Source organism: Coregonus lavaretus, assembly GCF_964263955.1.
Source record: "Coregonus lavaretus genome assembly, contig: HAP1_SCAFFOLD_4142, whole genome shotgun sequence".
Classification (NCBI taxonomy): domain Eukaryota; kingdom Metazoa; phylum Chordata; class Actinopteri; order Salmoniformes; family Salmonidae; genus Coregonus; species Coregonus lavaretus.
In genome coordinates this window covers 1-53,553 of record NW_028161455.1, presented here as the reverse complement: position 1 = coordinate 53,553, position 53,553 = coordinate 1, and the positions used below count along the sequence as shown (strand labels likewise).

At 46.5% G+C, this 53,553-nt stretch overlaps 1 protein-coding gene across 1 annotated transcript; it reads left to right on the top strand.

Annotated features, from left to right (window-relative positions):
* Nucleotides 1–17,466: 17,466 nt before the first annotated feature.
* Nucleotides 17,467–51,555, top strand: LOC311120649 (rootletin-like; the record flags this gene model as incomplete). The annotated part of the gene is made up of 12 exons (XM_084195232.1): nucleotides 17,467–17,472; nucleotides 17,609–17,779; nucleotides 20,379–20,462; nucleotides 20,580–20,695; nucleotides 26,164–26,308; nucleotides 36,985–37,091; nucleotides 38,295–38,501; nucleotides 40,683–40,779; nucleotides 47,398–47,487; nucleotides 50,175–50,288; nucleotides 50,619–50,818; nucleotides 51,369–51,555. 12 exons carry the CDS (start codon nucleotides 17,467–17,469, stop codon nucleotides 51,553–51,555), a joined length of 1,524 nt encoding a protein of 507 aa, XP_084051358.1.
* Nucleotides 51,556–53,553: the final 1,998 nt, after the last annotated feature.

The following is a 53,553-nucleotide window of genomic DNA, read 5'->3' as shown; positions in this document are numbered from 1 at the left end:
AGTAGATAAGGGAGTTTATCAACATTGGGTTTGTTTCAAATTCTTTGTGGATCGCTGTAATCTGAGGGAAATATGTGTCTCTAATATGTTCATACATTTGGCAGGAGGTTAGGAAGTGCAGCTCAGTTTCCACCTCATTTTGTGGGCAGTGTGCACATAGCCTGTCTTCTCTTGAGAGCCAGGTCTGCCTACGGCGGCCTTTCTCAATAGCAAGCTATGCTCACTGAGTCTGTACATAGTCAAAGCTTTCCTTAAGTTTGGGTCAGTCAAAGTGGTCAGGTATTCTGCCACTGTGTACTCTCTGTTTAGGGCCAAATGGCATTCTAGTTTGCTCTGTTTTTTTGTTTGTTCTTTCCAATGTGTCAAGTAATTCTCTTTTTGTTTTCTCATGATTTGGTTTGGTCTAATTGTGTTGTTGTTGTTGTTGTTGTTGTTGTTGTTGTTGTTGTTGTTGTTGTTGTTGTTGTTGTTGTTGTCCTGGGGCTGTGTGGGGTCTGTTTGTGTTTGTGAACAGAGCCCCAGGACCAGCTTACTTAGGGGACTCTTCTCCAAGTTCATCTCTCTGTAGGTGATGGCTTTGTTATGGAAGGTTTGGAATCGCTTCCTTTTAAGTGGTTATAGAATTTAACGGCTCTTTTCTGGATTTTGATAATTAGCAGGTATTGGCCTAATTCTGCTCTGCATGCATTATTTGGTGTTTTATGTTTGTACACGGAGGATGTTTTTGCAGAATTCTGCATGCAGAGTCTCAATTTGGTGTTTGTCCCATTTTGTGTATTCTTGGTTGGTGAGCGGACCCCAGACCTCACAACCATAGAGGGCAATGGGTTCTATAACTGATTCAAGTATTTTTAGCCAGATCGTAATTGGTATGTCAAATTTTATGTTCCTTTTGATGGCATAGAAGGCCCTTCTTGCCTTGTCTCTCAGATCGTTCACAGCTTTGTGGAAGATACCTGTGGCGCTGATGTTTAGGCCGAGGTATGTATAGTTTTTTGTGTGCTCTAGGGCAACGGTGTCTAGATGGAATTTGTATTTGTGGTCCTGGCAACTCTCTCTCTCTCTCTCTCTCTCTCTCTCTCTCTCTCTCTCAATTCAATTTCAATTCAATTTAAGGGCTTTATTGGCATGAGAAACGTATGTTAACATTGCCAAAGCAAGTGAAGTAGATAATAAACAAAAGTGAAATAAACAATAAATATTAACAGTAAACATTACACTCTGAAGTTCCAAAAGAATAAAGACATTTCAAATGTCATATTATGTCTATATACAGTGTTGTAACAATGTGCAAATAGTTAAAGTACAAATGGGAAAATAAATAAACATAAATATGGGCTGTATTTACAATGGTGTTTGTTCTTCACTGGTTGCCCTTTTCTTGTGGCAACAGGTCACAAATCTTGCTGCTGTGATGGCACACTGTGGTTTTTCACCCAGTAGAAAAGGGAGTTTATCAAACTCTCTCTCTCTCTCTCTCTCTCTCTCTCTCTCTCTCTCTCTCTCTCTCTCTCTCTCTCTCTCTCTCTCTCTCTCTGTCTGTCTGTCTGTCTGTCTGTCTGTCTGTCTGTCTGTCTGTCTGTCTGTCTGTCTGTCTGTCTGTCTGTCTGTCTGTCTGTCTGTCTGTCTGTCTGTCTGTCTGTCTGTCTGTCTGTCTGTCTGTCTGTCTGTCTGTCTCTGTCTCTCTCTCTCTCTCTCTCTCTCTCTCTCTCTCTCTCTCTCTCTCTCTCTCTCTCTCTCTCTCTCTCTCTCTCTCTCTCTCTCTCTCTCTCTCTCTCTCTCTCTCTCTCTCTCTCTCTCTGCTTGTGTGTGTCAGTTTGTTCTGTATGTAATGTATATTATCTATGTAGGCTGAATTAGGAATTTACGTGGCCAGATAATTATTCTTCTATATGTTTGTCATGTTTCTGCTGTTGGGAAGAGAATAGAGAATAGGATGTTATGCAGAACAATATGTTGGTAGGAGAAGGCTATGTACACTGAGATGACAAAACATTAAGAACACCTGCTCTTTCCATGACATAGACTGACCAGGTGAATCCAGGTTAAAGAAAGAATGACGCCGGAGGGGATGGCTCCTAAACAATTGGATAGAACAGCTACGTCTGGTAAGATGAGGGGCGGGGGTGTGTGTCTATTTGTCAATAACAGCTGGTGCGCAATGTCTAATATTAAGGAAGTCTCTAGGTATTGCTGGCCTGAGGTAGAGTACCTCATGATAACCTGTAGACCACACTATCTACCAAGAGAGTTTTCATCTATATTTTTTGTAGCCGTCTATTTACCACCACAAACCGACTCTGGCACTAAGACCGCACTCAACGAGCTGTATAAGGCCATAAGCAAACAAGAAAATGCTCATCCAGAAGCGTTGCTCCTAGTAACCGGGGACTTTAATGCAGGCAAACTTAAATCCGTTTTACCTAATTTCTACCAGCCTGTCACATGTGCAACCAGAGGAAAAACAACTCTAGACCACCTTTACTCCACACACAGAGACGTGTACAAAGCTCTCCCTCGCCCTCCATTTGGAAATTCTGACCATAATTCTATCCTCCTGATTCCTGCTTACAAGCAAAAACTAAAGCAAGAAGTACCAGTGACTCGCTCAATACGTAAGTGGTCAGATGACATAGATTCTACGCTACAGGACTGTTTTGCTAGCACAGACTGGAATATGTTCTGGGATTCATCCAATGGCATTGAGGGGTATACCACCTCAGTCACCGGCTTCATCAATAAGTGCATCGATGACGTCGTCCCCACAGTGACCGTACGTACATATCCCAACCAGAAGCCATGGATTACAGGCAACATCCGCACCGAGCTAAAGGCTAGAGCTGCGGCTTTCAAGGAGCGGGACACTAATCCGGACGCTTATAAGAAATATTGCTATGCCCTAAGATTGAATCCTACTACACCGGCTCTGACAATCGTCGGATGTGGTAGGGCTTGCAAACTATTATGGACTACAAAGGGAAACCCAGCTGCGAGCTGCCCAGTGACACGAGCCTACCAGACGAGCTAAATGCCTTTTATGTTCGCTTCGAGGCAAGCAACACTGAAGCATGCATGAGAACACCAGCTGTTCTGAACGACTGTGTGATCACGCTCTCCATAGCCGATCTGAGCAAGACCTTTAAACAGGTCAACATTCACAAGGCCGCGGACCAGACGGATTACCAGGACATGTACTCAGAGCATGCGTGGACCAACTGGCAAGTGCCTTCACTGACATTTTCAACCTCTCCCTGACCGAGTCTGTAATACCTAAGTGTTTCAAGCAGACCACCATCGTCCCTGTGCCCAAGAAAGCTAAGGTAATCTGCCTAAATGAGTACCGCCCCGTAGCCCTCACGTCGGTAGCCATGAAGTGCTTTGAAAGGCTGGTCATGGCTCACATCAACACCATCATCCCGGAAACCCTAGATCCACTACAATTTGCATACCGCCCCAACAGATCCACAGATGACTCACTCTATTGCACTCCATACTGCCCTTTCCCACCTGGACAAAAGGAACACCTATGTGAGAATGCTGTTCATTGACTACAGCTCAGTGTTCAACATCATAGTGCCATCAAAGTTCATCACCCCCAGGTGGTAAGGGTAGGCAACAACACATCTGCCACGCTGATCCTCAACACGGGGGGCCCCTCAGGGGTGCGTGCTCAGTCCCCTCCTGTACTCCCTGTTCACCCACGACTGCGTGACCGCGCACGACTCCAACACCATCATTGAATTTGCTGATGACACAACGGTGGTAGGCCTGATCACCGACAACGATGAGACAGCCTAAAGGGAGGAGGTCAGTGACCTGGCAGGGTGGTGCCAGGACAACAACCTCTCCCTCAATGTGAGCAAGACAAAGGAGCTGATCGTGGACTACAGGAAAAGGAGGACCGAACACGCCCCCATTCACATTGACGGGGCTGTAGTGGAGTGGGTCCAAATACACCAAGAAAGTCGTGAAGAGGGCACGACAACCTCTTTGGCATGGGTCCTCAGATCCTCAAAGTTATACAGCTGCACCATCGAGAGCATCCTGACCGGTTGCATCACCGCCTGGTATGGCAACTGCTCGGCCTCCGACCGTAAGGCACTACAGAGCCTAGTGCGTACAGCCCAGTACATCACTGGAGCCAAGCTTCCTGCCATCCAGGACCTATATACCAGGCGGTGTCAGAGGAAGGCCCTAAAAATTGTCAAATACTCCAGTTACCCAAGTCATAGACTGTCTCTGCTACCGCAAGTCTAGGTCCAAAAGGCTCCTTAACAGCTTCTACTCCCAAGCCATAAGACTGCTGAACAATTAATCAAATGGCCATCTGGACTAATGAATTTGCATTGACACCTCACTCCCCCCTTGTTTTTACACTGCTGCTACTCACTGTTTATTATCTATGTATAGTCACTTTACCCCTACCTACATGTACAAATTACCTCGACTAACTTGTACCTCCGCACATTGAGTCGATACGGTACACCCTTTATATAGCCTCATTATAGTTATTTGAATGTGTTACTGTTATTTTTTATTTTGTACTTTAGTTTAATTTAGTAAATATTTTCTTAACTCTATTTTTTTTAACTGCATTGTCAGTAAGCATTTCACGGTAAGCATGTTGTATTTTGCGCATGTAATTTGATTACATTAAATTACAATTTGGTTTGATTTGATTTGAAAGCTATGATCCCTTTAGTGTAGATGAGGTTAACGATTATTTTTTAAGCCTTGAGACAATTGAGACATGGATTGTGTATGTGTGCCATTCAGAGGGTGAATGCGCAAGACAAAATATTTAAGTGCCTTTGAACGGGGTATGGTAGTAGGTGCCAGGTGCACCAGTTTGTGTCAAGAACTGCAACGCTGCTGGGTTTTTTATGCTCAACAGTTTCCCGTGTGTATCAACAATGGTCCACCACCCAAAGGACATCCAGCCAACTTGACACAACTGTGCATTGGAGTCAACATGCGCCAGCATTCCTGTGGAACACTTTTGACACCTTGTAGAGTCCATTAAAAAAATGTGATTAAGATGTAACGATATTTTAGTCAAAGCGGCTCAGACTAGAGAATCAAAAAAAGTGCCCAAATTAACAGACACACACGTTACAGGAGGGGGGTCGCAGTTCTCGAGCGACCCACTAGGTGTCATCCTCCGACAACCTTAAGCACCTCCTCACTCACAGTCTGGACTAATCATTATCCTATTGGTGTCACCTGTGTCTACCTGTTCACCTGTGTATTTATGCCCTCACTTCCCTGTGTTCCCTTGCTCAGCTTTCTCTGCTAGTTTCTTTATGCTCAGCAGTACTAATCAGTGTCTGAATGGAGACATATGTACAGGTACTCGAGAAGTGTTCTCCCTGTTTCTTTATTATTTCAGTCTTAGGTAGTATTTCGTATTTTGGCTGTCAGCCTGTTTTTGGAGACTTATTTGCTCCACCTTTTCTTTTATCATGATAAGTCCGTTGTTTTGTATCCTGGCTTCAGGACCACCAGTAAAGATCCTTGATTCACCATCTCTGCCTACTGCCTAATGTCTATCCTGCACCGCACCTGGGTCACACCTCACACCAACCCTTACACACACACACACACAAACACACACACACACACACACACACACACACACAAACACACACACACAAACACACACAAACACACACGCAACCCTGTACCCCCCGCCTCTGTTATCCCACATTGTGTAATCACCCTCAGGCTTTTTACAATCAGCTGGGCCCCTTCCACTTCCACACAACTAGCTCTCAGGGGGTTAGGGGAGGAGTGAAGAGTGTCTGTGTGTGTTACGTGTCTGGCGATAGGTGTGTGTGTGTGTGTGTGTGTGTGTGTGTGTGTGTGTGTGTGTGTGTGTGTGTGTGTGTGTGTGTGTGTGTGTGTGTGTGTGTGTGTGTGTGTGTGTGTAAGATAGGGGGGGATAGACATCCGCTCCAGCTGTGTTTAGGAATCTGACAGATAGTGCACTCCATTAATTTCCTTTATTAATCATCTGGGTGCAGGCCAACCCAACCCAACCCAACCCAACCCAGGGAGACAATACTGCTTTAACCCTTTATGAATCATCTTGGTACAGGGCAACCCAACCCAGGAAGAGAGTACTGCTTTAACCCTTTATATATCAGACTGAGCAGTAACCCTTTACATTGCAGTATAGCTGTAACCCTTTATTAAGCGTCTGGGTGCAGGCCAACCCAACCCAGGAAGAGAGTACTGCTTTAACCCTTTATATATCGGACTGAGCAGTAACCCTTTACATGAGCGGTGTACAGTGCAGTATAGCGTCTGGGTGCAGGCCAACCCAACCCAGGACCAAACCACTGCAGCTGTAACCATTTTACATGCTCATTAGACAGACTGGACAGTGCATGGCCTGATGTCTGCCTCCATTGGTCTATTTGACAGTAAACTGACAGTATGACCTCGGACTGCTGATGTTTTGTATCTGGGGGTCAGTTGTCAGAGTCAGGAGTATTTTAGGAGTAACTCCCGAGTGCCACTAGAGATCCTGGTTCGAATCCAGGCTCTGTCGTAGCCGGCCGCGACCGGGAGACCCATGGGGCGGCGCACAATTGGCCCAGCGTCGTCCAGGGATGTAGCTCAGTTGGGAGAGCATGGCGTTTGCAACGCCAGGGTTGTGGGTTCGATTCCCACAGGGGGCCAGTATGAAAAAATAGAAAAATAATGTATGCACTCACTAACTGTAAGTCGCTCTGGATAAGAGCGTCTGCTAAATGACTAAAATGTAAAAATGTATCTTTGGCCTGAGATAACAGTACAGAATGTGATTGACATTCTTGCATGTTAGAGATACATTATCTCTGCAATAACATCCAAGCTGTTTAGATAAAGTTCTGTGTTAAATTGCCTAACTGTCATAATCAGATTATATTCCTTTAGTTTGGATCATGTGGATCATCCTCTTCTGGAGAACATATTGTCAGATTGTTTCATTAAAAGACCGACTACCATAACAATAAATTATGTTGTAGTATGAAATGGTTTTAGATCTGCCACATGAATACTGTGGCAGCAAACTTTGGCTCGACCGCAAAAAGCTTTCAGAGTGGCCTCAAACTGTTCTCTTGTTGCTTATTGGCATCAGAATCAAAGCATTGTAGTTAATTGGTTGTACTTTGAAATATTTATCAAATCAGACAATACAAGGAGTGGCACAAATCATAAATATCATAAATATAAAAGGCCCTGATGTAAAACACATTTTTATAAAGTGCAGAGAACGTAAAGGCTAACTCCCAAATGGCACCCTATTCCCTATATAGTACACTACTTTAGACCAGAGAATGGCACCCTATTCCCTATATAGTGCACTACTTTAGACCAGAGAATGGCACCCTATTCCCTACATAGTACACTACTTTAGACCAGAGAATGGCACCCTATTCCCTATATAGTGCACTACTTTAGACTAGAGCCCTATGGCACCCTATTCCCTATATAGTACACTACTTTAGACCAGAGAATGGCACCCTATTCCCTATATAGTACACTACTTTAGACCAGAGAATGGCACCCTATTCCCTATATAGTGCACTACTTTAGACCAGAGAATGGCACCCTATTCCCTACATAGTACACTACTTTAGACCAGAGAATGGCACCCTATTCCCTATATAGTGCACTACTTTAGACTAGAGCCCTATGGCACCCTATTCCCTATATAGTACACTACTTTAGACCAGAGAATGGCACCCTATTCCCTATATAGTGCACTACTTTAGACCAGAGAATGGCACCCTATTCCCTACATAGTACACTACTTTAGACCAGAGAATGGCACCCTATTCCCTATATAGTGCACTACTTTAGACTAGAGCCCTATGGCACCCTATTCCCTATATAGTGCACTACTTTAGACTAGAGAATGGCACCCTATTCCCTATATAGTGCACTACTTTAGACTAGAACCCAATGGGACCTGATCAAAAGTAATGCACCATAAAGGGTATAGGGTGCCATTTTGGAACACACCCAGGACCAACAGATACTAGAAAGAAAGAGAAAGAAATGACACAGTGGTAGAAACCATGTGGAGGATTTGGGCTCAAAGAGAGGAGAGGAGGGGCTCAAAGAGAGGAGTGGAGGGGTTGGGCTCAAAGAGAGGAGAGAGGAGAGGAGGGGTTGGGCTCAAAGAGAGGAGAGGAGGGGTTGGGCTCAAAGAGAGGAGAGGAGGGGCTCAAAGAGAGGAGAGGAGGGGTTGGGCTCAAAGAGAGGAGAGGAGGGGTTGGGCTCAAAGAGAAGAGAGGAGGGGTTGGGCTCAAATAGGGAGGGCTGAGCAGGGCTGTGGAGGGGTGTAGCAGGGCTGTGGAGGGGTGTAGCAGGGCTGTGGAGGGGTGTAGCAGGGCTGTGGAGGGGTGTAGCAGGGCTGTGGAGGGGTGTAGCAGGGCTGTGGAGGGGTGTAGCAGGGCTGTGGAGGGGTGTAGCAGGGATGTGGAGGGGTGTAGCAGGGCTGTGGAGGGGTGTGGCAGGGCTGTGGAGGGGTGTGGCAGGGCTGTGGAGGGCTGTGGAGGGGTGTGGCAGGGCTTTGGAGGGGTGTAGCAGGGATGTGGAGGGGTGTGGCAGGGCTGTGGAGGAGGGGATTTACACTGGGCTAATGGGGGACCTGGAGGGGATTTAGACTGGGCTAATGGGGGAGCTGGAGGGGATTTAGACTGGGCTAATGGGGGATGTGGAGGGGATTTAGACTGGGCTAATGGGGGATGTGGAGGGGATTTAGATTGGGCTACAGGGGGACCAGGAGGGGATTTACACTGGGCTAATGGGGGACCTGGAGGGGATTTAGACTGGGCTAATGGTGGACGTGGAGGGGATTTAGACTGGGCTAATGGGGGACGTGGAGGGGATTTAGACTGGGCTAATGGGGGAGCTGGAGGGGATTTAGACTGGGCTAATGGGGGACCTGGAGGGGATTTAGACTGGGCTAATGGGGGACCTGGAGGGGATTTAGACTGGGCTAATGGGGGAGCTGGAGGGGATTTAGACTGGGCTAATGGGGGATGTGGAGGGGATTTAGACTGGGCTACAGGGGGACCAGGAGGGGATTTACACTGGGCTAATGGGGGACCTGGAGGGGATTTAGACTCGGCTAATGGTGGACCTGGAGGGGATTTAGATTGGGCTACAGGGGGACCAGGAGGGGATTTACACTGGGCTAATGGGGGACCTGGAGGGGATTTAGACTGGGCTAATGGTGGACGTGGAGGGGATTTAGACTGGGCTAATGGGGGACGTGGAGGGGATTTAGACTGGGCCTCAGGGGGACTTCCAGGGGATTTAGACTAGGCCACAGGGGGACCTGGAGGAGATTTTGACTGGGCCACAGGGGGACCAGGAGGGGATTTAGTCTGGGACACAGGGGGACTTGGAGGGGATTTAGACTTGGCCACATGGGGACATAGAGGGGTTGTGGAGGTCACAGGGTTGTTGAGTGCAGTGACAGCCAAGATAGAGGTTGTGGTCTCCTGTAACTCCCTAGTGGTGGCTGTGGGGGAAAATGGTTTTACAGTTGTCCACACAAATCTACCACATGCGTCTGCAGTAAAAGACTAGCTAGAGAGACTGTACTGTAATGCGAAAGATTGTTTACCCTAAATGATATAACCCATGATTTATGTAGTGATAATGATATAACCCATGATTTATGTAGTGATAATGATATAACCCATGATTTATGTAGTGATAATGATATAACCCATGATTTATGTAGTGATAATGATATAACCCATGATTTATGAAGTGATAATGATATAACCCATGATTTATGAAGTGATAATGATATAACCCATGATTTATGTAGTGATAATGATATAACCCATGATTTATGAAGTGATAATGATATAACCCATGATTTATGAAGTGATAATGATATTACCCATGATTTATGTAGTGATAATGATATAACCCATGATTTATGTAGTGATAATGATATAACCCATGATTTATGTAGTGATAATGATATAACCCATGGTTTATGAAGTGAGAATGATATAACCCATGGTTTATGTAGTGATAATGATATAACCCATGATTTATGTAGTGATAATGATATAACCCATGATGTATGTAGTGATAATGATATAACCCATGATTTATGAAGTGATAATGATATAACCCATGATTTATGTAGTGATAATGATATAACCCATGATTTATGAAGTGATAATGATATAACCCATGATTTATGTAGTGATAATGATATAACCCATGATTTATGTAGTGATAATGATATAACCCATGATTTATGTAGTGATAATGATATAACCCATGATTTATGTAGTGATAATGATATAACCCATGATTTATGTAGTGATAATGATATAACCCATGATTTATGTAGTGATAATGATATAACCCATGATTTATGTAGTGATAATGCATGGCTGTCCAGCTGTAGAACCACTTTGTTAATAACTGTGTAATGTGTTAACTGTAGAAGATTAGATAATCCGTCCACTAACAACCCATATGCTCATGGGGTTCAATGGGTTCAAATGTTCATACTTGATATTGAGACTAGCACGGAAGGTGTGGTGGTTACAATCTACAACTGACCATTTACAATTTGCTGACTCAATAGATAAACAAACATGCAGGTTTGATAATAAGTGAGAAAACAGGAGATATGTTGTGAGCCGAATGTATGCCGTTGCCCTGCACTGTGTGGTGAGGTGTGCAGGGATGGTTTCCCTGGGGGGGGGAATTATTATCATCAGTGTCAAATATGCAGAGATTATTAAAACTGCTTATTTCCAGGTATTTTAGGATTTCTGGAAGACTAGAGAATTTTTTGAAAGTTACCAACATTTTGCAACTCGATATGTTCCTGTACCTTGGCTAATTACCAAGTAGCACTACAATGCTCTAAAACCAAACATATGCTCACATGCTGTCGCGCAGTAAACCTTCACATGCTGTGGTGCTGTAAACCTTCACATGCTGTGGTGCTGTAAACCTTCACATGCTGTAGCGCAGTAAACTTTCACATGCTGTGGTGCTGTAAACCTTCACATGCTGTGGTGCTGTAAACCTTCACATGCTGTAGTGCTGTAAACCTTCACATGCTGTGGTGCTGTAAACCTTCACATGCTGTGGTGCTGTAAACTTTCACATGCTGTGGTGCTGTAAACCTTCACATGCTGTGGTGCTGTAAACCTTCACATGCTGTGGTGCTGTAAACTTTCACATGCTGTGGTGCTGTAAACCTTCACATGCTGTGGTGCTGTAAACTTTCACATGCTGGGGTGTAGTAAACCTTCACATGCTGTGGTGCTGTAAACCTTCACATGCTGTGGTGCTGTAAACCTTCACATGCTGTGGTGCTGTAAACCTTCACATTCTGTGGTGCTGTAAACCTTCACATGCTGTGGTGCTGTAAACCTTCACATGCTGTGGTGCTGTAAGCCTTCACATGCTGTCGTGCGGTAAACCTTCACATGCTGTGGTGCTGTAAACCTTCACATGCTGTCGTGTTGTAAATCTTCACATGCTGTCGTGCAGTAAACCTTCACATGCTGTCGTGTTGTAAATCTTCACATGCTGTCCTGCAGTAAACCTTCACATGCTGTGGTGCTGTAAACCTTCACATGCTGTCGCGCAGTAAACCTTCACATGCTGTCGTGCAGTAAACCTTCACATGCTGTGGTGCTGTAAAACTTCACATGCTGTGGTGCTGTAAACCTTCACATGCTGTGGTGCTGTAAACCTTCACATGCTGTGGTGCTGTAAACCTTCACATGCTGTGGTGCTGTAAACCTTCACATGCTGTGGTGCTGTAAACCTTCACATGCTGTGGTGCTGTAAACCTTCACATGCTGTGGTGCTGTAAACCTTCACATGCTGTCGTGCAGTAAACCTTCACATGCTGTGGTGCTGTAAAACTTCACATGCTGTGGTGCTGTAAACCATCACATGCTGTGGTGCTGTAAACCTTCACATGCTGTGGTGCTGTAAACCTTCACATGCTGTGGTGCAGTAAACCTTCACATGCTGTGGTGCTGTAAACCTTCACATGCTGTGGTGCTGTAAACCTTCACATGCTGTGGTGCTGTAAACCTTCACATGCTGTGGTGCTGTAAACCTTCACATGCTGTGGTGCTGTAAACCTTCACATGCTGTGGTCACATGCTGTGGTGCTGTAAACCTTCACATGCTGTGGTGCTGTAAACTTTCACATGCTGTGGTGCTGTAAACCTTGTGTGGTTGTAGCAGCAGCAGTTCTAAGCTGTAACTGAAACATGATGCCAACAGTGATGCACAATGACCCAACAACCCTGTACACAGATGTCTCCAGAAGTCCCTTTACACACAGCTGCTGTGTGTGTGTGTGTGTGTGTGTGTGTGTGTGTGTGTGTGTGTGTGTGTATATCAGAGAAGTAACTTTACTCACAGCTACTGCAGGATCGTTGCTGTATATCTCTAAACTAGACCCCTCTGCCCATGTCTCTCTTCCCTCTTAGTCCCTAAAGCTGTCACTGGAACGATGGCCAGTAAAACAGTACACACACACACACACACACACACACACACACACACACACACACACACACACACACACACACACACATACACACACACACACACACACACAGTAAAACCGTAAAACTGTGTTCTCCTGGGGTCCCCTCAAAACGAAACCCCCTAAACCACTAAAAACACAGAGACTACGGGTGCAATAAGCTTCTTCGCTTTTTTGTAGTACTGTGGCCTAATACAACTCTGAAATGGTCAATTGCATCATAAATGGTACCCTATTCCCTGTATAGGACCCTACTGTTGACCAGATCCCTATGGGCCCGGGTCGAAGGTGGTGCACTAAGTAGGGAAAAAGGTGCTGTTTGGGTGCTGTTTGGGACGCAGGCCAGTGAAATGGCCATCTGAAAATGTGTTAATAATACTAGTGAAGGAGCCGGCTCTGGGTTGAACAGTGAGACTATTGTCCTGCTCTACTGTGGAGCCTGGTCGACAGATTAAACACACTTGGAAGAGATGAGGTACGGGGGGGGGGGGGGGACGAGAAAGAGAGAGAGAGAGGCAGAGGCAGGAGGGAGGGAGGGAGGGAGAGAGAGAGAGAAAGCGAGAGAGAGGCAGAGGCAGGAGGGAGGGAGGGAGGGAGAGAGCAAGAGAGAGAGACAGCGAGAGAGCGAGAGAGCGTTAGAGCGAGAGAGAAAGAGAGAGTGAGAGAAAGAGAGACAGAGAGAGAGAGCGAGAGAGAGAGAACAAGCGAGAGAGAGAGAGAAAGAGAGACAGAGAGAGAGCGAGAGAGAGGCAGAGGCAGGAGGGAGGGAGAGAGAGCAAGAGAGAGAGACAGCGAGAGAGAGCGAGAGAGAGAGCGAGAGAGAAAGAGAGAGTGAGAGAAAGAGAGACAGAGAGAGAGCGAGAGAAAGAGAGACAGAGAGAGAGCGAGAGAGATGCAGAGGCAGGAGGGAGGGAGGGAGGGAGGGAGGGAGGGAGGGAGGGAGGGAGGGAGGGAGGGAGGGAGGGAGGGAAAGAGAGAGAAAAAGAGAGAGAGCGAGAGAGATAGAGAGAAAGAACGAGAGAGAGAGAGAGAAAGAGTGAGCGAGAGAGAGCGAGAGAGAGTGAGAGAGAGAGGGAAGCTGGGAGGATGCAGGGGTGACCTAAGTGAGTTGAGGTGGTGGTTTTTGTAGTGTTTCTCTCAATTCAACTGGCTTTATTGGCATTGGAAACATATGTTTACATTGCCATAGCAATGTGTGTCTCTCTCTCTCTCTCTCTCTCTCTCTCTCTCTCTCTCTCTCTTTCCCCTCTCATTTTAAATGAGGCACGCAAGCAGCAGTGTGTTCTAGTGTGTATCAGAGTACAGCATTGTGTTCTAGTGCGTAGGTGTGTTGCAGCATTGTGTTCTAGTGCGTAGGTGTGTTGGAGCATTGTGTTCTAGCGTGTAGGTGTGTTGCAGCATTGTGTTCTAGCGTGTAGCTGTGTTGCAGCATTGTGTTCTAGTGCGTAGGTGTTTGGAGCATTTTGTTCTAGCGTGTAGGTGTGTTGGAGCATTGTGTTCTAGCGTGTAGGTGTGTTGCAGCATTGTGTTCTAGCGTGTAGCTGTGTTGCAGCATTGTGTTCTAGCGTGTAGGTGTGTTGCAGCATTGTGTTCTAGCGTGTAGGTGTGTTGCAGCATTTTGTTCTAGCGTGTAGGTGTGTTGCAGCATTGTGTTCTAGCGTGTAGCTGTGTTGGAGCATTGTGTTCTAGCGTGTAGCTGTGTTGTCCCAGGGCTCACTGAGCCATGTGGTTTGTGTTAGTAAGGACAGGGTGTCTGGCACCAAAGAGCGAGAGGAGTGGGTGGTGCGCTGGGGGAGGGGGGGGGGGGAGGAGGGGGTGTAGGGGGGAGTAGAGGGGAGGAGAAGAGGCTGTGTGAGGTTGAGAGGTTACAGGACAGTTGGATTTCAGATATTATGGGAGAGGAGATTGAAATCCAACACCAGAGAGAAAGGTGTGTCCCTTCAGGATCCTTCCCTGCTTGCAGAGTGGATCAATACACATAGAAACTGTCACACACAGACACAGACTCACACACAACGTACACACAACGTACACACAACGTACACACAACGTACACATGCAAACATAATCTACCTATAGCTGTTCTGTGGTGAAGGCTTGGTCCATTATTGGCCAGTGATTTTGTTATATTTCTATCAGGCATAAACAGAAATAGTCTGACAACAGTCAATCTTTTGAGCCCTTGCATAACCCAGTGGTTTAATAGCAGTGAGCCCTTGCATAACCCAGTGGTTTAATGGCAGTGAGCCCTTGCATAACCCAGTGGTTTAATGGCAGTGAGCCCTTGCATAACACAGTGGTTTAATGGCAGTGAGCCCTTGCATAACACAGTGGTTTAATGGCAGCGAGCCCTTGCATAACACAGTGGTTTAATGGCAGTGAGCCCTTGCATAACACAGTGGTTTAATGGCAGTGAGCCCTTGCATAACACAGTGGTTTAATGGCAGTGAGCACTTGCATAACCAAGTGGTTTAATGGCAGCGAGCCCTTGCATAACCCAATGGTTTAATGGCAGTGAGCCCTTGCATAACACAGTGGTGTAATGGCAGTGAGCCCTTGCATAACCCAGCGGTTTAATGGCAGTGAGCCCTTGCATAACCCAGTGGTTTAATGGCAGTGAGCCCTTGCATAACCCAGTGGTTTAATGGCAGTGAGCCCTTGCATAACACAGTGGTTTAATGGCAGTGAGCCCTTGCATAACCCAGTGGTTTAATGGCAGTAGATCCATGCATAACACAGTGGTTTAATGGCAGTGAGCCCTTGCATAACCCAGTGGTTTAATGGCAGTGAGCCCTTGCATAACCCAGTGGTTTAATGGCAGTGAGCCCTTGCATAACACAGTGGTTTACCTTGCATAACCCAGTGGTTTAATGGCAGTGAGCCCTTGCATAACACAGTGGTTTAATGGCAGTGAACCCTTGCATAACACAGTGGTTTAATGGCAGCGAGCCCTTGCATAACACAGTGGTTTAATGGCAGTGAGCCCTTGCATAACCCAGTGGTTTAATGGCAGTGAGCCCTTGCATAACACAGTGGTTTAATGGCAGTGAGCACTTGCATAACCAAGTGGTTTAATGGCAGCGAGCCCTTGCATAACACAGTGGTTTAATGGCAGTGAGCCCTTGCATAACACAGTGGTTTAATGGCAGCGAGCCCTTGCATAACACAGTGGTTTAATGGCAGTGAGCCCTTGCATAACCCAGTGGTTTAATGGCAGTGAGCCCTTGCATAACACAGTGGTTTAATGGCAGTGGGCACTTGCATAACCAAGTGGTTTAATGGCAGTGAGCCCTTGCATAACCCAGTGGTTTAATGGCAGTGAACCCTTGCATAACCCAGTGGTTTAATGGCAGTGAGCCCTTGCCTAACCAAGTGGTTTAATGGCAGTTAGCCCTTGCATAACCCAGTGGTTTAATGGAAGTGAGCCCTTGCATAACCAAGTGGTTTAATGGCAGTGAGCCCTTGCATAACCCAGTGGTTTAATGGCAGTAGATCCTTGCATAACCCAGTGGTTTAATGGAAGTGAGCCCTTGCATAACCCAGTGGTTTAATGGCAGTGAGCCCTTGCATAACCCAGTGGTTTAATGGCAGTGAGCCCTTGCATAACCCAGTGGTTTAATGGTAGTGAGCCCTTTTATAACACAGTGGTTTAATGGAAGTGAGTCCTTGCATAACCCAGTGGTTTAATGGCAGTGAGCCCTTGCATATCCCAGTGGTTTAATGGCAGTGAGCCCTTGCATAACACAGTGGTTTAATGGCAGTGAGCCCTTGCATAACCCAGTGGTTTAATGGCAGTGAGCCCTTGCATAACACAGCGGTTTAATGGCAGTGAGCCCTTGCATAACACAGTGGTTTAATGGCAGTGAGCCCTTGCATAACACAGTGGTTTAATGGCAGTGAGCCCTTGCATAACACAGCGGTTTAATGGCAGTGAGCCCTTGCATAACACAGTGGTTTAATGGCAGTGATACCTTGCATAACACAGTGGTTTAATTGCAGTGAGCCCTTGCATAACCCAGTGGTTTAATGGCAGTGAGCCCTTGCATAACCAAGTGGTTTAATGGCAGCGAGCCCTTGCATAACCAAGTGGTTTAATGGTAGTGAGCCCTTGCATAACCCAGTGGTTTAATGGCAGTTAGCCCTTGCATAACCCAGTGGTTTAATGGAAGTGAGCCCTTGCATAACCAAGTGGTTTAATGGCAGTGAGCCCTTGCATAACCCAGTGGTTTAATGGCAGTAGATCCTTGCATAACCCAGTGGTTTAATGGAAGTGAGCCCTTGCATAACCCAGTGGTTTAATGGCAGTGAGCCCTTGCATAACCCAGTGGTTTAATGGCAGTGAGCCCTTGCATAACCCAGTGGTTTAATGGTAGTGAGCCCTTTTATAACACAGTGGTTTAATGGAAGTGAGTCCTTGCATAACCCAGTGGTTTAATGGCAGTGAGCCCTTGCATATCCCAGTGGTTTAATGGCAGTGAGCCCTTGCATAACACAGTGGTTTAATGGCAGTGAGCCCTTGCATAACCCAGTGGTTTAATGGCAGTGAGCCCTTGCATAACACAGCGGTTTAATGGCAGTGAGCCCTTGCATAACACAGTGGTTTAATGGCAGTGAGCCCTTGCATAACACAGTGGTTTAATGGCAGTGAGCCCTTGCATAACACAGCGGTTTAATGGCAGTGAGCCCTTGCATAACACAGTGGTTTAATGGCAGTGATACCTTGCATAACACAGTGGTTTAATTGCAGTGAGCCCTTGCATAACCCAGTGGTTTAATGGCAGTGAGCCCTTGCATAACCAAGTGGTTTAATGGCAGCGAGCCCTTGCATAACCAAGTGGTTTAATGGTAGTGAGCCCTTGCATAACCCAGTGGTTTAATGGCAGTAGATCCTTGCATAACCCAGTGGTTTAATGGAAGTGAGTCCTTGCATAACACAGTGGTTTAATGGCAGTGGTGTGTCATCATTATGATTATTCAAAGTCATGTTTTAGAGGTTGTTATAAGGGTCAGAGGTTAACCTCCCTTTGTGTGTGGGTGTGTGTGTGTGTACAGCTTGAACAGATGCTGGCTCTGCAGTCTGCAGCGGGAGATTCGGACCAAGAGAGTGTGTCTGCAGAGCACCTCCGGCTGCAGCGCGAGGAGAGGGCCTACAGGCTCAAACTAAAGGCCTATCAGGAGGGACAACACAGACAGGCTCAGCTGGTGCAGAAACTGCAGACCAAGGTACTGGAAGGAGGAGGGGGGGGGGGGGGGGGGGGGAGTCAATCTATTGAAGAGAGTACCATGTGAGACTACTACTGTCCCTACCCTTGGCTTGTCTTGTCCAGGGAGTATTGTTCTGACCTTGCAGGATCCAGGGAGTATTGTTCTGACCTTGCAGGATCCAGGGAGTATTGTTCTGACCTTGCAGGATCCAGGGAGTATTGTTCTGACCTTGCAGGATCCAGGGAGTATTGTTCTGACATTGCATGATCCAGGGAGTATTGTTCTGACCTTGCAGGATCCAGGGAGTATTGTTCTGACCTTGCAGGATCCAGGGAGTATTGTTCTGACGTTGCAGGATCCAGGGAGTATTGTTCTGACGTTGCAGGATCCAGGGAGTATTGTTCTGACGTTGCAGGATCCAGGGAGTATTGTTCTGACGTTGCAGGATCCAGGGAGTATTGTTCTGACGTTGCAGGATCCAGGGAGTATTGTTCTGACCTTGCAGGATCCAGGGAGTATTGTTCTGACCTTGCAGGATCCAGGGAGTATTGTTCTGACCTTGCAGGATCCAGGGAGTATTGTTCTGACCTTGCAGGATCCAGGGAGTATTGTTCTGACGTTGCAGGATCCAGTGAGTATTGTTCTGACGTTGCAGGATCCAGTGAGTATTGTTCTGACGTTGCAGGATCCAGGGAGTATTGTTCTGACCTGCAGGATCCAGGGAGTATTGTTCTCACGTTCCAGGATCCAGGGAGTATTGTTCTGACCTTGCAGGATCCAGGGAGTATTGTTCTGACCTGCAGGATCCAGGGAGTATTGTTCTCACGTTCCAGGATCCAGGGAGTATTGTTCTGACCTTGCAGGATCCAGGGATTATTGTTCTGACGTTGCAGGATCCAGGGAGTATTGTTCTGATGTTGCAGGATCCAGGGAGTATTGTTCTGACGTTGCAGGATCCAGGGAGAATTGTTCTGACGTTGCAGGATCCAGGGAGTATTGTTCTGACCTTGCATGATCCAGGGAGTATTGTTCTGACGTTGCAGGATCCAGGGAGTATTGTTCTGACCTTGCAGGATCCAGGGAGTATTGTTCTGACGTTGCAGGATCCAGGGAGTATTGTTCTGACGTTGCAGGATCCAGGGAGTATTGTTCTGACGTTGCAGGATCCATGGAGTATTGTTCTGACGTTGCAGGATCCAGGGAGTATTGTTCTGACGTTGCAGGATCCAGGGAGTATTGTTCTGACGTTGCAGGATCCAGGGAGTATTGTTCTGACGTTGCAGGATCCAGGGAATATTGTTCTGACGTTGCAGGATCCAGGGAGTATTGTTCTGACGTTGCAGGATCCAGGGAGTATTGTTCTGACGTTGCAGGATCCAGGGAGTATTGTTCTGATGTTGCAGGATCCAGGGAGTATTGTTCTGACGTTGCAGGATCTGTGGATAAGGCCCTATTGCAGCTACTGTCTGCCAAATGCAACCCAAACATCACAAGATAAGTTGTATTGATAGTATTTATAAAATATAGCAATGTAATACAGTGCATTCGGAAAGTATTCAGACCCATTCCCTTTTTTCCCCATATTGTGACGTTACATCCTTCTTCTAAAATGGATTACATTGATTTTTTTCTTCTCATCCATCAACACACAATACTCCATCATGACAAAGCAAAAACTGTTTTTTTTATAATTTTTTTGCAAATGTATTAAATATAAAAAACAGAAATACCTTATTTACATAAGTATTCAGACCCTTTGCTATGAGACTCAAAATTGAGCTTCCATTGATCATCCTTGAGATGTTCTACAACTTGATTGGAGTCCACATGTGGTAAATTCAATTGATTGGACATGATTTGGAAAGGCACTCACCTGTCTATATAAGGTCTCACAGTTGACAGTGCATGTCAGAGCACAAACCAAGCCATGAGGTCGAAGGAATTGTCCATAGAGCTCCGGGACAGGATTGTGTCGAGGCACAGATCTGGGGAAGGGTACCAAAACATTTCTGCAGCATTGAAGGTCCCCAAGAACACAGTGGCCTCCATCATTCTTAAATGGAAGAAGCTTGGAACCACAAAGACTCTTCCTAGATCTGGCCACCCGGCCAAACTGAGCAATCGGGGAAGAAGGGCCTTGGTCAGGGAGGTGACCAAGAACCCGATGGTCACTCTGACAGAGCTCTAGAGTTCCTCTGTGGAGATGGAAGAACCTTCCAGAAGGACAACCATCTCTGCAGCACTCCACCAATCAGGCCTTTATGGTAGAGTGGCCAGATGGAAGCCAGTCCTCAGTAAAAGGCACATGACAGCCCGCTTGGAGTTTGCCAAAAGACACCTAAAGGACTCTCAGACCATGAGAAACAAGATTCTCTGGTCTGATGAAACCACGATTGAACTGTTTGGTCTGAATGCCAAGTGTCACGTCTGGAGGAAACATGGCACCATCCTTATGGTGAAGCATTGGGGTGGCAGTATCATGCTGTGGGGATGTTTTCAGCAGCAGGGACTGGGAGACTCTCAGATTTAATCAATTTTAGAATAAGGCTGTAACGTAGCAAAATGTGGAGGAGTCAAAGGGGTCTGAATACTTTCCGAATGCCCTTTCTTGTACCAGGTGCTTCAGTACAAGAAGAGATGTGGTGAACTAGAAGAGCAGCTGTTGGAGAAGACCGCAGAGTCAGAAAGACTACGACTCTCAGTAAGTCTGAGGAAACTGCATTTTAGAAGCTACTTTGGCCCTTAGGGCCACCGTACTCATTAAACTATACATGTTGTAGATATCTGCAAAACGTGCTGATGGCTGTGTTGTGTTCAGCTACAGGCCCACCTGGACTCATCAGCCCATCGTCTGCACCGGACAGAAACAGAGCTTCAGGACAACAGCAGGACTATCCAGAGCAAACTGACCATGTTGGAGGAAGAGCAGAAGAGGTAGGTTCTACAGAGCAGTAGATTTAGGTTCTACAGAACAGTAGAGGCAGGTTCTAGAGCAGTAGAGGTAGGTTCTACAGAGCAGTAGATTTAGGTTCTACAGAACAGTAGAGGCAGGTTCTAGAGCAGAAGAGGTAAGTTCTACAGAGCAGTAGAGGTAGGTTCTACAAACCAGTAGAGGTAGGTTCTAGAGCAGTAGAGGTAGGTTCTACAGAGCAGTAGAGGTAGGTTCTACAGAGCAGTAAAGGCAGGTTCTACAGAACAGTAGAGGTAGGTTCTACAGAGCAGTAAAGGTAGGTTCTACAGAGCAGTAGAGGTAGGTTCTACAAACCAGTAGAGGTAGGTTCTAGAGCAGTAGAGGTAGGTTCTACAAACCAGTAGAGGTAGGTTCTAGAGCAGTAGAGGTAGGTTCTACAGAGCAGTAGAGGTAGGTTCTACAGAGCAGTAAAGGCAGGTTCTACAGAACAGTAGAGGTAGGTTCTACAGAGCAGTAAAGGCAGGTTCTACAGAACAGTAGAGGTATGTTCTACAGAACAGTAGAGGTATGTTCTACAGAGCAGTAAAGGCAGGTTCTACAGAGCAGTAAATGTAGGTTTTGCAGAATAGTAGAGGTAGGTTCTACAGAACAGTAGAGGTATGTTCTACAGAACAGTAGAGGTAGGTTCTACAGAGCAGTAAAGGCAGGTTCTACAGAGCAGTAAAGGCAGGTTCTACAGAGCAGTAAAGGCAGGTTCTACAGAGCAGAAGAGGTAGGTTCTACAGAGCAGTAAAGGCAGGTTCTACAGAGCAGTAGAGGTAGGTTCTACAGAGCAGTAGAGGCAGGTTCTACAGAGCAGTAAAGGCAGGTTCTACAGAGCAGTAGAGGCAGGTTCTACAGAGCAGTAGAGGCAGGTTCTACAGAGCAGTAAAGGCAGGTTCTACAGAGCAGTAAAGGTAGGTTCTACAGAGCAGTAGAGGCAGGTTCTACAGAGCAGTAGAGGTAGGTTCTACAGAGCTGTAGAGGTAGATTGAGCAGAACAGTAGAGGTACTGTAGGTTCTACAGAGCAGTAAATGTCGGTAGAGCAGAGCAGGTTTGTAGAAACGCACAAAGCAAAGGGTCCAAAAACGATATCACCTCTCACAGGTAACAATTTCCAGGTAACAATTTGGTGAAACGTGCCCCTGTTTCCAGATCTGTTTCGTTAAGTTGGCAAGACAGCACAAACAGATGTGGGACCAGGCTACATCAACACAAGGGCTTTGTCCCAAGTGGCACGCTATGAGTGCTGGTAGACAGTAGTGTGCTGTAAAGGCAATAGGGTGTATTTTGAGATGCACAAAAAAATAAAAATAAACGGCTTCAGGTGAAATAATGTGAAATAATGTGCAGGACTCTGAGAGCCAGAACAGCAAAAAGCCTCAACCATCAGGGAGTCTCTGACTTAGATCCGAAACGCAAAACAAAACATTCACGGAAATGAATAGGCCCCTTAGAACTCTTAGAACTCTTAGAACTCTTAGAACTCTTAGAACTCTTAGAACTCTTAGAACTCTTAGAAAAAAAAAAGAAAAAAAACAGCTCAGAAGTGTTTCTGTGAAATTGTTTGGAAGGAGGAGAGAGAGAAAGACTGACTCTGTTTTCCCATGCCCAGGCTGGGAAGAGGAGGAGGAGAGGAGGAGAGGAGGAGGGGAGGAGAGGAGGAGAGGAGGAGGGGAGGAGAGGAGGAGGGGAGGAGAGGAGGAGAGGAGGAGGGGAGGAGAGGAGGAGAGGAGGAGAGGAGGAGGGGAGGAGAGGAGGAGGGGAGGAGAGGAGGAGGGGAGGAGAGGAGGAGAGGAGGAGAGGAGGAGGGGAGGAGAGGAGGAGAGGAGGAGAGAGAGAAAGACTGACTCTGTTTTCCCATGCCCAGGCTGGGAAGAGGAGGAGGAGAGGAGGAGAGGAGGAGGGGAGGAGAGGAGGAGGGGAGGAGAGGAGGAGAGGAGGAGAGGAGGAGGGGAGGAGAGGAGGAGAGGAGGAGAGAGAGAAAGACTGACTCTGTTTTCCCATGCCCAGGCCGGGAAGAGGAGGAGGAGAGGAGGAGAGGAGGAGGGGAGGAGAGGAGGAGGGGAGGAGAGGAGGAGAGGAGGAGAGGAGGAGGGGAGGAGAGGAGGAGAGGAGGAGAGAGAGAAAGACTGACTCTGTTTTCCCATGCCCAGGCCGGGAAGAGGAGGAGGAGAGGAGGAGAGGAGGAGGGGAGGAGAGGAGGAGGGGAGGAGAGGAGGAGAGGAGGAGAGGAGGAGGGGAGGAGAGGAGGAGAGGAGGAGAGAGAGAAAGACTGACTCTGTTTTCCCATGCCCAGGCCGGGAAGAGGAGGAGGAGAGGAGGAGAGGAGGAGAGAGGAGGAGAGGAGGAGGGGAGGAGAGGAGGAGAGGAGGAGAGAGAGAAAGACTGACTCTGTTTTCCCATGCCCAGGCCGGGAAGAGGAGGAGGAGAGGAGGAGAGGAGGAGGGGAGGAGAGGAGGAGGGGAGGAGAGGAGGAGAGGAGGAGAGGAGGAGAGGAGAAGGGGAGGAGAGGAGGAGAGGAGGAGAGAGAGAAAGACTGACTCTGTTTTCCCATGCCCAGGCCGGGAAGAGGAGGAGGAGAGGAGGAGAGGAGGAGGGGAGGAGAGGAGGAGGGGAGGAGAGGAGGAGAGGAGGAGAGGAGGAGGGGAGGAGAGGAGGAGAGGAGGAGAGAGAGAAAGACTGACTCTGTTTTCCCATGCCCAGGCCGGGAAGAGGAGGAGGAGAGGAGGAGAGGAGGAGGGGAGGAGAGGAGGAGGGGAGGAGAGGAGGAGAGGAGGAGAGGAGGAGGGGAGGAGAGGAGGAGAGGAGGAGAGAGAGAAAGACTGACTCTGTTTTCCCATGCCCAGGCCGGGAAGAGGAGGAGGAGAGGAGGAGAGGAGGAGGGGAGGAGAGGAGGAGAGGAGGAGAGGAGGAGAGGAGGAGAGGAGGAGGGGAGGAGAGGAGGAGAGGAGGAGAGAGAGAAAGACTGACTCTGTTTTCCCATGCCCAGGCCGGGAAGAGGAGGAGGAGAGGAGGAGAGGAGGAGGGGAGGAGAGGAGGAGAGGAGGAGAGGAGGAGAGGAGGAGAGGAGGAGGGGAGGAGAGGAGGAGAGGAGGAGAGAGAGAAAGACTGACTCTGTTTTCCCATGCCCAGGCTGGGAAGAGGAGGAGGAGAGGAGGAGAGGAGGAGAGGAGGAGAGGAGGAGAGGAGGAGAGGAGGAGAGGAGGAGGGGAGGAGAGGAGGAGGGGAGGAGAGGAGGAGAGGAGGAGAGAGAGAAAGACTGACTCTGTTTTCCCATGCCCAGGCTGGGAAGAGGAGGAGGAGAGGAGGAGAGGAGGAGAGGAGGAGAGGAGGAGAGGAGGAGGGAGGAGAGGAGGAGGGAGGAGAGGAGGAGAGGAGGAGGGAGGAGAGGAGGAGGGGAGGAGAGGAGGAGAGGAGGAGAGGAGGAGAGGAGGAGAGGAGGAGAGGAGGAGAGGAGGAGGGGAGGAGAGGAGGAGAGGAGGAGAGGAGGAGAGGAGGAGAGGAGGAGGGAGTCTGGCCTGGTAGGGAGTGTGAAGCGTAGCCTGGCCTTGATACTGTAGATGCTTTCGCCATCCAATTTGTCAAAGTTAATTAGCTCGGCCCTGTTGGCTCAGTCTTCCAGAGCGCTTTAACGGTGCCTCACACTGAGCGGGGGACCGGGCCCAGCAACCCCTACACCTGATGCCAGCCTTTAAACAACCAAGATTTATAAAGCCAACCAGCTCTAATTGAAATTGCTACGACAGACGCTTGGCAGCCCTCTTGCCAAGGCCCCATCACTTTTATAGCAGCCTCAGCACGGAGCTCAACCGTGAGGCCTACTGGTATATTTACCAAGTGCCGAACCACATCTGCAGGGAGCTTTCTCGTGAGGCCTACTGGTATATTTACCAAGTGCTGAACCACGTCTGCAGGGAGCTTTCTCATGAGGTAAAGCACTGCTGTGAGGCCTACTGTAGAGATAGTTAACGACCCTTTGCTCTGAGCTGCACCATGAGGCCTATTGTACAGTGAGTAAAGCTTCTGCACAGAGCTGCACCATGAGGCCTACTGTACAGTGAGTAAAGCTTCTGCATAGAGCTGCACCATGAGGCCTACTGTGGTGTTCGTTACCAATCCTCTACACGGAGCTCCTCACGTGAGACCTGCTCAGAGTTCATTTCCGAGCCTCTCCATGGACCCTCCACCGTGAGGTCTACGGTAGTTCGTTTTAAAGCCTCTGTTGCCGAGCAACGCCACGAGGCCCACTGGAGAGTGAGAGGTAAAGCTTCTCCATGGCCTCATCCTCGGTTTGGCACTCTGCACAGTTTTAAATGCTCCACTCCCCTCAGATAGCTGAAGAAGTTGGCTGGCTTCGCTACGACACAGTGTGAGAATGATGTAGACATTTCTGTAAATGACTCTATGAGAGGAGCTCAATCTGGTAGGAGTTAGGACGGCGTCGACATGGACTTTATATAAAAGTCACACGTGTTCTGCTGTGTAAGCGTGGCTGGCAAGGGTGGCTGGTAGAAAGGGGTTTATAAGCTTGTAAATGTAGGAGTGATATAGTGGCCACGCGATTGGTGGAGTTTGTGTGGGGGAGGGAGGGAGGGAGGGAGGGAGGGAGGTGGATGAGGAAGAGGAGGAGGAGGAGGAGGAGTGGGAGGAGGAGGATGAGGACGAGGAGGAGGACGAGGAGGAGGAGGAAGATGAGTAGGAGGAGGAGGGGGAGGAGGAGTTGGAGGAGGAGGAGGGGGAGGAGGAGGGAGAGGAGGAAGAGGAGGAGGAGGAGGAGGAAGATGAGTAGGAGGAGGAGGAGGAGGAGGAGGAGGAGGAGGAGGAGGGGGAGGAGGAAGAGGAGGAGGAGGTTGTGGGGTTATTAGGGGGGTCAGGTTTGCAGCTGTTAGTGGTTGGTTGACAAGTGATGCTGCCAACTTGGCTGTTGATGGAGTTTGGGTGGGGGACAGGGTTTTAAAAGGGAGTAGGGAGGGAGGGAGGGATAGAGGGGTTGTTAGTGGTTGGTTGACAGGTGACAGCAGCAACTTGGCTCTCACTACCATGTAAGAAGAAAGACACGCTCAACTCTAGCAGGAGTAAGATGATGTTATGAACACGCTCAACTCTAGCAGGAGTAATATGATGTTATGAACATGCTCAACTCTTAAATAAAGCGCTCGCAAATAAAGTATAACTTAACTTTATTACCATCAGTAATAATGGATGTCTTTCGGACATCAAGCCTTTCTCAGCCTGATCAGTGCTCTCTGATTGCTGGCCATCTTTTTCATGCCATGTAGTAACAAAGGATGCATCCCAAATGACACCCTATTCCCTATATAGTGCACTAATTTTGACTGGAGCCCTATGGGCGCCCTATGGGCCCTGGTCAAACGTAGTGCACTATTTACGGAATAGGGTTCCATTTGGGACGCATACCTGGAGGTCATGTGTTCCTGTGTTTCCCAGGTGTGTCGGTCTCAGCCAGGTGAACGCCCTGCTCAGAGAACAGCTGGAACAGGCTGGCTCAGCCAATCAGGGCCTGACGGAGAGCCTACGCAGAGCCAGTGAAGACCTGGAGCAGAAAGATGCTCGGCTGCGCAAAGAACAGGAGGTAAGAAGGGAGAACCCTGTTTCTGATTCGCCCTATCAGCCAGGGGCGCAATTTTCACTTTCTGAAATGGTAGTATGTCCCCACCAGTTTTATCATTGGAATGTGATTCAAAACGAGGCAACGGAGTGCTTTAGGACCACGCCTACGCCTCAGAGCGTTCTGATAGGCTGTTTGGCGTGTTTATCCGACTGGATTAAAAATATATATATAATAATAATAAATTATGTCCCCCCCCCCACTTCTAAAACCAAAGTTGTGCCTCTGCTATCAGCCACTGGTGAATCATGGAGAATAGTGGAGATGAGGGGTCAAAAGTGCAGACTACATGCGTTGGGTTGACTGGGGAAAACAGGAAGAAATTCAGGTTGTTAATCCTCTCTGTGGGCTCTCACGTTGAGCAACTTTCTTTCTTTCCCATGTGGTGGGGATTTCATTCAGAACCCTGTTTTTGTCAATTAATCCACATTCTTTCTTTGTTTCTTTGTTATGATTTTCAAGCTGTTGTTTCCTGTGAAAACATTCCAAAGGCTGAACAATGAGCAATACATTTCTGCACGGTGTAAACAATCTGGCAAGCTCTGGGAACTCGCGCTGCAAACGGCCTGATCAAGGTCAAATAGGGGGTGCTTATATTTGTCCTGTTTCACTGCATGTACAAGTGTCAGGTGTGAAATGGAAATGTTTTTTTTTTGCATATTCCAACTCCCCCTGAGACACCCTCGGAGAGTGGGGTCACGGCCAGGGATCAGCCATTATTGACAGCAACCCTGGAGCAATTAGGGTTAAGTGCCTTGCTAAAGGGCACAGCAGCAGATGTTTCACCTAGTCGGCTCGGGGATTCAAACCAGCGACCTTTTCGGTTACTGTCCCAACGCTCTTACCCGCTAGGCTACCTGATACAGGGGAAGAGTATACCCAGCAAACCAAAATTGGTTCTGTGAATGTTCCCAGAACATTCGTTAGGTCGCGGCAAATGTTCTCATGACACAAAAACTGTCCAGTCGTGCTGATGTTACAAGAATGTTCTTTAAAGGTTCACATAATGTTTCTTTGGGTTGTGAGAACATTGTGGGGATATGATAACGGATAGGTTCACAAAATACTAAAACTGTCCATTTGTGCTGACATTCAGTTAATTTTAGTATCAAGGCGCAAAAAAGTATCATTTGATGTTGCAAGAATATTGACAGAACAGCCTTTCTGAGTTATTTAAAGGTGCCCAGAATATTTAATTAGGTTGTGGGAACAGTGTGGGTACATTACAAGAGATAGGTTCCCAAAACACAAAATATGCTCAGTTGTGATGACATTCATACAATGTTTAAGTTAGGTTGCACAGGACATTCCTATAATGTTGTAAGAATGTTGACAGAACATCTGGTCTTAAGTTCTTTAAAGGTTCCCAGAACATTTAATTAAGTTATGGGAGTTGTCTGGGATGTTGCAAGAATATTCTTGTGATATTCATATAAGTTGCACAGAACATTCCTACAATGTTGCACAATGTTCCACAATTTCCAAATAAGTCTGTTTTTATGATGTTCATAGCATATTTGTTTTAAGTTTAACATAATATTCCATTAATGTTGCCTTGGAGATCCTCAGAACATTTCAATAACATTTAGAAAATGTTATATTTAAGTTTGACCGAATATTACCACAACATTCATGGCCAAGCACGACTCCAACACCATCATTAAGTTTGCCGACGACACAACAGTGGTAGGCCTGATCACCGACAACGATGAGACAGCCTACAGGGAGGAGGTCAGAGACCTGGCAGTATGGTGCCAGGATAACAACCTCTCCCTCAACGTGATCAAGACAAAGGAGATGATCGTGAACTACAGGAAAAGGAGGGCCGAGCACGCCCCCATTCTCATCGACGGGGCTGTAGTGGAGCGGGTTGAGAGCTTCAAGGTCCTTGGTGTCCACATCACCAACAAACTATCATGGTCCAAACACACCAAGACAGTCATGAAGAGGGCACGACAAAACCTATTCCCCCTCAGGAGACTGAAAAGATTTGGCATGAGTCCTCAGATCCTCAAAAAGTTATACAGCTGCACCATCAAGAGCATCCTGACTGGTTGCATCACCGCCTGGTATGGTAACTGCTCGGCCTCCGACCGTAAGGCACTACAGAGGGTAGTGTGTACAGCCCAGTACATCACTGGGGCCAAGCTTCCTGCCATCCAGGACCTCTATACCAGGCGGTGTCAGAGGAAGGCCCAAAAAATTGCCAAAGACTCCAGCCACCCTAGTCATAGACTGTTCGCTCTGCTACCGTATGGCAAGCGGTACCGGAGCGCCAAGTCTAGGTCCAAAAGGCTTCTTAACAACTTCTACCCCCAAGCCATAAGACTGCTGAATCATGGCTACCCGGACTATCTGCATTGACGCTGCTGCTACTCTCTCTTTATTATCTATTCATAGTCACTTTAACTCTACCTACCTGTACATGTTACCTCAATTACCTCCACTAACCTGTGTCCCCGTACATTGACTCTTTAAAAAAAAAAAAATTTTAACCTTTATTTAACCAGGTAAGCCAGTTGAGAACAAGTTCTCATTTACAACTGCGACCTGGCCAAGATAAAGCAAAGCAGTGCGATAAAAACAACAACACAGAGTTACATATGGGGTAAAACAAAACATAAAGTCAAAAATACAAATAGAAAATATATATACAGTGTGTGCAAATGTAGTAAGTTATGGAGGTAAGGCAATAAATAGGCCATAGTGCAAAATAGTTACAATTTCGTATTAACACTGGAATGCTAGATGTGCAAAAGATGATGTGCAAATAGAGATACTGGGGTGCAAATGAGCAAAATAAATAACAATATGGGGATGAGGTAGTTGGGTGGGCTAATTTCAGATGGGCTGTGTACAGGTGCAGTGATCGGTGACTCTATACCGGTACCCCCTGTATATAGCCTCCCTACTGTTATTTCACATTGACTCTGTACAGGTACCCCCTGTATATAGCCTCCCTACTGTTATTTCACATTGACTCTGTACAGGTACCCCCTGTATATAGCCTCCCTACTGTTATTTCACATTGACTCTGTACAGGTACCCCCTGTATATAGCCTCCCTACTGTTATTTCACATTGACTCTGTACAGGTACCCCCTGTATATAGCCTCCCTACTGTTATTTCACATTGACTCTGTACAGGTACCCCCTGTATATAGCCTCCCTACTGTTATTTCCCATTGACTCTGTACAGGTACCCCCTGTATATAGCCTCCCTACTGTTATTTTACTGTTGCTCTTTAATTATTTGTTATTTTTCACTTCAGTTTATTTAGTAAATACTTTCTTAACACTTATTTTTCTTAAAACTCCATTGTTGGTGAAGGGTGTGTAAGTAAGCATAACACTGTAAGTTCTACACCTCTTGAATTCGACGCATGTGAAAAATTGAATTTGATTTGATATTCTCAGCATGCAAATGTGTAGCTCCTTAAAGAAGACTGGAACATAGACCCATGTTGTTACTGTCCAGATTTAATGGCAATTCATATTTAAGGACTGTATTGTAGGACCACTGCAAGGTAATATAGACGCACATCATTACACTTTACATTTTAGTCATTTAGCAGACGCTCTTATCCAGAGCGACTTACAGGAGCAACGAGGGTTAAGTGCCTTGCTCAAGGGCACATCGACAGATTTTTCACCTAGTCGGCTCGGGGGATTAGAACCAGCGACCTTTCCGGTTACTGGCACTACGCTCTTAACCACTAAGCTACCTGCCGCCCTCGAACAGCGTTTAATCATACAAACAACAATATTTAACACTTCTTATGTTGACAAACTGCACATGTGGGCTTGCAATGTCTGGTTCCCAAAGCCAGGTCTTTCATTTTCTGCACATCTTATTTTTTCAGTATGGTCGCCATGGCAGTATGGTCGCCATGGCAGTATGGTCGCCATGGCAGTATGGTCGCCATGGCAGTATGGTCGCCATGGCAGTATGATCAATCAGGAATTCCATGCTTCCTTTTTAGCCTTCGTAGACATAACTCACCCAGGGATAATAACCATCTCTTCACCCATCTTCTTTATATGCTGCGTACTTCTGGGACCCATATTTACAACGTATTCAAGACTATGAGTGCTCATCCAGGATCACTTTTGCTTTTCAGATAATGAAAAATAAGACGGGGGGGAGGGACCATATCAAGTGACTCAAAATAGGAATTATATCGGGTGCGTTTTTTAAAAAGTTGAACAGTAAATTTTTGCACAATGTCTATTTTTTTTTTTTTTTTTTTTTTTTACAGTTAGTGTAAATTCTGCATTTCTGACTGGATTTATACATCTGGACGAAATAAAGACATCTTCTCTTTTAGTAAATTATATCTGAGCCTCAATTTCATCGTTAAAGCAAAGAGTACAATCCTAAAATACAGTGGTACAGGTACACAGCACATGAAGAGGATGGGAACATTTTAATAACTCAGAAATGGTGTTCTGTGTCCGGATTGACTGACAAAAATACAAAAAAAAAACAATCCCTCAGCTGTCCTCTTGTGGTGCAGAGGGTTAATTTATCTGGTTGCAGAGCCAAAGATTGCAGGTTCAATACCACATACTCTTTCACCACATTTCTTTTGAGAAAAAAAAAAAACTGTGAAATTGAGAGGATGTCTTTATTTTGTCAAGATTTATGAATCCAGTCAGAAATGCAGAATAAAAAATAAATAAAAACATTGTGTAAAAATGGACCGTTCAACTTTTTAAAAAACACACACAGTATAATTCCTACTTTGAGATGCTTGACGTGGTACCCTCTGTCTTATTTTTCATGGTCTGAAAAGCAAAAGTGATCCTAAATCAGCGCTTACCTTGTAAATATTGGCCCAGATGTACGCAGCATATAAAGAACATGGGTGAAGTAATGGTGAATAACCCAGTTACCAGTATATCCCTGGTTTAGTTATGTCTTAGAAGGCTAAAAAAGGAAGCATGGAATTCCTGATTGACCATACTGCCATGGCGACCATACTGCCATGGCGACCATACTGCCATGGCGACCATACTGCCATGGCTATATACTGAAAAAATAAGTTGAACGAGAACTTCCCTGGTGGTGCAGAGAATAAAACACTTGGTTTAGGAACCAGACATTTCAGCTTCAAACTACACAGGCTCAGAACCTTCAAACTAAATGCTGTTCAAATGTCCTATGAATTAAATAATAATTAATTTAATTTGTAAAGTGCTTTTCTCACACCCAAGGCACAAACATTTAATTTAAAAAAATGAATAATAAAAACGATCCAAAACACAGAACACAGACAACAATCAAAGCTGTATCCAGATGTCATCAGATCTGGAGGACAGGAGAACAGAATTAACAGAGGTCCATGAAAGCTTTTCTGAACAGCTCAGTCTTTAGCTGTGTTTTAAAGGAGGACAGAGACTCTGCAGCCCTGATATTGTCTGGAACTGGCAGGTTGGAGATGGATTCAGCAAGCCGGGCCGTGTTTATAGTTTTCAGGCTCCTAAATTGAATGGAGTGTTTTCTGGGCCGAGTGGGTAGAGGAATAGCTAGAGTGAAGGTGATGAGTTTATGGTCGGACAAACCTGACACATTTGGCGAGATCCACGCCTGAGGTACAGACCAGGTCCAGTGTATGGCCAATTTTTTTTAGTGGGTGGCAAAGTCCACGTGCTGTTGGAGTCCAGAGTTGTCCAGGACATCAGCCAGGCCGGTAGAGAGACTGCAGTCAGGGCAGTCGGCATGTATGTTGAAATCACCAATCACTAGCATAGCTAGTGGCGCAGCGATCTAAGGCACTGCATCTCAGTGCTTGAGGCGTCACTACAGACCGAGTGGCGCAGCGGTCTAAGGCACTGCATCTCAGTGGTTGAGGCGTCACTACAGACCGAGTGGCGCAGCGGTCTAAGGCACTGCATCTCAGTGCTATAGGCGTCACTACAGACCGAGTGGCGCAGCGGTCTAAGGCACTGCATCTCAGTGCTTGAGGCGTCACTACAGACCGAGTGGCGCAGCGGTCTAAGGCACTGCATCTCAGTGCTTGAGGCGTCACTACAGACCCCCCTGGTTCGATTCCAGGCTGTATCACAACCGGCCGTGATTGGGAGTCCCATAGGGCGGCGCACAATTGGCCCAGCGTCGTCCGGGTTTGGCCGGTGTAGGCCATCATTGTGAATAAGAATTTGTTCTTAACTGACTTGCCTAGTTAAATAAAAATAAATAGCAGGGCACAAGGTGCTCAGGAGGGTTAGTAACTCAGATAGTTTAACAAGAATGTCAGAGTTGAGCTTAGGAGGCCGATAAATCAGCACAGCCAGTACTGATACAGAGCCGGTGATCTTGAAAGCCATGAGACAGCTGGTACCGGCGTAGACTTCTCAGTGCGGTCAGTCCTGCAGATTGCAGCCAATCCGCCAACCCATCCGGATGTGTGAGGACGGTCCAGGTAGGTGTAGCCAGATGGAGTGCATTGGTTGGGGGATATGTACTCATTGGGCTGATGCCAAGTCTCAGCGAGGCAGAGAAAGTCTAGACCTCTATCAGTGAGGATGTTGTTCAGTAGTAAATCCCATGTGCGTCTATATCAGCTTGTAGTGGTCCTACAATACAGTCCTCCAATGCGAATTTCCATTATTATGCTTTAAGCAGCTACAAAGTCGCATGCTGAGAATGTTGTGGTAACGACTGGACAGCTTTTGTGTCATGAGAACATTTGCCGCAACCACCAAACGAATGTTCTGGGAACTTTCACAGGATCATTGTTGGTTTGCTGGGAAAACATTACTGGTACGTGGTGTGTACTACATTGCCTGGAAACCAAATGAGAACGTTTGGGGAATGTTCTGTGGTGGTTGTTACAGATGTTATGCAGAACATTTTTGTGAATGTTAGGAGAACAGTCCAAGGATATTTCATTTAAGACAGGGGTGTCAAACTCATTTTAGCTCAGGGGCCACATGGAGGAAAATCTATTCCCAAGTGGGCCGGACCGGAAAAATCATGGTATATATAACTTAAAAACAACAACTTCAGATTGTTTTCTTTGTTTTAATACGATCAACATACAACATAAAGCTGGAGCCTGAGGACAGTGTGTCCAAAATAGTACAAGCACAACATCACTATTAATCATAAAACACGTCAAGTTTATTTGAAAATTCTAAAGAAAAAGAACACAAACACACAATGCCTCAGTGATTAACATAACTGTTTCACAGATCACAGAACTATATCAGGGGGTCATTTCTCAGGCAGAAATGTAGATAAAAAGAATGAAATCCTGTTCCACAAACAAGTGCAAGAACCACAGAGTCAAGAATAGGTTAAATATACAAATAAAATAAAATCAATTAAAAACAATAGCACATAAAAACATATAAACATAAAGCTGGAGCCTGAGGACAGTGTGTCCAAAAGCACAACATCACTATTAATCATAAAACACCTCAAGTTATTTGAAAGTTCTGAGGACAAAGAACACACAAACACACAATGCCTCAGAGATTCACAGAAGTATATCACAGATCACAGAACTATATCAGGGTGTCTCATGTAGCACTTTAAGTGGGGTTGCATAGTTTATTTGACTCCTGATACCTGGCATCTTTTAGCTTTCACCAGCGCATCAATATCAGGCGTCACATCCTGAGTGGCAGCCAACTTCAGGATGTGATTCAAGTGCTTGTGCGTGAGCCTTGAGCGCAGCTTTGTTTTATTTATGCTCATTACAGAGAAAACTTGCTCACAAAGATATGTGGTTCCAAACATGCACAACAGTTTTGCAGCGAGGGCTGTCAAGTTGGGGTAACCTGGCAAGAGATTCTGATAAAATGTGTCCAAGCCAGCTGCGGCAAAAAGTCTATTATTTCAAGTTGGATGCTGACGGGCAGATCAGAGGGATTCACGGTGAATGGCGAGCAAAAAACGTTGAAGTCTTTCTCCAGTTCACCAAAAATCTGAAAGCATTGCTCAAACTCCCGTAACAGTCCCGTTATTTTATCTTTGAACCGCTTCATGTCTGCCACATGTTGGGTCGCGCACAAATTTTTCAGACAGGGGAAGTGAGCTGCATCACCACCGGCAAGTTGCGTCTCCCACAATGACAGCTTCAACTTGAAAGAACGTATGCTGTCATAATACTGCGTGACAACTTTGTTGCGCCCTTGCAGCTGTTTGTTCAAGTTATTCAGGTGCTCTGTAACATCCACCATAAATGCAAGGTCCTGCATCCATTCTGTGGAATGGAATTCTAACACTGTTCAATTTCTTCTCGTAAATCAAAGAAACGCCTCAGCACCTCGGCTTAACCATCTTACCTCAGTGTGGTATGGCAGGCCATAGATGTGGTCTTTCTCTCTGAGAAGGCTGTCAAACTGACGGTGATTCAGGCTTCTGGATCGGATGAAATTAACAGTTTGGATGACCACCTTCATGACGTTATCCATCTTTAATGACTTGCAACACAAAGCCTCCTGGTGCAAAATACAGTGAAAAGTCAAAAAATCACATCCTCCATTTGTAGATTGCACTTTCTCTCTGAACTTTGTCACAACGCCTGCTTTTTTCCCGATCATTGAGGGCGCACCATCTGTAGCCAGGCTGACAGCGCGGGACCAGTCCACTCCGACCCTGTCCAGCGCGCCGACGAGTGCGGTAAAAATATCAGCTGCTGTCGTTGTATCTGTCATCGGCACCAACTCCACGAACTCCTCGGTGACGGTCAATGTGTCATCAACTCCGCGGATGAAAATGGCCAGTTGTGCAACATCTGTAATGTCCGTGCTTTCATCAATTGCAACCGAAAACGCAATAAATGACTTTACTTTTTGCTTCAACTGGCTGTCCAAATCCACTGAAAGATCGGAAATCCTGTCTGCAACTGTGTTTCTTGTCAGGCTGATATTTACAAAAGCCTGACGATTTTCAGGGCACACAATCTCAGCTGCCTTCATCATGCATGTTTTTATAAATTCACCCTCACTAAATGGTTTTGAAGCCACTGTGATTTCATTAGCAATGAGGTAGCTAGCTTTCACTGCAGCGTCACTGATGTCTCGGCTGTGAGTAAACACAGACTTGACCTACTTGCTCTGCCCCGGTATAAACAGTTTGCTTGCTTAACACAATTGCTATTGCGCCATCCAGTGGACGCAATTGGAACAGCAGTTTATTTTATTGAAAAATTGCAGCGCATTTTTATACTTTACAAAATCATCTCGCGGGCCGGATTAAACCCGTTTGCGGGCCTGATCCGGCCCGTGGGCCGGACGTTTGACACCCCTGATTTAAGACATGCAAAAAAACTGGGGGGGGGGGGGAGAAACGATCCCCAAACCTTCCATAACAAAGCCATCACCAACAGAGAGATTAACCTGGAGAAGAGTCCCCTCAGCCAGACCCCACAGAGCCCCAGGACAACAACACAATTAGACCCAACCAAATCATGAGAAAACAAAAAGAGAATTGCTTGACACATTGGAAAGAATTAACAAAAAACTGTGCAAACTAGAATGCTATTTGGCCCTAAACAGAGAGTACACAGTGGCAGAATACCTGACCACTGTGACTGACCCAAACTTAAGGAAAGCTTTGACTATGTACAGACTCAGTGAGCATAGCCTTGCTATTGAGAAAGGCCGCCAGAGGCAGACCTGGCTCTCAAGAGAAGACAGGCTATGTGCACACTGCCCACAAAATGAGGTGGAAACTGAACTGCACTTCCTAACCTCCTGCCAAATGTATGACCATATTAGAGACACATATTTCCCTCAGAATACACAGATCCACAAAGAATTTGAAAACAAACCCAATTTTGATAAACTCCCATATCTACTTGGTGAAATACCACAGTGTGCCATCACAGCAGCAAGATTTGTGACCTGTTGCCACAAGAAAAGGGCAACCAGTGAAGAACAAACACCATTGTAAATACAACCCATATTTATGTTGATTTCTTTTCCCATTTGTACTTTAACTATTTGCACATTGTTACAACACTGTATATAGACATAATATGACATTTGAAATGTCTTTATTCTTTTGGAACTTCTGAGTGTAATGTTTACTGTTAATATTTATTGTTGATTTCACTTTTGTTTACTATCTACTTCACTTGCTTAAACATGTGTTTCCCATACCAAAAAAGCCCTTAAATTGAAATTGAATTGAGAGAGAGAGAGAGACATGGCTGTAAAATCACCATTGGAGTGACAACATAGGAGTCTACAGCCATAGTAGTCTCAGGGTTAGACATCCCCCATCTTCCTTGACCCTCCTACCCATGACCTGTCTCCCTCCCCATGCCCTGTCTCCCTCCCCATGCCCTGTCTCCCTCCCCATGCCCTGTCTCCCTCCCCATGCCCTGTCTCCCTCCCCATGACCTGTCTCCCTCCCCATGACCTGTCTCCCTCCCCATGACCTGTCTCCCTCCCCATGACCTGTCTCCCTCCCCATGCCCTGTCTCCCTCCCCATGCCCTGTCTCCCTCCCCATGCCCTGTCTCCCTCCCCATGCCCTGTCTCCCTCCCCATGACCTGTCTCCCTCCCCATGACCTGTCTCCCTCCCCATGACCTGTCTCCCTCCCCATGCCCTGTCTCCCTCCCCATGCCCTGTCTCCCTCCCCATGACCTGTCTCCCTCCCCATGCCCTGTCTCCCTCCCCAGACGCGTGCCTCCCGGGTGGGTCGTGAGCAGGCCCGTGTGAGGGCCCTGTGGCGGCAGGCAGCCTCCCTACGGAGCACCTTCACCCAGCTCAGGACCTTCGCTGACAGGTGAGTGTGGTGACCTCGTCAGACCCCATCCAGGAACCTGACAGGATCCCTTGACACCCCCTCCAGACCTCTCAGAACCCCCTCCGAGCCCCCTCCAGGAACCGTCCAGACATTCACCAGACAGCCCCTCGAGACCTCTCAGAAGCCCCTCCAAGCCTCCTCCAGGAACCGTCCAGACATTCACCAGACAGCCCCTCCAGACCTCTCAGAACCCCCTCCGAGCCTCCTCCAGGAACCGTCCAGACATTCACCAGACAGTCCCTCCAGACTCTAGGCACCCTGGGATCCCTGTGTAGTCCCCTCCCCTCATCCACACTGCCATCCAGACTCCCACCAAAACCTGGGGATCACACAAGTACCCCTCCAGTCATCCGCTCCTACACCCTTCCACAGCCTGAACCCCATGATCCCGCTCCATCCATCCCTGCCTAGGATCAAAGGTCGCTGGGGACGGATGGCTCTGGGTGCCCCCTGGTCTGTGGCTGAGGCATCCATCAGGATAAAGCTAAATGCAGCTGAAGTTGAACACTTGCCTAATGTCATGTATGAACACCAACAACTGGGAGCATCGTTGAGTAATTAGCCGTGACACGCTCTACTCTGCTTGTGGACAGCAACACCTGGTGTTTGAGGTCGGAGTCAAACATGAGACAGTCCCAGTTCAAAGCGAGCTGCAGGATTTGGAGCTAAAGTGTTACAGGCAGAATCCATCTTGACCTCAATAGGAACATTCAAACCCTTTTTCCTAATGAAAAACCAATGGGTCACAACTTCAAAACTAAAGACATTGGGTCTGTTTTCTGTTTGCTTGCAAACAATACTTACCAGTTATGTCGTGTTAAGCCTGGTTGCATCCCAATGGCACCCTATTCCCTATGTAGTGCACTACTGTTGACCAGGGCTCGTAACGGTCTGGTGGTCAAAAGTAATGCACTAAATAGGGAATAGGGTGCCATTTGAGGAGCAGTCGGTTTTCTAATAATATAATATTTAGCAGACGCTTTTATCCAAAGTGACTTACAGTCATGTGTGCATACATTTTTACATATGGGTGGTCCCGGGGATCGAACCCACTACCCTGGCGTTACAAGCGCCATGCTCTACCAGCTGAGCTACACAGGACCACAAATCTACTTACCAGTTGTGTCATGTTAACCCTGTAGACCCATGTTCCATTGTGAACCCATGTTCCTCTGTCTATAGGAGTCTGTCTGACATACGTGGGGAGTGTGTGACTGCGAGCCGTCGTCTACATGTGGCCTGTATGTCTCTGGAGGCCAGTGTGACCCAGCACAGCGCCCCTAGTGGCCCGGAGGTGTCAGAGCTGGAGAGGCAGCTGAGGGACAAGCTGAGGGAAGCCATGCAGCTGCAGGGACACTGGGACGCGGAGAAAGTAGAGCTCAACTCCAGGTATGTCTGTCTGTCTGTTTGTCTGTCTGTCTGTCTGTCTGTCTGTCTGTCTGCCTGTCTGCCTGTCTGCCTGTCTGCCTGTCTGTCTGTCTGTCTGTCTGTCTGTCTGTCTGTCTGTCTGTCTGTCTTGCCTGCCTGCCTGCCTGCTTGTCTTTCTTGCCTAACTGCCTGTCTGTCTGTCTGTCTTGCGTGCCTGCCTGCCTAACTGTCTTTCTTTCTGTCTTGCCTGTCTTGCCTGCCTAACTGTCCGCCTGTCTGTCTGTCTTGCCTGCCTGCCTAACTGTCTTTCTATCTGTCTTGCCTGCCTGCCTAACTGTCCGCCTGTCTGTCTGTCTTGCCTGCCTGCCTAACTGTCTTTCTATCTGTCTTGCCTGCCTGCCTAACTGCCTGTCTGTCTTGCCTGCCTGCCTAACTGTCTTTCTATCTGTCTTGCCTGCCTGCCTAACTGCCTGTCTGTCTTGCCTGCCTAAATGTCCGTCTGTCCGTCTTGCCTGCCTGCCTAACTGTCCGTCTGTCCATCTTGCCTGCCTGCCTAACTGTCCGTCTGTCCGTCTTGCCTGCCTGCTTGTCTGTCTCTGGGACGCTGAGAAACTAGAATTCAACTCTTTGTCCGTCCGTCTCTCTTGGTGGCCGATCCAACACTGAACACGTCACCCTGAATGTTACAGTAGCTTGCCTTTTCTAATGAAAGCAGAAGTGCTATAGAATAAAGGAAGATGGGGTTTGTTATACAGAAAGTCTATGAAGGCATTACCTAGCACAGGGAACATGTTATCTGGCACAGGGAACATGTTATCTGGCACAGGGAACATGTTATCTGGCACAGGGAACATGTTATCTAGCACAGGAAACATGTTACCTAGCACAGGGAACATGTTACCTAGCACAGGGAACATGTTATCTAGCACAGGGAACATGTTGCTTAGCACAGGGAACATGTTATCTAGCACAGGGAACATGTTATCTGGCACAGGGAACATGCTATCTAGCACAGGAAACATGTTATCTGGCACAGGGAACATGTTATCTGGCACAGGGAACATGTTATCTAGCACAGGGAACATGTTATCTGGCACAGGGACCATGTTATCTAGCACAGGGAACATGTTATTTAGCACAGGGAATATGTTATTTACCACAGGGAACATGTTATCTAGCACAGGGAACATGTTATCTAGCACAGGGAACATGTTATTTAGCACAGGGAACATGTTATCTAGCACAGGGAACATGTTATCTAGCACAGGGAACATGTTATCTAGCACAGGGAACATGTTATCTGGCACAGGGAACATGTTATCTAGCACAGGGAACATGTTATCTAACACAGGGAACATGTTATCTGGCACAGGGAACATGTTATCTAGCACAGGGAACATGTTATCTGGCACAGGAAACATGTTATCTAGCACAGGGAACATGTTATCTAGCACAGGGAACATGTTATCTGGCACAGGGAACATGTTATCTGGCACAGGAAACATGTTATTTAGCACAGGGAACATGTTATCTGGCACAGGGAACATGTTATCTAGCACAGGGAACATGTTATTTAGCTCAGGAAACATGTTATTTAGCTCAGGAAACATGTTATCTGGCACAGGGAACATGTTATCTGGCACAGGAAACATGTTATTTAGCACAGGGAACATGTTATCTGGCACAGGAAACATGTTATTTAGCACAGGGAACATGTTATCTGGCACAGGGAACATGTTATCTAGCACAGTGAACATGTTATCTAGCACAGGGAACATGTTATCTGGCACAGGGAACATGTTATCTAGCACAGGGAACATGTTATCTGGCACAGGGAACATGTTAACTAGCACAGGGAACATGTTATCTAGCACAGGGAACATGTTATCTAGCACAGGGAACATGTTATCTGGCACAGGGAACATGTTATCTAGCACAGGGAACATAAGAGGGTTCAGGGTCTCTTTTCATGAGTACTTCCTCAGACCATGCTGTCAGATGCCTAGGCTATATGATCTGAAAAGTGTGTGTGTGTGTGTGTGTGTGTGTGTGTGTGTGTGTGTGTGTGTGTGTGTGTGTGTGTGTGAGAGTGTGAGTGTGTGAGAGTGTGATTGTGTGTGTATGTGCGTATGTGCGTACGTGTGCGTACGTGTGCGTGTGTGTGTGTGTGTGTGTGTGTGTGTGTGTGTGTGTGTGTTGTAGAATCCTGGAGCTGACAGACATGGTGAAACGTCTCAGAGCCCAGAACAGTGAGAAGGATACAGGCCTTGCCGCCATGCAGACCAGGCTGGACACAATGGTGAGACACACACACACACACAATCACACAGACACGCACACATACAGGATGATTTGACCCCAGGGACCGCTGGGTGGGTTGTAGTCTGTCGTCTGGGACCCTAACTTCTGATATACTCCACCACTTCCTTGTTGACTGTCTGGAGGCGGTAGACAGTCTGGTGCAGTCTGGGATATGTCAGGGGTGAGAGGAGGGGGGAGGAGGTGGGAGGAGGTGGGGATGCCCCCCTCCGTGGGCTTTATGTCAGGCTGTCCCCACTCTGTGGGCGCCCGCTGACCCCCATGACTTCCTGTATGTTTGACCTCTATGGCTTCCTGTATGTTTGACCTCTATGGCTTCCTGTATGTTTGACCTCTATGGCTTCCTGTATGTTTGACCTCTATGGCTTCCTGTATGTTCGAAATCTATGGTTCCCTGTATGTTTGACCCCTATGGCTTCCTGTATGTTTGACCTCTATGGCTTCCTGTATGTTTGACCCCTATGGCTTCCTGTATGTTTGACCACTATGGCTTCCTGTATGTTTGACCTCTATGGCTTCCTGTATGTTTGACCCCTATGGCTTCCTGTATGTTTGACCTCTACGGCTTCCTGTATGTTTGACCCCTATGGCTTCCTGTATGTTTGACCCCTATGGCTTCCTGTATGTTTGAACTCTATGGCTTCCTGTATGTTTGACCTCTATGGCTTCCTGTATGTTTGACCCCTATGGCTTCCTGTATGTTTGACCACTATGGCTTCCTGTATGTTTGACCCCTACGGCTTCCTGTATGTTTGACCCCTATGGCTTCCTGTATGTTTGACCCCTATGGCTTCCTGTATGTTTGAACTCTATGGCTTCCTGTATGTTTGAACTCTATGGCTTCCTGTATGTTTGACCTCTATGGCTTCCTGTATGTTTGACCCCTATGGCTTCCTGTATGTTTGACCTCTATGGCTTCCTTTATGTTTGACCTCTATGGCTTCCTGTATGTTTGACCCCTATGGCTTCCTGTATGTTTGACCTCTACGGCTTCCTGTATGTTTGACCCCTATGGCTTCCTGTATGTTTGACCCCTATGGCTTCCTGTATGTTTGAACTCTATGGCTTCCTGTATGTTTGACCTCTATGGCTTCCTGTATGTTTGACCCCTATGGCTTCCTGTATGTTTGACCACTATGGCTTCCTGTATGTTTGACCCCTACGGCTTCCTGTATGTTTGACCCCTATGGCTTCCTGTATGTTTGACCCCTATGGCTTCCTGTATGTTTGAACTCTATGGCTTCCTGTATGTTTGAACTCTATGGCTTCCTGTATGTTTGACCTCTATGGCTTCCTGTATGTTTGACCCCTATGGCTTCCTGTATGTTTGACCTCTATGGCTTCCTTTATGTTTGACCTCTATGGCTTCCTGTATGTTTGACCTCTATGGCTTCCTTTATGTTTGACCTCTATGGCTTCCTGTATGTTTGACCTCTATGACTTCCTGTATGTTTGACCTCTATGGCTTCCTGTATGTTTGACCCCTATGGCTTCCTGTATGTTTGACCCCTATGGCTTCCTGTATGTTTGACCCCTATGGCTTCCTGTATGTTTGAACTCTATGGTTTCCTGTATGTTTGACCACTATGGCTTCCTGTATGTTTGACCTCTATGGCTTCCTGTATGTTTGAGCTCTATTGCTTCCTGTATGTTCGACATCTATGGTTCCCTGTATGTTTGACCCCTATGGCTTCCTGTATGTTTGACCTCTATGGCTTCCTGTATGTTTGACCCCTAAGGCTTCCTGTTTGTTTGACCTCTATGACTTCCTGTATGATTAACCTCTATGGCTTCCTGTATATTTGACCCCTATGGTTTCCTGTATGTTTGACCACTATGGCTTCCTGTATGTTTGACACCTATGGCTTCCTGTATGTTTGAACTCTATGGCTTCCTGTATGTTTGACCTCTATGACTTCCTGTATGCTTAACCTCTATGGCTTCCTGTATATTTGACCCCTATGGCGTCCTGTATGTTTGACATCTATGGCTTCCTTTATGTTTGACCCCTATGGCATCCTGTATGTTTGACCCCTATGGCTTCCTGTATTTTCGACATCTATGGCTTCCTGTATGTTTGACCTCTATGGTTTCCTGTATGTTTGACCCCTATGGCTTCCTGTATGTTTGACCCCTATGGCTTCCTGTATGTTTGACCCCTATGGCTTCCTGTATGTTTGACCTCTATGGCTTCCTGTATGTTTGACCCCTATGGCTTCCTGTATGTTTGACCTCTACGGCTTCCTGTATGTTTGACCCCTATGGCTTCCTGTATGTTTGACCCCTATGGCTTCCTGTATGTTTGAACTCTATGGCTTCCTGTATGTTTGACCTCTATGGCTTCCTGTATGTTTGACCCCTATGGCTTCCTGTATGTTTGACCACTATGGCTTCCTGTATGTTTGACCCCTACGGCTTCCTGTATGTTTGACCCCTATGGCTTCCTGTATGTTTGACCCCTATGGCTTCCTGTATGTTTGAACTCTATGGCTTCCTGTATGTTTGAACTCTATGGCTTCCTGTATGTTTGACCTCTATGGCTTCCTGTATGTTTGACCCCTATGGCTTCCTGTATGTTTGACCTCTATGGCTTCCTGTATGTTTGAGCTCTATTGCTTCCTGTATGTTCGACATCTATGGTTCCCTGTATGTTTGACCCCTATGGCTTCCTGTATGTTTGACCTCTATGGCTTCCTGTATGTTTGACCCCTAAGGCTTCCTGTTTGTTTGACCTCTATGACTTCCTGTATGATTAACCTCTATGGCTTCCTGTATATTTGACCCCTATGGTTTCCTGTATGTTTGACCACCTATGGCTTCCTGTATGTTTGACCCCTATGGCTTCCTGTATGTTTGAACTCTATGGCTTCCTGTATGTTTGACCTCTATGACTTCCTGTATGCTTAACCTCTATGGCTTCCTGTATATTTGACCCCTATGGCGTCCTGTATGTTTGACATATATGGCTTCCTTTATGTTTGACCCCTATGGCATCCTGTATGTTTGACCCCTATGGCTTCCTGTATTTTCGACATCTATGGCTTCCTTTATGTTTGACCCCTATGGCTTCCTGTATGTTTGACATCTATGGCTTCCTTTATGTTTGACCCCTATGGCATCCTGTATGTTTGACCCCTATGGCTTCCTGTATTTTCGACATCAATGGCTTCCTTTATGTTTGACCCCTATGGCTTCCTGTATGTTCGACATCTATGGTTTCCTTTATGTTTGAACTCTATGGCTTCCTGCATGTTTGACCCCTATGGCTTCCTGTATGTTTGACCACTATGGCTTCCTGTATGTTTGACCTCTATGGCTTCCCGTATGTTCGGAATCTATGGCTTTCTGTATATTTGACCCCTATGGCTTCCTGTATGTTTGACATCTATGGCTTCCTTTATGTTTGACCCCTATGGCATCCTGTATGTTTGACCCCTATGGCTTCCTGTATGTTTGACCTCTATGACTTCCTGTGTGCTTAACCTCTATGGCTTCCCGTATGTTCGAAATCTATGGCTTGCTGTATATTTGACCCCTATGGCTTCCTGTATGTTTGACCACTATGGCTTCCTGTATGTTTGACCCCTATGGCTTCCTGTATGTTTGAACTCTATGGCTTCCTGTATGTTTGACCTCTATGACTTCCTGTATGCTTAACCACTATGGCTTCCTGTATGTTTGACCTCTATGGCTTCCCGTATGTTCGGAATCTATGGCTTTCTGTATATTTGACCCCTATGGCTTCCTGTATGTTTGACATCTATGGCTTCCTTTATGTTTGACCCCTATGGCATCCTGTATGTTTGACCCCTATGGCTTCCTGTATGTTTGACCTCTATGACTTCCTGTGTGCTTAACCTCTATGGCTTCCCGTATGTTCGAAATCTATGGCTTGCTGTATATTTGACCCCTATGGCTTCCTGTATGTTTGACATCTATGGCTTCCTTTATGTTTGACCCCTATGGCTTCCTGTATGTTTGACCTCTATGGCTTCCTGTATGTTTGACCCCTATGGCTTCCTGTATGTTTGACCCCTATGGCTTCCTGTATGTTTGACCCCTATGGCTTCCTGTATGTTTGAACTCTATGGTTTCCTGTATGTTTGACCACTATGGCTTCCTGTATGTTTGACCTCTATGGCTTCCTGTATGTTTGAGCTCTATTGCTTCCTGTATGTTCGACATCTATGGTTCCCTGTATGTTTGACCCCTATGGCTTCCTGTATGTTTGACCTCTATGGCTTCCTGTATGTTTGACCCCTAAGGCTTCCTGTTTGTTTGACCTCTATGACTTCCTGTATGATTAACCTCTATGGCTTCCTGTATATTTGACCCCTATGGTTTCCTGTATGTTTGACCACTATGGCTTCCTGTATGTTTGACCCCTATGGCTTCCTGTATGTTTGAACTCTATGGCTTCCTGTATGTTTGACCTCTATGACTTCCTGTATGCTTAACCTCTATGGCTTCCTGTATATTTGACCCCTATGGCGTCCTGTATGTTTGACATCTATGGCTTCCTTTATGTTTGACCCCTATGGCATCCTGTATATTTGACCCCTATGGCGTCCTGTATGTTTGACATCTATGGCTTCCTTTATGTTTGACCCCTATGGCATCCTGTATGTTTGACCCCTATGGCTTCCTGTATTTTCGACATCTATGGCTTCCTTTATGTTTGACCCCTATGGCTTCCTGTATGTTTGACATCTATGGCTTCCTTTATGTTTGACCCCTATGGCATCCTGTATGTTTGACCCCTATGGCTTCCTGTATTTTCGACATCAATGGCTTCCTTTATGTTTGACCCCTATGGCTTCCTGTATGTTCGACATCTATGGTTTCCTTTATGTTTGAACTCTATGGCTTCCTGCATGTTTGACCCCTATGGCTTCCTGTATGTTTGACCACTATGGCTTCCTGTATGTTTGACCTCTATGGCTTCCCGTATGTTCGGAATCTATGGCTTTCTGTATATTTGACCCCTATGGCTTCCTGTATGTTTGACATCTATGGCTTCCTTTATGTTTGACCCCTATGGCATCCTGTATGTTTGACCCCTATGGCTTCCTGTATGTTTGACCTCTATGACTTCCTGTGTGCTTAACCTCTATGGCTTCCCGTATGTTCGAAATCTATGGCTTGCTGTATATTTGACCCCTATGGCTTCCTGTATGTTTGACATCTATGGCTTCCTTTATGTTTGACCCCTATGGCTTCCTGTATGTTCGACATCTATGGTTTCCTTTATGTTTGAACTCTATGGATTCCTGCATATTTGACCCCTATGGCTTCCTGTATGTTTGAACTCTATGGCTTCCTGTATGTTTGAACTCTATGGCTTCCTGTATGTTTGACCTCTATGGCTTCCTGTATGTTTGACCCCTATGGCTTCCTGTATGTTTGACCTCTATGGCTTCCTGTATGTTTGACCTCTATGGTTTCCTGTATGTTTGACCCCTATGGTTTCCTTTATGTTTGACGTCTATGGTTCCCTGTATGTTTGAACTCTATGGCTTCCTGTATGTTTGACCTCTATGGCTTCCTGTATGTTTGACCCCTACGGCTTCCTGTATGTTTGACCCCTACGGCTTCCTGTATGTTTGACCTCTATGGCTTCCTGTATATTTGACCCCTATGGTTTCCTGTATGTTTGACCACTATGGCTTCCTGTATGTTTGACCTCTATGGCTTCCTGTATGTTTGAGCTCTATGGCTTCCTGTATGTTCGACATCTATGGTTCCCTGTATGTTTGACCCCTATGGCTTCCTGTATGTTTGACCTCTATGGCTTCCTGTATGTTTGACCTCTATGACTTCCTGTATGATTAACCTCTATGTCTTCCTGTATATTTGACCCCTATGGTTTCCTGTATGTTTGACCACTATGGCTTCCTGTATGTTTGACCTCTTTGGCTTCCTGTATGTTTGACCTCTTTGGCTTCCTGTATGTTTGACCTCTATGGCTTCCTGTATGTTCGAAATCTATGGTTCCCTGTATGTTTGACCCCTATGGCTTCCTGTATTTTCAACATCTATGGCTTCCTTTATGTTTGACCCCTATGGCTTCCTGTATGTTTGACCACTATGGCTTCCTGTATGTTTGACCTTTATGGCTTCCCGTATGTTCGGAATCTATGGCTTTCTGTATATTTGACCCCTATGGCTTCCTGTATGTTTGACATCTATGGCTTCCTTTATGTTTGACCCCTATGGCTTCCTGTATTTTCGACATCTATGGCTTCCTTTTGTTTGACCCCTATGGCTTCCTGTATGTTCGACATCTATGGCTTCCTGCATGTTTGACCTCTATGACTTCCTGTATGTTTGACCTCTATGGCTTTCTGTATGTTTGAGCTCTATGACTTCCTGTATGTTTGACCTCTATGGCTTTCTGTATGTTTGAGCTCTATGGCTTTCTATATGTTTGACATCTATGGCTTCCTGTATGTTTGACCCCTATGGTTTCCTTTATTTTTATTTTTAATCCCAGCTCCAGTCCCCACAGGAGGCCTTTTGCCTTTTGGTAGGCCGTCATTGTAAATAAGAATTTGTTCATAACTGGCTTGCATAGTTAAATAAAATTCCAACTTTACAGGAGACGAGCAGAGCGGATGACAGGGCAGAGATGGACGACTATCTCTCAGAGATAGACATCCTTCAGAAGGTCCTAACCAGCATCACACAGGTAGACATCCTCCAGCAGGTCCTAACCAGCATCACACAGGTAGACATCCTCTATCAGGTCCTAACCAGCATCACACAGGTAGACATCCTCTAGCAGGTCCTAACCAGCATCACACAGGTAGACATCCTCTAGCAGGTCCTAACCAGCATCACACAGGTAGACATCCTCTAGCAGGTCCTAACCAGCATCACACAGGTAGACATCCTCCAGCAGGTCCTAACCAGCATCACACAGGTAGACATCCTCTAGCAGGTCCTAACCAGCATCACACAGGTAGACATCCTCCAGCAGGTCCTAACCAGCATCACACAGGTAGACATCCTCTAGCAGGTCCTAACCAGCATCACACAGGTAGACATCCTCTAGCAGGTCCTAACCAGCATCACACAGGTAGACATCCTCTAGCAGGTCCTTACCAGCATCACACAGGTAGACATCCTCTAGCAGGTCCTTACCAGCATCACACAGGTAGACATCCTCCAGCAGGTCCTAACCAGCATCACACAGGTAGACATCCTCTAGCAGGTCCTAACCAGCATCACACAGGTAGACATCCTCTAGCAGGTCCTTACCAGCATCACACAGGTAGACATCCTCTAGCAGGTCCTTACCAGCATCACACAGGTAGACATCCTCTAGCAGGTCCTAACCAGCATCACACAGGTAGACATCCTCTAGCAGGTCCTTACCAGCATCACAGAGGTAGACATCCTCTAGCAGGTCCCAACCAGCATCACACAGGTAGACATCCTCTAGCAGGTCCTAACCAGCATCACACAGGTATTCAGCCTCCAGCAGGTCCTAACCAGCATCAAACAGGTAGACATCCTCTAGCAGGTCCTAACCAGCATCAAACAGGTAGACATCCTCTAGCAGGTCCTAACCAGCATCACACAGGTAGACATCCTCTAGCAGGTCCTAACCAGCATCACACAGGTAGACATCCTCCAGCAGGTCCTAACCAGCATCACACAGGTAGACATCCTCTAGCAGGTCCTAACCAGCATCACACAGGTAGACATCCTCTAGCAGGTCCTAACCAGCATCACACAGGTAGACATCCTCTAGCAGGTCCTAACCAGCATCACACAGGTAGACATCCTCTAGCAGGTCCTAACCAGCATCACACAGGTAGACATCCTCTAGCAGGTCCTAACCAGCATCACACAGGTAGACATCCTCTAGCAGGTCCTATCCAGCATCACACAGGTAGACATCCTCCAGCAGGTCCTAACCAGCATCACACAGGTAGACATCCTCTAGCAGGTCCTAACCAGCATCACACAGGTAGACATCCTCCAGCAGGTCCTAACCAGCATCACACAGGTAGACATCCTCCAGCAGGTCCTAACCAGCATCACACAGGTAGACATCCTCCAGCAGGTCCTAACCAGCATCAAACAGGTAGACAGACCAGGCCTGGCCTGGGCATATCATATCACTCATCTCACTATCAGTGCCGGTTTCCCAGAACCAGATTCAGCTTAGTCCTGGAATTAAAAGTGTCTGCATCTAAAATGTCACCCTGTTCCCTATATAGTGCACTACTTTTGACCAGGACCCATAAGGCTCTGGTCAAAAGTAGTGCACTACATAGGGAATAGGGTGCCATTTTCTGGTCTAAAGTAGTGCACTACATAGGGAATAGGGTGCCATTCTCTGGTCTAAAGTAGTGCACTACATAGGGAATAGGGTGACATTCTCTGGTCTAAAGTAGTGCACTACATAGGGAATAGGGTGACATTCTCTGGTCTAAAGTAGCGCACTACATAGGGAATAGGGTGCCATTCTCTGGTCAAAAGTAGTGCACTACATAGGGAATAGGGTGCCATTCTCTGGTCTAAAGTAGTGCACTACATAGGGAATAGGGTGCCATTCTCTGGTCTAAAGTAGTGCACTACATAGGGAATAGGGTGCCATTCTCTGGTCTAAAGTAGTGCACTACATAGGGAATAGGGTGCCATTCTCTGGTCTAAAGTAGTGCACTACATAGGGAATAGGGTGCCATTCTCTGGTCTAAAGTAGTGCACTACATAGGGAATAGGGTGACATTTGGGACGCGACCAGTGTGTTGTAGTCCAAGACTAGACTTAGTCTGAATCCGAGAAACTAGCAGTTTGTATGTGTTCTAGATCTTTTAAGTAAAGCTACTCAGGAGGTTGTGTTCTAGATCTTTTAAGTAAAGCTACTCAGGAGGTTGTGTTCTAGATCTTTTAAGTAAAGCTACAGAGGAGGTTGTGTTCTAGATCTTTTAAGTAAAGCTACTAGGGAGGTTGTGTTCTAGATCTTTTAAGTAAAGCTACTAGGGAGGTTGTGTTCTAGATCTTTTAAGTAAAGCTACTCAGGAGGTTGTGTTCTAGATCTTTTAAGTAAAGCTACTGAGGAGGTTGTGTTCTAGATCTTTTAAGTAAAGCTACAGAGGAGGTTGTGTTCTAGATCTTTTAAGTAAAGCTACAGAGGAGGTTGTGTTCTAGATCTTTTAAGTAAAGCTACTAGGGAGGTTGCCTTCCCTTTCCCCAACCCATTCTAATATATGTCCTCCTCAGCTGCTTCGTGGAGATGGCAATACTAACATGTCAGTTGTATGTCAGTCTCTGTCATGTTGTTTATGTGGTCTAGATTTGACATATTAAGGATACTCAGGATGTTGCCTTCCCTTTCTCCAACCCATTCTACTGGCTGTTCAGCTGGTTGATGGTGATGGGGGTGGTACACCCTCCTCCTCCTCACCTCTCAGGGGCCGCTCTCCCCAATGCAACAGCACCCTGATGGCTGTCCAAGGTCTCCAGATACAAACACAGGTCAGACACATCCCTCGCTCAACATGGGATACCAGGCTTGGGGTCAATTCCATTTAAAATTCCAGTCCCACATGTCCCAGTCCCACATGTTCCTCATTGAAAATCATGAAAGAGAATAGGAATTGGAATGTAAGTGTACTTCCTGAATTGACTGGAGTTGAAGTGGAATGGACCCCAAACCTGATGGTACTAGTAGTCTTGGAGTACCTGGACTAACCACAGACTGTGCTTGGAAAGACTCGTAAGAACATAGACCTATTGATGAACAACTGGTGATGTAAAAAGGGCTTTATAAATTTGATTGATTGTTGAAATGTGATTGATGAACAGGACCTGCGTAGCCGGCTGGATGCAGCTCTGGAGCAGGTAGATACTCTGCGTAGTCATCTGCAGGAAGGGGAGGAGGAGAGGAGGGACCTGGAGGGGAGGATCCAGGAGGTGCAGAGGGAGAACCAGCAGGCTTGTAGGAGTCTGGAGGACAGCCACAGAGACAACCAGAGATTCCGCGCCTCCCTGGACCTCCTCAACAGGTAACAACCTGCTATGGACAGATCATCGACAGTGATTGGATGGAGCATCTAATGGACTCTCTTCTTTGTACAATTCCACAGAAATACAGTAAATACATAAATACAATAAAGACAGTAAATACAGTAAACACAGTAAAGACAGTAAATACATTAAATACAGTAAAGACAGTAAATGCAGTAAAGACAGTAAATACAGTAAATACAGTAAATTGTAACACATGAAACATATGAAACACTGTAGTTATAGCTGGACAATGTGAGTTAGCAAACTGACTTCAGAGAAGAGTAAGCTATCTATCTATCCATCTTTCTATCTATTTTCTCTCTCTTCTTTGTCTTGATCTCATCTCTCTCTCTCTTCTTTGTCTTGATCTCATCTCTCTCTCTCTCTTCTTTGTCTTGATCTCATCTCTCTCTCGTCTTTGTCTTGATCTCATCTCTCTCTCTTCTTTGTCTTGATCTCTCTCTCTCTCTCTCTCTCTCTCTCTCTCTCTCTCTCTCTCTCTCTCTCTCTCTCTCTCTCTCTCTCTCTCTCTCTCCTCCCCCCAAGTGAGAAGGCCAGCCTGGAGAAGCTGATTGTGGGACTCCAGCAGCAGACAGAGTCCCTGGGGGCAGAGCTGGAGGTGATGAGGGGGTCGGCTGGGGATCTCCAGAGACAGAGAGACCTGCTCCGCCAGCAGAGAGACGACATGGAGAGGCAGCTGGAACGCCAACGCACCGAGGCCCAGAGAGGGTAGGTCTAGGGAAACATTACACACACACATGCACACACAGGTTCACACATAAACAGGAGGAGGAGGAGGAGGAGGAGAGAAAGAAAGGGAGAGAGAGAGGAAGAAGAGAGAGAGAACCATTACACAACACAGAACCCATCATCCCTCAATTCCTGCTGCTTTTCAATCTGTTTGTTGAGAGTCTAGATCAGTAACACATGTTATTTTCAGAGCAGGACAGAGCCCAGATCACTCTCTACGAACATGGAAACGCTTTACATTGCATTACTACATTACAAGCTCATGCTATAGGGATGAGAGAGAAGAGAGAGTAGAGAGAGTAGAGAGAAGAGAGAGTTGAGAGAGAAGAGAGTTGAGCAAGTTAAGAGAGTAGAGAGAAAAGAGAAAGAAGCGAGAGTAGAGAGAAAAGAGAGAGTGTAGAGAGTAGAGAGAGAAGAGAGTTGAGAGAGTAGAGAGAGAAGAGAGAGTTGAGAGAGTAGAGAGAGTTGAGAGAGTAGAGAGAGAAAAGAGAGAATAGAGAGAAGAGAGAGTAGAGAGTAGAGAAAGAAGAGAGTAGAGAGTAGAGAGAGAGAGAGAAAAGAGAGAAGAGAGAAGAGAGTAGAGAAAGAAGAGAGAGTAGAGAGAGTAGAGAGAGAAGAGAGAGAAGAGAGAGAAGAGAGAGAATAGAGAGAGAAGAGAGAGTAGAGAGAGAAGAGAGAGAAGAGAGAGTAGAGCGATAAGAGAGAGTAGAGAGAGAAGAGAGAGAAGAGAGAGAGTAAAGAGAGAGTAGAGAGAGAAGAGAGAGTAAAGAGAGAGTAGAGAGAGAAGAGAGAGAAGAGAGAGTAGAGAGAGAAAAGAGAGAAGAGAGAGAAGAGAGAGAAGAGAGAGAAGAGAGAGAATAGAGAGAGAAGAGAGAGTAGAGAGAGAAGAGAGAGAAGAGAGAGTAGAGAGATAAGAGAGAGTAGAGAGAGAAGAGAGAGAAGAGAGAGAAGAGAGAGAATAGAGAGAGTAGAGAGAGAAGAGAGAGAAGAGAGAGTAGAGAGATAAGAGAGAGAAGAGAGAGTAGAGAGAGAAGAGAGAGAAGAGAGAGAGAGAAGAGAGAGTAGAGAGAGTAGAGAGAGAAGAGAGAGAAGAGAGAGTAGAGAGAGAAGAGAGAGTTGAGAGAGAAGAGAGAGTAAAGAGAGAGTTGAGAGAGAAAAGAGAGAAGAGAGAGTAGAGAGAGAATAGAGAGTAAAGAGAGAGTTGAGAGAGAAGAGAGAGAAGAGAGAGTAGAGAGAGAAGAGAGAGTTGAGAGAGAAGAGAGAGAAGAGAGAGTAAAGAGAGAGTTGAGAGAGAAAAGAGAGAAGAGAGAGTAGAGAGAGAATAGAGAGTAAAGAGAGAGTTGAGAGAGAAGAGAGAGAAGAGAGAGTAGAGAGAGAAGAAAGAGTTGAGAGAGAAGAGAGAGAAGAGAGAGTAAAGAGAGAGTTGAGAGAGTAGAGAGAGTAAAGAGAGAGTTGAGAGAGAAGAGAGAGAAGAGAGAGTAAAGAGAGAGTAGAGAGAGAAGAGAGAGTAGAGAGAGAAGAGAGAGTAGAGAGAGAAGAGAGAGAATAGAGAGAGAAGAGAGAGTTGAGAGAGAAAAGAGAGAAGAGAGAGTAGAGAGAGAGAAGAGAGAGTTGAGAGAGAAAAGAGAGAAGATAGAGTAGAGAGAGAAGAGAGAGAATAGAGAGTTTGAGAGAGAAGAGAGAGAAGAGAGAGAGTAAAGAGAGAGTTGAGAGAGAAGAGAGAGTAAAGAGAGAGTAGAGAGAGAAGAGAGAGTAGAGAGAGAAAGAGAGAAGAGAGAGAAGAGAGAGTAAAGAGAGAGAAGAGAGAGAATAGAGAGAGAAGAGAGAGTTGAGAGAGAAAAGAGAGAATAGAGAGTAAAGAGAGAGTTGAGAGAGAAGAGAGAGTCGAGAGAGTAGAGAGAAGAGAGAGTTGAGAGAGAAGAGAGTTGAGCAAGTTAAGAGAGTAGAGAGAAAAGAGAAAGAAGCGAGAGTAGAGAGAAAA